Raw genomic sequence first — 63318 nt, forward strand, 5'->3', positions numbered from 1 at the left:
GGCTAGGCACCGGGCCAAGGTGCCCTGACAGGTGCTTCGCCCAGGCAGAAGGACATCCGGACTCGGAACGACTTTTTAATACAACTTCACTCGCTCGCTGATGCATCGTTCCGCGTCGGCCGTGTGTCGTTAGAAACATCTGCGACGCCCATTTTTTTAGCCCTATTTGCCCGCCATCTTGCACTTCAAATTTGTCCACTTCAACGACTGTCTCGCGTCCGCGGCACCCTCAGACCAAATAATCAACTCCAGACACTTTCCGTCCAACTTTTAATGGCATTCGCTCCTGGCACGGCCCACCGTGGACCCCACCGCAGCCCACCTTTTCCAAACCCGAACCAGTCCTGTGGCTGCGTGTATGCGTTCTCCGGTTTGCGTCTTTTATTTTTTCATTATCCTTCCAAGGGGGGCCATCAAGTGCAGACATCGCTCCGCTCCGAAAAAGAGAAAGATGACGAAGAAACACTTAAAAATCGGATGGTGTGGGAGCGATCGACACTTTGAGGACCCTACCCTAGGGGAGACATAGTTCAACCCACGTGGCTCGCTCCTGTCTCGCAGAATCTTTACAATTGTCACCGTTACGCAGGTATGTTAGGGTCGTAAAAATGCGCAACCATCCCAGGCTGATACGGCACACGGCAACGGCCTTCCAGCTGGCCGCAAGCCACAAATCGTTAGCTGTACAGGTTTTGTTTATTGTCGCTTGATGGTGGCGCTCGCAGGGGGCGCACCCATTAAACGCAGTGCTCCGGTGCGCCAGCTGATGCCCGGTTATGGTTATGATCTTGTGCCATAAAACACGCCAGCAAGGACATTTCGCTACATCAATCGATTAATCGATCGTTACGGGATTTTACATTGTCAACATCCGGCCCAGCCGGCCAGAGTGGGGAAAAGTTGCTTTTACTTTTAACCGTCGTAAAAGCGTTTCAACGCTCCCTGGAAGCGTTCCAAGCGGCCGGGAAACTCGGGTGATCCACAGCCGATGCGAACCACTTCCTGTCAGCTTGCCGAGTGCAATAAATTGTAAATTATTGCCGTGAATGGCTGGAATGGCTGTGCGTAAAATTCTTTGATTGTATTTTTCGTGTTATCTACGGGGATCCGGGCATACAATTAAGTGCGCCATCAAGGACGTGTAATATACTTGTACAACTTTGACGTGACGGATTGACTTTAGCCGTACTCCAGGATGCAAATCATTTGTTGAGCGTCTCGGAGTTGAGGTTGAAGAATGGTGTATGAAGGAACATATAGGCCTAAAACTAGTATTTCAAGAAAGGCGAGGAATTCACCCAATTGCTTTCACTGGAGAGAAAATAGTAGTTCAATAAGGCAAACAATCGACTTAAAAACACGTTAACGTTAACAATTTATTTTTCCAGATTAATGAACACATGTCTACAATGCTTCGCATAGCCAAGATCGTAATTCTTTTCGCTCCGAACGATTCTTTCCTATCGCCTTACGAAACGACATCTTCGACCTACTGTCAATCATTTATTGAAATTATGTATTTCAAGAGATACATAGAATTAAATGTTGAATCCATACAAGACAGCTTGAATATTTGTTTCAGTTTTTCAGACTTATTCGAATGCAAATTTTTAACGACTTTCTGGTACAATTCAAAGTGATCTAACATGTTTGAAACAACGGCTTCCTACCCACCAGCAGCCATTTTAGAGCACTTTGAATGTGCCATGCTAACCGGCCAAATTTGTTCGAACATAGAAGTGCATTCTGCATGCAAATGCAATTGGAAAAATGTGCATTAACTGCTTCCAGTCCTTGTGAACTGTTTCATATTATTCTGCAGTACAAATTCATCAACAGTAATCTAATTTCACTCAACGCTTTTGACAGGTTCGTACCCCCACGGGCAAGCGTTACGCGTCAACACGGACTGTCAGTAACGTCAGTAACCAGAAAAAATCCCGATTCAAACTACGAAAATCCCGAACAAACCCGATTCAAACTACGAAAATCCCGAACACGAAACGAGCGAGAGAGAGAAACTTTTCTCTCGCTCGATTCCTGACAGATGTCATCGACGACCAAGGTTTCCTTCCTCCTGCCACATTGCGCGCGCTGTACTCTGCGATTGTGTGTGTGCACGGTGAAAAACAATTGCCCGCATCCATTGTTTTCAAGCAACACTATTTCCGAAGATCGCCCGAAACTTCGTGCGTGCGTGAGGGAACGTCGCAATAGAGCGTCGAAGAAAACAAAGAAGCACCTCAAGGTGAGGAGGAAACGGTCCGGTTCTGATTGTGTACTGTTTTTTGTGCTCCGTCACCCGAGCTGCTCCACATCACCCGTGCTGACGCAGGTTTGGGCCAGCAAGCCCCCGTCACCGTGTGTTGGATGCCCCGTTGGATGATAATTGTGTGGTGCAGTAGAAGTGTTTTGTAAGCCATCATCGGCAGCTCCGTGGCTCGGTAGAAAGCGCCGTGGAAGCGACACACGGGAGCCTACTGCGCGGACCTGCACACCAATAAACGAAAACGGTGAAAGAACAACCTCGCGAAGGAGGCGTGCGTTTACTGCGCTGTGGTAGTGCAACTCTGCTGGTGTCTCTTGTGCACGCTATAAGTAGCCTTTGCATCAGCCTGCGTGTCCCAAGTGCTAATGGACGCTGGTGAAAGGACCGACGACCAACTGGCCCGCCCTGTGTTGTGTAGTGTGTAGGTGTATAGTACTGCCCGGTGGCTCTGAATGTGCAAAGAAAAGCAACTGTGGTGCGTCCCGAAACAAGGATCTGGAGGAACATTTGTTGCTGTCCGAACCCCGAGTGACAGTGTCCGGGAATGCTTGCGGTGACCTAGCAAGGAAGCATAAGCAAAAGTGTCTAATTCAACGGTGTCAGCATCCCAGCTCATCAGATAGAGGGCCAGATACATTGCCCGTGTCCATTCTCTTTTGATTCCGTCGAAAATTCCACAACCCACAACCTAACCAACGCGTCCACCCAACCAAAACCGACGCGAAAGGGCACAGACGACGGGACTGCGTGAGACTCCCGCCAGCGATTGCGAGGTGACCTAACGACGTTCAAGGCTGAAGAACGCACTTGTCCATTCTCCGTGGCATCCCAAATCGTAGCCTCCGGGAAAGGGGTGGCCGTGGCCGGTTTTGTTTTTTAAATTCTGCGCAAACTCGCAAACCCCCCAACAACATCGGACCTCGTTGGTGCCGTTCTGTTGTGCTTCCCATTGTTTCTAGTGTCGTTTTGTTGTCAAAAACAAGTTCTGCGAAATGTGCGCACCGTGAAGACCTGTGGAAGCATTGAGAAGGGAGAGGATGTAGATATTTATGGGGTCGCTAAACAAAAACCCGACAGTTCCTGGTGGTCGTAAGTAATAAACGCGTTCGAAGCAGGGCCAACGAACGCTTCCTGCGATTCCCGGTATCGCTGGCTTTGTGAACGAAGGAACAAAAATAATTATTTCCTGTTCGACAAGAACGACGAGTTCTACGAATCAGGAGCAGAGATGGGCCATGCTAATGAATGCTTTATTATATTGAACTGTTACGGACGGACAAAGTTGCCTTAGGACTATTGATTGCTTCTCTTATCATATTTTAGGCCGGCCTTCTTGATAATTCTTGGGTGGAGAAACAAATTCACAATGTGATGCAACCTGCATTCGCTGACCTCGACGCACTCCCCGAATGAATGAGCGCTTTGTGTGGACATTTTATAAACAAAGCCAAAGATAATCTCGTAGTCTGCCCACGTCAGCGCCCGTCACCGGTGGTCGATATTGCGAAACTTGCACAGATGCAAAGTGCCCAAAATGGGAAACAATGGCCGCCTCTTATCTCCAGCGGGTGCCGGGGTTGTGCTTGCCAGCGGGACGCGGACGATGATAGCGAAACCGTCGATCCGCGGTGCGAGAACCGTCTTGGGTTTTTGGCAAGGGATTGGTTTCGTTTTTATTTGATCTATCGAAATGTCCGTGTCATGCAGGGGGTAATCCTTTGCGAACGCGCACCGCTGGCCACTTCGGTATCGATGATGCCCTAGAGCGAGCAGTGCAGGCTGCTCGATCCCAATCTAATCTCAAGTGGACCGTATCTAGTTTAATTCCAATTCCAATTTTGCATTCACTTCGCTCGCAAGCGCCGCCAGATGGATCGGGTGCGATAAAAAGTTCGATCGATTCATCCGCCCAAACAGAGAGAGAGAGAGAGAGAGATAGAGTATGCTGTGGTTTAAGGCATAATTCTAGTGTGGTTGCGGAGCGGCTTGAAACCAGATCCCAATTACTTCCGGATCGCTTCCGTATCCGGAGTATCAAACCGCGCATCCACTGCCACCGGCTAATGGCTTTGAATTTTCCCAAATGATCGGTTCATTCACTTTCCAACTGCTCAAATTGCCATTGCCCACTGATACACTACCAAGCGATTTACGGTTTGCCTCCCCACGCATCTGTTGCGGGTGGGGCGTGATGACCCGTAATGGGGAGAAGTCAGCGTGATCCGTCGGGTGAGCTCGGCGGCATTGCTCCACGTTTCTCATAAAACATGTCTCTGTGGCTCAAGTCTTGTCTCCAAAGGGTAAAGCTGCAGCCGGTGGCAACAAATAAACAAACAAACCAGAGGCTGCTTAACTCCTCTTGGACCGCGAGAAGCAAACGGCATTATTGTTTGTTTCGCTTTTCTGTGTGGGAAACGTGTTTTGTGTCATGAATCCTACTAAAATTTTTTAATAATTTTCGCCAGATTGCGTCACATGGCTTTGTTGATTTACAGTGTTGATTTGAATTTTAAACGCACAGTTTAACCCCAACTTAGCTTAATTTTCAAATTATTGACGGCTATTTAATATATCTCAGGCGAGGTTATTTGCAGTTTAATGTGCGCGTCTGCGTGGAACACCCACCTATTTTCGGCGAATCCTAGAGAGAGCGAGATACGGCGGTCCACAAGGTAGGTCGTACTGGTTGCGCTCGCTTGTGTATGAAACCGTGGCGGTGGTGGTCTTTTCGCGTTCCGATCCCAAGACGGTTGTTGCTTGTCGCGTGGGGCTTAAACTTGCCGCGCCGTCAGCCAGCAAACCAAAAATAGGAAGCTTCACCGAAAAAATCCGGCCGGGGATACGTGTCACACTGATGGCACAAGGTGTGGTGCGATAATCAATGTGTGTCCACTTTGGAAGTGACGACTCTCCGTGACGACGTGTCCACTCCGTCACCTCACCGATAAGGACGCGCGTGGCCTGCCAGCAACTCCGGCAACCATCGACGCCACCTTCCGCGAGGTGCCAATGTGACGTCAAAAATGCGGTTCTTATCAAAAACCCCCAAACGCACGCGGCAGCAACGCGATCGTAAGCCTATCGGCGCGCTAACACTGATTGGTGTACAAAATTTACTTCAACACCTTCGAGGTTCGTCCGTCAATTCCGACTGCCCCACGACCATTCGACCGTTGCCGGTGGAACCTTTGAACCGTGTCCGAAGTCATCTGCACAAGATTACTACGCTGGAACATTTTCCTCAGACGGGTGGCGAATTTTATTTGCGAAAATTGATTTTCGGGTTTGATTCATGTTGGGATTTCTGTAACTTTGCCACAGGTTTGTGGTGCACAATTTATTTTGTTGTATAAGAAGATTTCGGTTGATGCCACGGACCGCAATACAATGAATCCACTTTTACTTCCAAATCAAATTGATCTTAATAACTTTAAATTACTTTAGAATTTATTAGATCATCTACAGCACCAGAAACTTTTTCGATCAAACAGAAAGTGGATGTTATTGGTTTGTTTGCTGCTTCATTAACATTTAATTTTTTCTTATTATTTAGATAAATTGAAAGTATTACAAAACGGCATTGAGAAACATTGATAAATCCGGGCACTTATCAACACGCGCTAAACCAATCCCCCAAGGAGTTCCATCGCCGGCGGCCCCATGCTGCGGTGACTGTTGCCGGTTACTTTGGTCAAAGTACAAAATCAGCTCCTCCAGTAGCAAAGTAGTACGCGGACGGGACGGCCTGGTGATTTTGTGTGTTTTCGCGGTACCGTCCGATCCCGGTGCTGGCTTGGTTGGGAGCAGTTTTACTCTAAGGCCACTCACACATCAACCCGTTACGGTTTCATCGACGTCAGTGTGAGCCAGGTTAATTGGACTTGCGCCAGAGGAGCAACGTCATCGGGGTTCGAGTGCGCTTGACGCGGTGAAGTTACAATTTTTGCCGCGTAATCGACCGATTTTTTGCTGCCACTGCTAAGTAGATGACGACTGTTGTATTTTTTTACTGGTCCTTTTCCTACATTGCTGACAATGTAACTAGGTCGGTCGCTAACTAGGTAAATGCGTAGCTTGCATTAGAAATGTTGTTTTTCACTTCAAGAAAGAGAGGTTCAAGTGGCTTAAACCGACTTTCCGAATGGCACGTGCTGCTGGGCAATCGCTGAGGGTTTCTCTCCTGCAATAACCGATCGCCGTTAGCGGTGCGAGCGAAACGATCTTAAGGTCGATCGATCGTGGAGATGTGAAATACACTCGATGGTGGTGTAGCCTTCAATGATGTAATGGCGAAATTTCGGTCAATGCCTACCGAAGCGCCCGCCTCATAAGGGAACCAATCTCAAGTTCACAATCATTCGTCGGGGTGTATGCATTTATAACCTTCACTCTTTTCACTCTCATACGGATCGAGAAGCCGAAGCCTTAAGTTTTCGGTTTCGAAAACCCCAACCGACTCCAAAGTTGGCCTCACCACCGACCAGAGGCCGGTCATCGAAACCAACAACCCATCGGTCACTGTAGTCCTCATGCATATGTAAGCAGCAACAGTAGGTTAACGTTACGTGGCCGGTGCCCCGATTGGAACGATTGGTCGCAGAGCATCAACCGTCTCCGAGGGGCCGTCTGCAACATTATGTTTTTCGGCCTCACAATGGCGCCCATCAAACCACCACCACACACCGTATGTTGAGGAAGGCGTTATCGGAGCGCACTGCACGCTCTAATAATTTATTTGTAAACCAAACACTAAAAGTGACCGAAAGGGAAAAAGACACAGCAAAGTCTGCGTTATGATGCATTGCTCAGAAAGATAGTTTTCAAGCGTGAGCACGCTGCCACCAATCAGACTGTATCTTGTGTGTTGGAGTTTCAGCTTCCCTTGGCCTCTGTGTTGCCCATCATCGAACGAAATCACACTCCCGGGCTCTGTGCGGGTATAACGGAACGCAATGGAAAGGAAAAACGCACCCTGGACGAGTGGTACAAACTGGTGTACTGTTGAAAGTGAAAAACGATCAAACAGAAGAGTACGATTACGAAATGTTCGATCAAGTGTAGCACCGTAAAGCCAGCCGCTTAATCCGTGAGGCCGGCTGTTGGCAACAGTTGCAGTGAAACCACCGCCAAACGGTGCAGCGGCGCACCCTGTTGATGCAGATGATGATCAGCTCTCGGGAGCAGTGATGTAATTCCGTAAAAAAGCAAAACTTTACTCCTGAATCATCCGACGGGAAGAGAGGAGAGAGCGCACAAACCGCTTAACGTCTTAACGCCGCGGAACAGCGATGATCTGCCCGTGGAATACGCCGACTTATACAAAACAGCGACGGGCGTCTTTTCGGGCCCGAGTGGTGTTGTTGCTCTATAAATAGTGTCGTGTAACAGCTTCACGCTAGGATGGAACGGTCCTGCGATTCTTCTTGGTTTCGCTACGAGCGACCCCCAAAAGACTAATCTGGTTGCTGGTTGCTTTTTGCGGTGGGTCCACCATCAGCTCATCATCATGTGAACCTGATTTCTCAGAAAAATAATGCAGTCGGGTCAGTTTCACAGCCATTAGTCTCGCGTAGGAAGCGTACCGTGTTTTGTTCTTCACGTCTTTCCGTACCGTTGCTTCGGTAGACCAGTGCCAAAATGTCTTATGCCAAGGTGGCCGCCCAAAGGTGTTCTCGTCGGTGGCAACCGTCAAGAGATCGTGCCCTGTGTGCCTTGCTAATAACAACTTTGGCCATCTAACCCAGTCTAAAAATGTGGATCGGACCCAAAATCGTGAGCTACCTACCTGTGACCTATTATTTCTGTAGGATAATAACCAACGGCCAAGTACGGCTTGCCAAATTCACGGTCATTTCAAGTATTAATATTAGAACAATTTCGGCAAAGCCCTAGAAAATGTTTGTTACAAATAACACGACCAAGACTCTAGATTCTGCTAAGACACAAACCCAACGTTGGTTACCTTCGGTGTGCTGATGGTAGTGACACGGCACACAATTCCCTTCTAGGGCGGGTCAAACACAACAAAGGGGTGTTCCGGGGACACCCCTCCGCAAACCTGTTTGCCGCGATCGCTGGAGAAAGCGCACGAACGAAAGTGGGCCACAATTGTCAGCGCGACGAACAGCGACACTGTTGTCACCCAACGACTACGCCCCGTATTCGTCTGTTGCAAGTTTCCTAGAGCCACGAACTAGAAATGCGACGAGTGTCTTTATTAGTTTCCCTTTCGAGAGTGACATACCTTGCTGACGACGGCTCCAGAAGATCAGATCGTTAGCGCGTTACGATCGAAATGATCGCGCTGTGGAATGGGCACAATCAGAGTGCCCGCAAAGGTGTCTATTAATGGCGAACGCCGTGTTGGGCGAGGGAAGTCGAATGGTGGGGATTTTGTTTGTTTGTGTTGATGATCGCGACTTCTCACTACTCCGTACTCCAGCGATCCAGCGAGAGAAGCCGCCAGGTCGCGGTGGGTGATCGCGGTTCGACATATTTCCGAGCGGCCAGTGTATCGGTGGAAACCAGCCGTCAGCGATGCATGCACGAGCGCGATCCCCGTTTCAATTACAGAGTTTATCGTGATGGTGTGATGCATTCCGATCGACCTTGAACCTTGAAGCGGTGACCGTAAATGTAACCATACACGCATCATCGCCTGCCAGGGCTTAGAGTGATTTCAGCCTTCGTGAGTCAGAAATAACAAATCCTTTACAAACTGTAGAACCTACCCAGCTGTTGTGCGCAGTAATAGTTTGACCGTGAAATCATCTGACAGCTAGCCAGGGAAGCGTGAGACAGTGCGGGGTTCTGGATGGGTGGAGAACTGTCGTAGGTTCCGTAGACCGATCTTCTCGCCTATAGTACTCTTACCTTTCAGACTGTAACTAGAAGCTTAGCGGTTCGTCTATGTTTCTGCCAACAAGTGAGAACCTGAATTTTGTTTTCTCCAACAGATAGAACACTACAGGCACTAGCAGTGATTATCGTCTACGAAGAACGGGATAGTGTGTATAATTTTTATCGTACGTGTGATACCATCGCGCCCAGTTTGCAGTTTTAAATGACGGACTATATTTGAACTGCAAGCGCAGTCAGTGGACCATACAAAGTAGTGTTTAATTAGCCCCGTTACGACCGGCGTCGAAAGAAGGAAACACAACACACCGCGTGAAAGTTGCGAACGAACGGCGACGACGACAAGGATCATTGGATCACAAGGCAGCCAATTCAGACAAAATGGAAGTCGAAGCCCGACCTGTGCAGGTGGTGGAGACGGGTGAAGATCACAGCTTCGTGCTGAACGAGGAAGCCCTGTCAGAGATCCTGATGCAGCCCAGCGTTAAGGACCGAGCGATCGTGGTGGTGTCCGTGGCTGGCGCCTTCCGAAAGGGTAAAAGTTTTCTACTCGACTTCTTTCTGCGCTACATGTACGCTAAGGTGAGACTAATTTGGCCATTTACTAATGGCGGAAAGAGAGGTTCTTTTTTTGCTAATCAATTATGTTCGTGCTCTTTTAGTATGTGCATAAACAGAGTGTTTTGGAATGGTTGGGCGATGAAGACGAGCCACTGTCCGGGTTCTCGTGGCGTGGTGGCAGTGAACGCGACACTACCGGTATTCTGATGTGGTCCGACATTTTCCTGCACGACAGAGCGAACGGCGAAAAGGTTGAGATCATGTTACGGTGATTTTGTTGCTTAGTATCATATCACTGATGCGTGATCTTTTTCTTTCTTTTGTAGCTAGCGATCATACTAATGGACACACAGGGCGCGTTCGACAGTCAGAGCACGGTGAGGGACTGTGCGACCGTCTTTGCCCTGAGCACAATGCTCTCGTCCGTGCAGATCTACAACCTGTCACAAAACATCCAAGAAGATGACCTACAGCACTTGCAGGTAGGGGTGTAATGTGGTGGTGTCATCACGTAGTGTTGATCGAATTTTAAAATGTACGTTTCTGCATCCAACAGCTTTTCACAGAATATGGCCGCCTGGCGCTGGCCGATTCGGGCAAAAAACCGTTTCAGCGATTGCAGTTTCTTGTGCGGGACTGGAGTTTTCCATATGAGGCCGAGTATGGGGCGCAAGGAGGCCAGGTGATCCTGCAACGAAGGCTTGAAGTGTCGGACCGGCAGCACCCGGAGTTGCAGTCACTGCGGCGACACATTACCTCTTGTTTCACCGAGATCGCCTGCTTCCTGATGCCACACCCCGGACTCACGGTCGCAATCAATCCCAGTTTCGATGGGCGTTTGTCAGACATTACGCCCGAGTTTAAGCAAAGCCTCCGGGAACTGGTGCCGATGCTGCTCGGGCCGCACAATTTGATCGTGAAAGAAATCAACGGACAGAAGGTAAAAGCGCGCGATCTAGTGCAATACTTCAAATCGTACATGGCGATCTACAAGGGCAACGAACTGCCGGAACCGAAGAGCATGCTGGTGGCAACGGCCGAAGCGAACAACCTAACGGCGGTGGCGGCCGCCAAAGAGATCTACACTCAGCTCATGGAAGATGTTTGCGGTGGTACCAAACCGTACCTCAGTACGGGCCATCTGGACTCGGAACACAGTCGTATCAAGGAGAAAGCAATGCATCAGGTAACAGCGAGCTGTGACTAGTATTTGAGACATTTATTTAACTGTGCCTGTTTGATTCTCGGTTAAGTTTTCCTCGAAGCGAAAAATGGGCGGCGAAGAATTTTCGGAAAAGTACCGCGAAAAGCTGGAACAAGATTTGGACGTCACGTTCGAGACGTTCCGGGCGCACAATGAGAGCAAAAATATCTTCAAAGCAGCCCGGACACCGGCCGTCTACTTTGCCATCGCCGTGGTCATGTACATCCTGAGCGGCATCTTCGGCCTAGTGGGGCTCTACACGTTTGCCAACTTTGCCAATCTCATCATGGGTGTTGCACTGCTCACCCTCGCGACCTGGGCCTACATCAGGTAACAACGGGGATGGGAGAGCGCAGCTCCCAGTGACAAAGAAACTCCAGCCTAATCCCCCTTTTCGGTCCAACCACAGGTACAGCGGCGAGCTGGGTGATTTCGGTGTACGGTTAGACGAGATAGCGAGCATGCTGTGGGAAAATGTAAGTTACTTTTTTCTTTCTCTCTCTATTGCCTGTGTCGGCGTGCTGCTGTACCTTCATCAGGACGAGCTACTGTACTGTCTGCGTCTGTTGAACGTACTGTAGAGAGTTTGAAAGGTGGACCCCTCGGACAAACGGTGTGGAAGAGCCCCTCCGGGGAGGTAGGGTGGAAGAGCCCCTCCGGGGAGGTAGGGTGGAAGAGCCCCTCCGGGGAGGTAGGGTTTAAGCTTAACCGGAAACGAATAACCAATGTAGCCATTAAGGAACACACGTCATAGCCAATTTTAAAAAGGTAGCAAATGGATGGGGCGTCCCTTGTGTTGTTATGGTGGCATGCTGTGTATAGCTAATCGGAACAAAGGTTTAGGAAAGACAAAACTATAAAACTACTCGAAAAAACAAACAAACAAAGCGGAACATGGAAAACACAACCAAAGCAAAACACAAACCCTTCGAAAGGCAATGGAAAAAGCACGAGAAGAACAAACAAAGAAACGTCAATCGCAATTGACAAACCAAACTCAAGCGTTTTAAATGTTTTGTTTTGTAATTTGCTTTTGTTCGATGGGGGAATTCATGGGCGGCATACGAGTGTTGTCTGAACGGTGTGTGTGATGCAAGCTTATGTTTTATGTTTTGTTTTGGGTGTTTTGGTATACGGGCGCATTTCTTATATTAAAATACACGGATCATTCTGTCGAATGAGGACGAACCATGGAAACACTAATATTGTGCAAATCGTTGCTACTTTTCATAATATATGTTTATTACATTATTGCATTTAGTTACCGGTAAACCATGGCATGCTATACATTATCTTTCGTGTTGTAGACCGTTTGTCATTTTTGTTTCACGTCGATTTTTGTTTAAAAGAATAATTTGTCGGACCTTGTTACGTCATGTTTTTTTACGAGCTTTACGTTTTACTTTCTCACTATTATAAAAAAGACTTGCTTACTCTCATTCGATATTATTTTCTGAATGCTTGAGGTAGGTATTCGTCCGAAATTAGTTTTCTGTGGCCTGTGGTGTTGGAACGAGCCAGCGTTTCATTTTTAAAATCATATAAAATTAATATCTTCACGACGGATGCGCTTATGTTCATAATTCTAACATCGTACGCCTATTAATTGCTTATTTTGTACCGTTTTATGTTGCAGATTATGAAACCGATCTATCAATCGTGTATGGAGAAGGGTATCCAGCACGTAGCAACTCACGCAACGGAATACGCTATTAGCGGTGGCACTGCGTCAGGCAATTCCGGAAGACGCCAGCTAAACGGCAAAGTTAAGCACTCTTGAGAGTACGCTTTATTGACTGTAAGTCGTCGTTCTGCGAGCATCGTCGGCAGCGACGGGAGGAGCATGCTTTCGAACCGCTGGATGCCACCATCATCATCATTCGGCTGGCTTCGGGAAACAACACGATCGTGGTGGTCCCCTACATCCTGGTGGACTTGCGACGAGGACAAAGAAAGAGCTATCGCCGCTAACACCAGATCCCATTATGACATTACAATTGGAGTATCGACGATCGCAGCAGAAGACAGGGATTACAACAGCCAGCAGTGGCCACTACCCACCACCACCAACAGCCATGGGTCAGTTTCGTCCTGTATTGCATCAAAGTACCGCAGTTGGACTGCGACGGGCACTAGTAACAAACGAATCGCATACAACAGTAGCATAAAGTCGGAATTTTTTCACGAAGCTGAACGCCAGCATCGATACCGCAACGACGCTAGCAGCAATGGGGCGTTCGTTACAAACGATAGCATCACTAGGTTTAGTAAATTTATCAATATCATTAAGGACACCTTCAGCAGCAGCAGCAGCAACAACTACGAACCGCTAATCGAGCAGCACCACGGTAATACTATAAGCAGCAGCAGCATTGGCGGCAATAGTAGCACACGCCCTCTGGTAATAAGATCATCTCCCGGCATACCCAAAACAACATACAGAGCACGTTCGTCGGATCAGTTCGGTTTTGCGGTTCCGTCCGCATTTAGGATTCATAAGCGGTTTTTGTAAATGCTAATAATCAGATGCTGTTGTATGGTGCGGGCACGGTGAGCTCATTGCCAATCCTGTTGTGGACTTTCGACCTTTCTCTCTCGGTCTTTTTTTTATATATCCCTCACTTGTGCTCGTATTTTGAGGATCTGCATTTTTGACGTAGCAACATACAATGTTATCTTTGCAATATTTTCTCATTTTTCGAGCAAAGTTTGAGCATTTTGAATCCATTTTTGTTGTATTGCAGCCAAGAGAAGATGGGGTTTCTTTGTTGTAAAAACTGTGTTGATGTTAGACCCGTTTTGCTTTGTGTTAGAAAAAGGAACTTCTTTGTAACTTAGTCTCGAAAATTTTGATGTTTTTCACATGTAATTGTATAAACTGAACCGAACTTGTTGAAAATTGAACAAAGATAATGAAAAAGCTATTAAGTGGTAGTACCAGACACACACACAGCATCACAAACGATCAGAAAATGTGCCAAAGGGAAAAGAACTTTATCACAAGCGAAAAAAAATACCGCGGAGGTTCGCAAAATCGAGAGACACCGCAAAGGAAGGAGAGGGTACAATCCGTTAACTTTTGTAATTGTTTTGAATGACATCTATTTTTATTCATCATGTTGCAAGGTTCAGCCCGTTGCGGCGCAGTTGTCTAGTTCCAACCCACACACGGATTAGTTCTTGCATACCGGGGGTACCTTTGCTGCCTAAACGCATTATTTCTTGCCAATTTTGTGCTTCTCTCCAGCCCTGGCTTTAGCGAACTGCACGAAACATCATAAAACTTGGCTTACCGCCTGCAAATGACCAACTGTGCAAATACAATTGAGAACAGGACCCGTCTCGTGACGTTAAACCGAAGCAGAAAAGAAAAATTGAATAACGGACCGAGCACATCTCGCCCCAGATATCGCCATCGCCATTCAAACGAATTGATTATGTTTTTGATAGGATATGTTTTCATTTGTATGTTTTTTTGTATCTTGTTATATGTGTACGATTATCCTGTAGGGTGCAAAGCAAAAATTTACGAGTACTTGTACATACATATAAATACTGCTGTATCATGTCGGACGATCGAAAAGAAGGAAAGAACCAACAAATGGAAGTGCTGTTTAAACATGTTTACGTTTTCTACTTTTATTGACGATCCAGATCCCAACGTTGAATGTTTGTCGTCGTCGTTGTTCCGTCGTATTTCCCCTTTTTGTGTTTTTAAACCGTATTTTAATCCATCTTTACATGTGATTCCGACTTCTTGCGATGCAACTTACACTCTTTCGCACCTTTGTGTCGCGTACAGAAGCGGCTCTTATTGAGGCGAGGTTATGCTGTCGCTAGTGAATAGCAATATAATGAAGAATCATAGCTATTCCACCGTGATTGGAAGAATGTTGTCGATGCGCGTAACTTTGAGTTTAGTAGTACATCCGTAGGCTAGAAAAACCGAATTACGAAATTACTAGCAGCAACAAATGAAAGCTAAATAAAAACTGACACAACCATTCAAAGCTTTGATATCCATGTCTTTTAAAACATTCAATTTTCGGTGTCGCCTGAAATACTAAACAAAATACACCTTCGAGTGATGTCATGTTCTCTATCATCCGTTTTTCGATAGACTCACCAAAACCAATTACCTGCCGTCTGTTAAACGTGTTCAAACTTACAAAACGTGCCGCAAGCGATCTGTTCAGTTCAAGCAGGGCACCGAATTCGATCGCTGGTTATACTAAAAGCTCAAGTCAACACTCTTCAACGGACAAACCAAGTGGAAAAAATAAACTGTGCTATGTGTGAAGATTTAATAAATTGATGTACATGAAAATTGAACCAACGGCCGTATCTTACTCAGCCAATCATGCTGCGTGATCAGTCATTGCAATACTTATTTTTTTACCGGACAGCCGTATCAAACACCATCTTAAAGTTTTACAATCAAGTTGATGTACTGGCTGGTTCCGAAATGACGTCTTTCGCTTAGAAATCGATTAATCGGTGCGCAGACGGATGTCCTATGGACGAGTCACAAGTTGTACTTGTATGGGATTTTCTTATCAAAAGTTAACGTAAAAGGTAAGTTTGCTTTTATTTTCACAACAAGATAAAAGCACGGCGTCAAACATGTTTTCTTTCAAAAAATGAAAAGCGTAACACACAAATTACTAATTTCAGTGTAGAAATCTAATTTCCGTGTTGATTTTTATTTTAGTTTATACTGATTTGCCTTACGCTCTCACATCTGACTATTTATTTCATTTCACAATAGTTGCCACTATCGAATATTATCAACACCATTATGGTACAGGAGGTGTAACTTATTTGGAAAATGTTTTTCAATACAAAGAGCAAAGCCGCAAGAAAAAAATTGATTAGTTTGTTGAAAAACGATAAATTATGATAAATTATAGCAAGCCACCCATCCTCAAGCTGTTTCAATATCTGATGCACATTTACAGTAGTTGTTCAAAAGGAGGGGAGGTCAAAATGCAACCAAGCATGAACATAAAGGACGCCGCTCTAAGCATTCCGGTTCCTGTTTTACCCCATGCTGTGGCAGTTACCGATTAATTGATACGGCACGTTGAAGACAAATTCTTACATAAACCTAAGCTTTTCTTTACTTTTTACAGAACTGTCGCATGCAGCGCCCTCCATCGACTCAATTTCCGTTGTGATAAACTATGCTATTTACCAACAATCGTTTCCCATAGTGTAGCGGCTCTGTTGGTTCATTTACGACATTCCGTTGTCGGTGCTAATCCAAAACGATGGGTAGAGATTTCAGTTCACCAGAATGATCTAAAATTGATAAAAGTACACAAAAAGTAAGATTTATGCCAAACATAGTACCACAGTGTTAGCGAAGCGAATAAAATATTAATTGAAGCTAAGAGGTGTTTAAGTAGGTTGTGCATAAAAGATGGATGAGAAGACTCGACTCGACTCGATGACTCGACTGTAGTAAGCCATGTGTAGCTAAATTACCAATACCGAAACGATACATTGTGCATATTGATGAGTGCAAAGTTGATAATAAAATTGGCAGAAACAGAAAAGCCCAACGCGAAAGAGTGAGACAGGTTTATAGAGAGTGCATAACAGTGGTAAGTCCGGTGGGTGCGGTGTCTGTGATTACCTCTTCTGGCGCTCGAACCCCTTCTTGAGCAACGAAAGTGAACGAAAAACATTGACAAAAATACACGAACAACGGCAAAACGACACGCCGGAAACAAAGCGACTGTTGCAAAGTTGCTCAAAGTGACAGAATGCATTATTTCACTCAGTTCTTCCGACCACCGTACGTGTAGTTGTTGATGGAGAAGAGCAACTCATCAACATCCGATAAAGTATCACAGTCGATAAAGTATTCCGATGAACGCGCTGCGAATTAGGGAATGATATGTTTGTGGAAGTGAATGAAACAGAAAAAGGATTTTTTGACCTATGGAATAATATGGATAAAATTAAAAATGAACCATTTGTCATGCTGCCAAACAACATGCATCAATCTAATGCAAACTTTTAAAAAGGCACTAGAAACACAAGATAAAAAAGGTAAAGTCTACAGTGCACATTGGAAATTTGACTACAAAACATTTAGCAAACGTTCCATTGGGACCATTGAAAGAGAAAATGTTAATCACCTGCAGTGTTTGAACGTGTGGTTGTGGAAAACACTTTTGGCGTTGCCCCTTAACAAAGTATGCTACATAACACTGAAGTGAAGTGGGGGTGTCTTTGAGGGCAGACCTTTACTTTATGATCGTGGCAAAAACTGCGCCAGTGGTATTTGCACTTGACGGGAGAAAAGGAGGAAATGTACACGTTAATAAAGAACGATAGATTGAACACAGAGGCAGCGGAAAAACTCTTGCCACACATTGAAAGTACTTTCTCAAAGGAGTTTAACGATTGGTGTAACTAACATATGCCAAGCTTTTGCTCGAAGCTTTTTGGCCCTTGATTGAAAAAAATCAAAACGGCGCAACGCAAATTTTTTATTCCTCGGCTTATTATGCTATCATTTTCCTTACTTACTTTTTTTTTTGTCCCATTATCTTCATTCTCTCTCTTTTTCTTCCCTCACTCTAACTCTTATTCTCTTTCTTTTTTTATCTCTTCCATTCTCTCTAACCTAAATTGAAAAATCTTACCATTCTGTTGCTGCGAAGGTTGTAGTGATGAGACATCCGCCACTTTACGATTGCTGCTGTTGCCACCGGTAACATGTTGCTGTTGTAGTTCCTGCAAACCACGATATAATGAAACGGTTGTTGAAACAATTGGTAAGTTTTAAATATTTCTACCGATCCGGTACCTGAAATTCCTTGAGATCCTTCATTATCTGCTGCACCTCCATATCGCGAGCAGTAGGTGTGTTATCCTTGAAACGAGCGCTACCGACGGCTCCGCTCACTTCTGTAGCCATCATAACACCACCAGGCGAACCACTGATCGCACCGGATGGTATCGCGAACGACAAGGCAGTAGCTGCTGCAGGCGAAGAGGAAACGGAACCAACGCCCGTGGGAGAGTGTTTGGAATATTTTATGCTCCCCGAAGCGACCACCACTGTTCCCTGAGCAGCTGCCGCCGTCGGGCCTATGGGCGATGGAAGCTCGGTCGATCCTTGGCTTGCTTTGTTCTTGCCGGCGATCAGATTTTTATACTTTTCCTTATTCAACACTGGCAGACTAGTGCCGGTAACCATCGGTCCCGTTTGCATTCCCAGAGACTTCGATGTGTTACCAGCGCCACCACCGACTCCCGCCATGCTGTACTCGGCTATAATTTCGATGCTACTGTCGCTGTCTTCCTCGCGGCTGTTTCTCCTGTGCAGTAGCTTTCCATCGCCTGGTGACACCCGATTGTACATCATCGAGGAAAGTTGTTGCCTGCCGGACAATCCTTCTTTAGCGGAGGAACTTAATGTGTCTATTTTTGTCGCGTGGCTTTCGAGGCCGAGCTCACCCGGCGAATGTTTGCTGTCGTTTGCGGTGGGTGGCGGTAGGGGCGGAGAGTTCATGATATTGCTAATGCTATGGTCCGAGGACCGCTGTTTGTGGGAAGAGTTTGGTGATGTCACGCTCGCCATAAGGAACTGTGGCATGGATGTATTGGCTGTGCCGGTGTGAAGCGTGCCCAAATTTGGCGTCGGCAAACAGTCCGTACCGCTCCCTGACTGTGAGAGTGCCGTTCGGGAACCGACCATTGCCAGCATCTCTGACCCTGTACCATTGACTGTGTTCGATTCGATGCCCGGAAGTACAGGGGAAGTCATAGGCGAAAGTATTGTACTCACTTTAACCTTACTGGCGGCCGTTGTGCCACCTTTGGCGAGTGCTTTTTTCCGCCGATCAAGCTCCTTCTGCAGATCTTCGTACCGTATCCAACCTTTCGGCCACAGGGGAACGATCTTGCTTCGCATATAGTCCGCCACGTGCTCTTCCTCCGTCTCATTGCGAGGCCTTTGCAATGCAAAACATTCCAAGCGGTTAGTATAGAGTTCCCATAGCAGATCGCGCGTCCGCTCGTTCCACGGGAAGCGCTTCTTCGGGTTGCGCAGCTGCGCGGGGTGATGGTCGGTTTTTTCTCCGTTGGCCATTGCAGCACCGCTGCCATTACTACTATGTGTGATAACCGAAGCCGTTGCCGCCTGCGCCGCGCGCATTTCCTGTACCTTCAGACAGTCCAGTTCGTACTTGGCCAAAATCCCGGGCAGCATGTCGTTGATCGTGCCCTCAAGACGTCCGAGGGCCGCTTTCGAGCGACTCTCAAGCCGTCGGAGACGAATCTTTTTCATCTTCAACTGCAGTGACTGCCGACTGATTGACAGGTGTGCCTCCAGATGGCGGAAAATGGCGTTACGGGTGCCGTTGGCATTCGGTGCACTGGAGCTGCGTGCACCTGCATCGATTTGCAGTAACAGATCGGCCACTTTGCTGTCGAAATAGTTGAGCTTGCCACCGCCATTGGCCGAATGAGTTCGGGCGAGTTCCTTAAGCGCTTCCACATCCCTTTTTAACTGCTCATGGAGTTCTTCCGGCAGCTTACACTCCTTTCGTTTCCGTTCGTTCTGTTGCTCGACCGTTCCGTTTGTCGCCATCGTTACCGAGGTGGTTGCAACGCTGGAAACGGTGGTGATAACGCCGGCCGGAGATGCGGCCATCCTTTTTTCCTCTGCATCTTTCTCGCTCACACTTTCACGGCTACTGCCGTCCGTTTCCGAACCGATATCGACCTCGGAGCCGGATTCGTTTGAGTTTTTCTCACTTCCGTCACCACCCTCGTCCTCTTCCTCCTCGTCGTCATCTTCATCATCTTCTTCCTCGTCATCTTCATCATTTTCGTCATCCTCTTCGTCTTCCTCGTCAACTCCGCCATCACCGTCTTCCTCTGCTTCGGAGCTAGAAACGCGACTCGAGCCACTGGATCGGCCCTTCTTTTCCTGCTCCATCTTTCTCAAACTGTCTCGCTTGGCACGCAGCATATCCTTCACTGTCGTGGTCTTGACCACCTTCGCACTTCCAGCGACATCCGCCGGGGTGGCTTCTTCTTTCTTCGCCATTTGCACACCACCGACCGGTGTTGCGTTTGAGTTGGCTACTTTCACGCATTTTGCACCGTCAGCACCGTCCTTCTCGCAGCTCTCGATCGCGATCACTGCCCCTGGTACTGGTTTTGCCGTTTCGCCAACATTCAAATCCGCTCCCGATCCCTTCGGAGGTTGGTTGACATCGTTTAGCTTTTGCTTTTTCGAGATATGCCCGTTAAGACGGGGTTTTTCGTCGTCAACCTTTCCGTCGGTGCCGGTGGCTGCGGCGGATGATAGTTTGTCATCCTCGATGCCTACGGAAGGCTGAAGTTGCTGTTGCTGTAGCGGTTGGTGTGGTTGAATATCTTTGCCCGGTACATGTTTGTCCATAGCCGCGAGTTGGTTGGAATCCGGCGGTTTCTTAGTTTTTGAATTCGATGTGGCCGGTTCGTCTTCGTCGTCACTACTCTCGGATGTCGTAGAAAGAGCACGCTTCTTCGGTTTCGGCATGCGGTGCGCATCATCCGGGCGCTCAAAGTTCGACAGTTGCTTAAATTCCAGCTGACCCGAATTGATGTAGAAACCACCGCCAACCGTTTCAATCTCCTGAGGGATCAGTTCATCGTACTGTACAGAAAGAAAAAACATGAATTAATCATTCGTCCTACATCACCACACAGTGATACCTACCGCTTCGGAGTTATCGATGAAAGAGTCTTCCTCGTCGTAGCCTGCACCTCGATCACAATAATCCAGCTTGGACGGCCGGGCATGCTTGCCTTTGCTGGCGTAGGCCGTCCCCGAGCCATATTTCAGTTCAAGTTCACGAGCCACCCGAGCCACATCATTATCGAGCTCAGGATCGGACAGGAATCCATTCGCTTCATCATTATGCTTTTTCTGTAGCTTTTTCATACGTTTCTGCAAAAAATAAGCAACAGTTAACATTGGTGCTTAACACATTTAAAAATAAATAAGTTGTTAATGGACATCGACATTCTACGGATTATGATGATTGACTTTCCATTAGAAGCTGCCAAATAATCAGAAACTGTCATAGCTGAAGAAAAAAGCCATTTCCTGTTGAGTGGCACTTAACGTAACTAAAGACTAAGTCAAATCAGTGCTCAGAGCTCTATAAAATCAGGATAGGATTTGTAATTTATTAAACACCCAAACATGGTCTTCCTCCAGAATTCTTTTCCAGCCTTTTTTGGCCAGCATGTGGGCAGCCAGTGGAATTGTATACGCCATAAGCAGTATAGCGATAACACGAAATATTGACAATGAAATCATATTTTCTTTATCTCCTCTTTATCATCATCGTTAAAAATCTTAAGTCCGCACTCAATTATCGTGACAGTAATGCACTAATATCATGCTCGGCACACCTGGGCCCATGGATTTGATATTGTTTGGCACACCTGGTCCCGATCCACAATCCCAAGGATCCCTATAGGTCCTTGATGAGATCCTACGTCTACGAAGCCGCACCGTGTAACGGTGACAGCAGCAGTGAATAGCAGCTGCAAAACACCGCTCTGGATCGAGAATAGAATCTATCCTCCATCCTCCGTCACGCATCCCCGTGCTCATAGGCACTTCAGCAGCATCGCAAATGGCGTTGGGCGCAGCAGAAAAAACCGCCCAAGATTAATCGCAACATAAACACTTTTTCTGCTGGTCACGCGGTCCACCGATCAATCGAGTTCCAAGCGCATAATACCGATACGCAAAATGCAGACGCATCGTAAAAGTTGCATTTACAATTGCAATCTGCCCCCTCTTTCGGGTCCCATGGAATATTTTGACATTATTTCGTCAACGCACTGTCGCGTGTTACTCCCCGTTTTCGCTGGCGGCGAAGTTTTTGCGAAGGACGACGCAACCCAAGATGGCCTCCGGAAAATAGGCGAACGCTGTGTGTTTACCTGCTCTCCGCGGATCAGATTGGAAAAGTTGAACTGCGGGAAGCTGTCGGCGGTTGGCTCGAAAAGGTTCAGCTCCAGGCGCACGGTGGATTGCTTCTTGGTCGTTCGGCCGGAACCGCTTCCGTTGCCACTGTTGCTTCCAGTGCTCTCCTTCCCGATAGCACCACCACCAAACATGGTGGTGCCTGAGGCCCCCACGAACTGGGGACTGGGCGAGGGCAGCTCGAATGCTGCCAGCGACAACCCTCCGCCACCGCCAACTCCGGCGATGGTCGACGACGACGACGTCGCCGAGCTTCCGGTGGCGGGGACACCTCCCCGTCTGACCACATCGCTAATCGTGGTTAGCGTTACACGTTTCACATCCGACATATTTTTCTCGGTGCTGCTGATGCCGAAGGCGTTACACGCCGAGAACTGCGCTGCTCGCTTCTTCTTCTCCTCTGTGTTCGCTGCGGCCGCCGTTCGAGGTGCTCTTCATTCGCACACCCTTCGACGTGTATTGGTCCGCTTTTTCCGCCCGTGACATTCACAACAGCCAGCGGCGGCGATAACGGCTCACGGGTTCGCCCTGGTCAAGCACTGTTCGGCCGAATTTCGGTGTGGAAGTTTCACGTCGCAGGGCGCGACGAGGGAACGAAGAACTCAGCACGCTCTCTTCACACCGCGAAAATAATCTGGCCAGCCAACCGACTGAAGGTGCACTACAAAATGGAGCACCTCGGGGTGCAATGGGTGATAATTTTCGCTTCGCGGCTACTACGATAACTCTCCCGTGCCTTTTCCGTTTGCTTTGTTTTGTTTTTCCTTCCGCTTAATCGTTGCACGGTTTTCGCAAATCGCCAGGGGAGCTGACAAGCGTTACACACGCACTGACACACAAACATCCACACACTGGGCCGCACGATCGAAAGCCGAACGATCGGACCGCGATGCGCCTTTTTTGTCCACCGTCCACGGTGTGACACGCTCTCTCACTGCACGTCACAAAGCGCGTACCGCACAATGACCCCGCACGCACGCCTACGCGGTCGTCGCTCGGTCCGGAAAATCGGTTGTCGCGTGAAGATGGGGAGGAAAAATCGCTCACTCAACGCTTGGCGGTGCAAAAAAACGCCGTGCATTCGCACGCACCAAAGGGAACCGTTCTTTCGTGCCCTTCGCTCCGTCTCTCTGGCTGCTGGATGGCTGTGTGTGCTTGTGTGCGTGCGGATTGCTTTTCGCCCCATCAAGAAGGGCGCGCTTTTGACAGCTGCCGACGGGCGCTCACGAAAGTTTGTGAGATCCTTTTGACAGTTCTTGGCAGCGACGGGTTCGGGTACTTCGCGTGAAGGTTGGTTTGGTATGGCTGATTTGAAAATTTTAAACAACGTGAAACATAACAAACAACGTGAGCCTACAAACACAAACATATTTCTCTTGGTAAAATCTCCTTTATTGGAACAAAACCTCGACCTTTTACGTACAATTTCGTTTTCAAATCGTAGGTAACCATCCTGGAAAATGTGCTGGACCGTCGTCATCTAATATTAATTCACGTTCCTCCAAAAACGGTACCGTTGGCACGCGATCCGTTCAGTTCGTTCAGCGAACCTACGGAACAGAGAATAACAAATGGTTTCGCATCAAACTCACTGCGCATCCAACTCAAACTCACTTTCATCCTCACATTCTCGCAGTTGCGCCTGCAGGGTGGGCACATACTCGTCGTAGTGCGTCTGGAAAAAGTTACCCGCGTAAAGGTTGGTCAGCTCGTACTTGCGCGTAAAGTTCCGCGTCGAGAAGTAGCGCCGAACCGTTCCGCACCGGCTTGAGATCCTCGGCTCGGGAGAAAAGTCCAGCTTCTGTAGGTGTTCGAAAACCAGCAGGACGAACCGATGCAGACCCGTACCGCGTGCAGTGATGGCGCCCAGATACTCCACCAGCAAATCCCCCCGGTCGATGTCGTTGCCCGGAATGTTGCCGACTGCCCAGTGTATGTACTCCCGGAAGCGAGGGTCATCCCGAGACGGAACATCCGGATCCGTCATGATCAGTGTGTAGAGGGCGCGCTCGTTCGAGTTCCACGTCACTAACGGTGGGTTGCGGATTTGGGTGGGCGTTAGCCGATTGCCACCCTCCGCCTGGCGGCCACTTTTGAACGACACTCTGGCCCAGCAGTCCGGTGCTTCATCGATAACATCTGGCACGACCTCGTACGCGGCAAACGATCGGTAAACGTGCGCGTCGTTCAGAATGTCCGACGCGTCCGATTCGAAGTAGCACAGAAAGATCACCACGGGGATCACCGTCATTAGTAGCATGGTGAACGGTTCCACGGCCCGCGACCGCTGACGGCGGGAAAAGCATTCAAACTGCCAGCCGATTGGTGATGGGATTTTCCTTTTAAAGGAAACGTACGGCAGGTCGGAGCGGCGCTGAATTGTTGCGAAAAACTGGTTCCACCATATGTGGCGCTGCTAGAATTTCCCCGTCGAAAGTGAGCGTTTGCTGCACGTCGGCGAATGATGCAGCGTCAGCTCTCGGGTCGATTATCTAACGCACAAGTCGTTCGTGCACACATTATGTTGCGCTTTAAGAAGTGTGCGCAAACCATCATTACCACGAGATCGGTGCGCTTGACGCGATGTCACTCTAATTGGGTTGATAATGACTCAAACCACTCTGCGGACCTTGATAACCCCAACTCAACGATGCCGCTCGATGGTATACGAAATTAATTAAACCGAACATGTTTCGGTCAGAATGTTTATTTTATTTTTTAGATGTCCAGAAACGAAAGGAAAAAAAGCGGATGTCCAATCTCTTCTACTCCGTACCGGATGAAAGCTGTGCGTGCAGCGTTGGAACGTAATCGTCGTACTGTGCCTGATAGAAGTTACCGGCGACCAGCGTTCCTAGGCCGTACTGCTTCACAAACTCTCGGTGCTTATAGCTAACGCGATGGTTTCGACTCCGGTTGGACACGCGGGGAGCCTGCGAGAAATCGATGCGACCCGCGGGTTGCTCGTACACCAGGAACACGTACCGGTGCAGTCCAGAACCGTTCGGAGGGCCGGAACCGACGAACGCGTACATATGGTCACCGTCCTCCACCCGGTTGCCCGGTATATTGCCCACGAGCCAGTGGCCAATCTCGCGGAGCTTCGGCTCTTTGCGGCTCGGTGCATCCGGATCGACCATAAACAGCGTGTAGAACTTGTTCGGATCGGCGGCCCACTCAACTTTCGGTTGGTCCTTGACCTGGGCCGGCCGGAGCTCATTGCCACCCTGAACGGTCACACCACTCGGGTAGCATATCTTAAACCAGAGAACCAGAGAGTCTGAGTGTGTCTTCCTGCTCCAATCGAACCGTAATTCACCGAACCACCTACCTTCGCGGACTCCTTCGGTGCTACGTCCACCACGTCGGGAATCACCTCATGCTGGGCGAAAACCTGTTGAATGTCGGTCATGTTCGCTGTCGATGTTACGTCACTCCGAGCGCCCAGCACCAAACACAGCCCGAACGAAACTGATACCCACGATGGCCGAGTCATTGCCGGGCTCGCTGTCAGAGTGGTTTCGCGTTCGCTTATCAGGCCAAACACTGAGTACTTCAGGCGTGACACTTGGCTGCAATCTAACTGTTCGCAATAATCTCCTCTCCAATGATAACCATCACCTGCGAGACACGGCTCCGCCAATTGTGCTCGGTACAAAGCGATCGCTCACCGACTGATCTAATGGTCGGAACATCAGTCAAGATTGCAACGCCGAAGAACCGGTCCGGTGTCGTGGTCTGCGTGACGGCGCTCCCGGTGATCGGAGCTAGCGGCTGATCGCTAGGTCAGTGGTGGTGTTGGCCCTTTCAACTGCTCACCTGCCTTTCTAATGTCCTTTTCTTTCAGTGTTCAGCGTTTGAGCAAAACTGCTATTAGCAAGCTGTTGATTATCAACAGCTTTTTGGAAATTTTAAACGATTTATGGAAAATACTGATTTTTGCGCAAAATCGTTAAACATTAAGATTTTGGGAAACGAGATTTTCTTTGGCAAAATTCCCTAAGAATAATGTATGGACCCTGAGTCTTGGAACACTTTCAAAATAAATGCATTTATAGTCCGTCGCTTCTTTTATGCCGATGCGGCTATTGCATGCTTTATTTCGGCGCAGTGCTTCGAATGTTCCGATGGGACAATGTTTCCTGACTCCACGCGTATTTAAAACATCACCAGTTGACTAACGGAACAGAGCGCTCTGTCCACTGAAGCCCCCACTAACGATGGCACCCTTAAATTATGGCAATTGCTACATGTTCCAATACAAAGTTTTGTTTTACATAAGTTTGTATTTCTCTGCCATTGCAGATCCTTTGTGCTGCAAGGATTCCCATTGCGCCCTCGGTCAGCCGGTCCTTCCGCCGGCCGCAGAAGTCTGCAAAGACGGCGACTACGACGACGACGAGAGCAGACGGGATCTGGTTCCTCTGATTCGGCCATGTCCAGACGGTGGGCACAGGTGAGTACATAGAGCCGTTCCTCCTCAGCCGTCGTCTGCAACCTTACGCTTCGCTCCTCGCTCTGGCCGGCCCGCTTATGTATCGCCTATCTGTCCCTTATGTTCCGGTTCGTATGCTGCTGCTAGCGCTCCTCTGTACCGCGTTCCCCGGTGATCAGTCGGTCTGCGCTTATTGCGTCGCGGCTGCCTGCCTGTTTGTGTGTTGTTTTGTTTTGAATCGCTCGGAAAAGGCTCGCAAAGCAGAGGCATCCTGGGACCCCTTTCCCACAGATGGCGCGACGGCCGAATCGGAAACCCATGCGCGGAGCCTGCGGCCGAGTTTATCGACCCCAGCCGTTTTGCGATCGGCCGAGATGTGCGCTTCTGCGCTGCGGGAGAAAGTACTCGAAGGAGGGTGGCGCAGGAGCGCAAGGATCACGCCGACCTCTGCCGGGTCGGAACGGAACGAAGCTGCGCGGAGGAACTAAAACGCATTCTGAAAGTGTCCCAGCTGACGGTACAGCTTCGGGACGTAGTCGTCGAACTGTGCCTGGAAGAAGTTGCCCGCGACCGGTAGGCCCAGCTCGTACTTTTCCGAAAACTTGTGTGTCGAAAACTTGCCCCTTCCCTGGGTGCTTCTGGAAGCGCACGTAGTGTCAAGAAGCCGGTCGGTCACTTCAAGCAAAACGGGCCACTTACCTGTTCGAAAGTCGTGGCTCTTTGAAGTAGATTTTTTCGTTCTGTCGGTACAGCAGGAACACGTACCGGTGCAGGCCCGTCTTGCGTGGGGGAGCCGCCCCAATGTAGTCCGACAGGGTATCGCCCTGGGCCAGGTCCAGCCCCGGGATGTTCACCACCAGCCAGTGGTGCCACTCGCGAAACTTGGGTGCCGTCCGGCTCGGTGCGTCCGGATCGGTCATCACGAGCGTGTAGTAGGCGGCCGGTTCCGCTCCCGGCCAGCTGACCGCCGGTGTCTGCTTCACCTCCGTCGGCGTCAGGACGTTGCCGAGGTTGACCCGCAGCTCACCCGGATACACCACCGTCAGCAGGCTCTCCGGTGGCACCGGCACCACGTCCGGCACGATTTTGTGATTGCGCAGATCACGCACAAAGTCCGACATCCTGCTGGGGACGCGTGGCAAATGCAACTGGGCCCCTTGAGCTCGACCCGGAAACGTGCTCTGCCCGAAAACCCCCGGGGCCCACGGGTGGCAGAGTTATGATGGCCTTACCGCCGCATCGGCAGCTATCGAGAACCGCTTCTAGGTTTATAGGTCGTTACGTGCATACCGGGGCCGAGCGTCACGAGTGCACTGTGGGCGCTGCTAGACCTTCGCCGCCCGGCAACAGACACACTTTCCGCCATTTCTCAACCCGGTGACATGCACCTCTGGCTGCATCGCAACGAGCGCTTCGAGGCGAAACAATAAACTAATTAAACTTTTCGCAAACTATTTCCCGGCCCGTGTGACGTGCCACCGAGCTAAGAAAAACCCCGGGCAGCCAGGACCTTCGGGAACCTCCTCGGGTGTCATTGTCACAAATATAGTTCGGTTCGGTTTTCGTTCCCCAAAAACTCTGCCCCCGCATTATGGCCATCGGTGTCGGTGGGCGGCATCGACTGTGCCACGCTCGCCCGGCACGAAGTGTCCCGATTTGACACTCCGGGCGGCGAGCCTCAACAAGCCACCGACTAAGGTTACCATGTTAACCGGAAATAAACGTGAAAGTGAACCAGATACACACCTTCGTCGGCCGGAGTGCGGAAGTGTGTTCGGCCGGCGCCTGCGGCTTTAACTGCGAACACCTCGAGAGCCCCAACCCAGAAAACGGAATGGGGCGGAAATGGGCCTCGACGACGACGGCATCAAAACGCAACGGGTTTTTGATCGATTTTTTTTGTCTTTTATTGTAACACGGTGATTTTGTGCGGTGGATGGATCCGAAAGCAAGTTGTGTGCGGGGTGTCAGTGTGGGGAGGAAACTAAGAGAAGAGTGGGTGTGCGTGTGTGTGAAGAAGATGATCGGGTCCGGATTCGGCTGGGCTGGCTGGGTGGCAGGAAGGAGCAGGACGATCGCGTGTTCACGAGTCCGTGAAGCTGGCGTAAAGTTCCGGCACGTAATCGTCGTACTGGGCTTGGTAGAAGTTTCCGGCAACGGGCACGCCCAGCTGGTACTTCTCGGTAAACTCCGCCACCGACCACTGGCCACGGTTGGGATTGCTGCAATCGGGCAGGGAACGGAGGCTGTGAGGTCGTGGGAGCTTGGTACTCTTCACGCCTGGACTTACCGGCTGGATAGGGCTGTTTCGTCGAAGGTCACATTCGATGACTGCTGGTAGACGAGAAACACGTACCGGTGAAGTCCGGTGCCTTGCGGTGGTCCCGATCCGATGTAGTCGGCCAGCACCGTCCCGTCGGCGATCTGCGCTCCGGGCACGTTACCCACGAGCCAGTGCTTCCAGGAGCGCATCTCAGGATTGCTGCGTGACGGAGCGTCCGGATCGGCCATCAGCACCGTGTACAGCACGTCCTGCTTCGCGTCCCAGTGCAGCGTCGGCTTATCCTTCACCTCGGTCGGCGTTAGCTCGTTCCCGAGCACCACTTTCGCCCCGGACGGGTACGTGACGGTAAGCGGGCCCTCCGGAGCCGTCGCAACCAGATCCGGCACGATATGGTTGCGCTCGAAGGCTTCACTGGTGGGACTGCTGGCCCCTTCGTGGACGACAGCAGCCAGCACTAGCAGCGCCACCACGCTGGACATCCGAACTGCGTACCGTAGTCGCCCCTGTTCCATCCTGATCCGGGGAGAGCAAAACAAAGACTGATCCGAGCGAACGTCTTCGCGGGTCTCTCGTTCTGGAGTTGCTTCACACGCCGCGCTGATATGTTGTTGAACGCACCGGGGACCGGTTATGTAAAGCACCACCTCTCCCAGATGCTCTTTTATATATACGGGCTTCAACGCGCACAAACACCGACACGGACCCCGTGGCCCGATCGACACAGACGACGACGGCGGTGACTCGTTGCTCCCCTCTCTCCCCAGACCACACGGTTCAAACGGTCTTTGTTTCCGGCCGAACGGGTGATGAACGAAAAAAACACCGTTCCGAGAGCTCCGCGATCCGCCGCTGCGCGTCCGCATCTATCATCTGGCACGGACTGGTCATATGGTCGGGGTTCACCAGGGGGGAAGCGAACAGTGTTTGGCAGAAGTTTTGCTACTTTTCCCCCCAAAGGGGGGTGTGTAGCCGGCCGACTCGAACGGGGGAAGTTAATGTTGTTTGCGGAACCATAAACGAACGCTCGCCTTTGTTGCAAATGGTTGTTGCATGTTGATGCGCATTTATCCTTACCAGTGTGTGTTTCTGGTGGTGTTGGCCGGCGAAATGAACAGCCTGGCGCGGCTTGTGGTTCTAATTTGTTTTTAATGCTGCACCTGGCGGTGCACCAAGGGATGGCCTTTAATTGTTACCGTCCTGGCGGACAATGCTTTCCCGGCCCGCGATGGGCCATCATAAAGCAGCAAGTGTTGTGATTTTTGAATGCCTTTGAAACAAATGCCACCGATCGACTAAGTGATCGACATTAGCACAGAGTGCTCTTAAATTTTTCCAGCCACCGTCCGGGGTCTGAGCCACAAATAAGCGAATTCGGCGCCCATCACTATCCGGGCAGTTCAGTAATAGTTGCGTATTCATCAGCACCATTTGGTCGAGATCGAGAAGATTAGAGCTCTGAATGACGGTGGGGCAAGATAGGGCCTGAGAGAGACACAACAGTCCGCCACGCGATTGTGAACGAGGTAGTGGTTGTCGTTGAATTGTTTTACCGATACTATGTGATATCATTCACCGGCCACAATGGCACTATCAGTGATTAGTATGAATTCAAAAGCCGACTGTTGCGTTTGTCGCCTATACGAGCCGATCGTCAAAATGCTTGCTTAGGGCTTGGATCACCAAAACGACCAAAAGGGATGGCCACACAGCTTCCACATGTTTGCCGAAATGCTTCTTGGATTGTGTAACGTCAGAACAATATGGTTGCTTGTGGTTTTGGGAAATGGATTCGAACAAGAACACGCGAACGCGAACAAAATCGTCAAAAAAGTGTCGAAACTCCCATAAGTTCCAAACAGTTTTCCGATCGTTTGACTGTTGATCCCAATACGAGACCCGCAAAGCTCGAGAGCACATTCCATTTACGAAGTCGCCATTAAAACCCATAATGTCCCAGTCCTAGCTTTAAAGAGTAAATTTGTTAGCCTATATCCTATCGATTTTTCATATAATGTTTTGAATGCTCTGAATCATGGTGATATGAAGCAAAAGCACACTCACGAATTAAACGTACAGCATTGTGGCAAAGATAGCGACGTGTGTAGTGTGGACAAAAAATCAACCATTCATAATATCAAGCTCGAAAAATCAATAAGTATATATGGGCTCAAGATTGCCTACAGAATACTGCTACTCTATTTTATATAACGGGATGCACGTTATGTGTTGTTTTAACTTGCTTTTGCCACTTGCGAGATTATGGAGAGGCATCTCATAATGACTACAATCCTTCGAAGTCGCCAGAATTTCGTTTCATTGTTAACCCATCGTGAAGTAAAACCTTAGCAAATCGCAGGATAAAGTAAATAATAATTAGATTAAAGTTTAGTGGTCAAAGTCTTAACCTTTGACCACTAAACTTTAATCTTATTATAAAGCTTTCCGGTAAGTGACCGGAGATAGTGTACAAACTCTTTCGGAACGAATTAATCGTAAAAGTTGGGAATTACGGTAGAGTAAGATATAAAAGGTACACGATGCAAATGGTGCGTAATTGGTAATGGTTTAAACGTAATTTGAATGAAATTTTTACTGTAAGCTTTTTGCGCCATCAATTTGTGCTGTGCTCAGCCTTTATAAAACACGGAGCAAACGAAGCTTCTTTTCCCATTTATGTACTTGATTGTCGTTTATTAAAAAATGTTATGTTCACTTGCATTTCTTGCGCGTTTGAGTCGATATCCGTCGCTGTAACGCTGAACGTCCGTTAAATGCCTGTTGTTCCTAGTGCGCTTGATCTTGATCCCCGACGCCTGCCCGGCGTCTGTATCCGGGCTTCTCGTACGATCTCTGTTAAAGTTTAAAAACTTACGAAACTTCACACACTACACTACACAAGTTCCCTACTCTCACCCTAATGCCGTAGACTATCGAATAAAACAAAACTACTACTTGTTCGCTACTTGGCTGTGTACGCAAAATACGGATAATGTCAATGTCCAAAGGGATACACGAAACGTAACCTACGGGGGAGCGGGGCTGTTGAAATTTCGACCCCACCAGCTAACGGTTGGCGCGGCATCGATTCGGTAAAACAAAATTAACTAGCTAACTCTTTTACATGCGCGCTACGGTCGAGATGACTGCACGATCTACACGATACTTAGTTCCTTCGGTGCTTCGCGTCCCGGGTTTGAAATTAATTTTTAAAAGTCATCACTCATCCTGACAGACGCTTACACGCGCTTCCCGTTTCGGGGGTCCTTCTTCCGCAGCAGCGACTGGCAGTTGACCAGGAAGACGAACATGGTGAGGGCGAAGAACACGATGCAGGTCATCAGGAGCCCGAGCACGGTGGAAGTGTACATGTCGCCCGGGTCCAGGATGTGATCGCGCGGTAGTAGCTGGTGGTCGGCAAGGACGAAGGTGCCGTTCGGTGGTGGACACGGCTGCTGCACGATGATCTCCGTGTACTGAACCTTAAAACAAACAATGCAATGGCCCCGGTTAGTGAGAGGATCTGGAAATGCAGTTCGAACCCTGCTGCGGCTTACCTGTTTATTTCGACACTGTTGCTGGCTGGTGATGCTGACCAGCGTTTCCGCACTGTACTCGTTCTCGGTCAGCAGCGGGGTGAGCCATTTCTGTGGGGTGAGCAGCTCCACCCATCGCAGGTACTCGGGAGTGTTGGCCACGTGGACGGCATATCCGCCGGCGGACGCCATGAGCAGCTGCACGAGCGTAGTGGCTATCGTGGCCGTGATTCCGCAGGGCACAAGATGTGCAATGAACAGCACTATCGTCTGTATGGCCATCAGGTAGAGCAGCATGTAACCTGAAACCGGAACCGGTACGTTTCAGCTGTTGCCGACATTTCAACTTCTGCGTCGTGTGCAGCTTACCCATGTACAAATAGATCCCGGTGTCGTTGTTGGTCGTGTAGGAGTACAGTCCGGCCATGCTGTGGGCGGGCAACAGGTACGCCAACCATATGCACAAACTCGGCATCACGCTCAGCGTGCCCTGGATGACGATGTACAGAAAGCGACCGTAGAGGCCCAACTTCAGGTCTTTCTCCGCGTGTCGGCGATCCTCCTGTACGTCGCGTATCTGCAGCAGCAGTAGAGGCCACAACGCCACCATCATCATGCAATGGTGATAGCTTCGGAGGTGACAGAACACATTGGTCAGGATGGTGATTTTTAGGGGCTCCCGGTTGGTTGGTACCGGTACTTACCCAAGACGATCGTTAAGATTGAGCTGAGGATCCGTAGCCGGTACGTCCCAGAAGATGCATCCGATGAACAGCGACAGGATTGCGGCAAGAATCAGCCTACTGATCCACGTGAGCAGTGATCCGGGCTGCTTGTAGGACATGTACCTGCAAGCACTCGAAGAATGAAGAACCGGTCCGCGGAACGGGAGTCTCGTCGTACGTACCTCTTGGCGAGGGCATTGATCTGGCTAAAGAAGCCGGCGGCCCGGGTCGGCTCTGGTAGGTTGGCGACCGGTGCTGCCAGCGGTGGTTCGGCGTTGACGTGGTCCCACGAGTTGGCGAGCGATTCGATGCGCGCGGACGACTCGAGCAGGGCGGCCGCCGAGAGGTCGTCCAGCGTCACCAGGTCCAGGTAGTAGTCGGCGGGATTTTTAAACGGTGGACACGGATACCCCAGCTGGCCCATATGGCGTGGCAGATCGGCCCGGCTGCCCGAGTAGACGGTGCGGCCCCCGGACAGCAGCAGAACCCCGGAACACATCGACAGAATCTCGAACGTTGGCGGCTGGAGGGTCATGACGACGATCCGCCCGGCACTGCACCACTGGCGCAGGTACTCGACAAGGAAGAACGTATCGAAGATGTCCATGTTGATCGTGGTCTGGTCCAGGAGCAGTATCGACGCCTGCGTCAGCAGCTGGCAGGCCACGTTCAGTCTTTGCTTTTCCGAGTGCGTCAACCGGGACACGTTCGCCGACCGGACCGCCGTTAGGCCGAGATCCTCCACCAGGATGTCGATGCGGTCCTTCAGGTCACTGCGATCGTACGGGCCTCGCAGTGCGGCCGCAAACGACAGCGTGCTCTGGACGCTCATCCGGGGATCGAGCGGAGCCGAATCGAGGGCAGGCACGTAACCACACAGCTGACGCAGGATACGACGGTTAACCTGCTGTCCATTGACCAGGATCTCGCCTCCCATCCGCTGCCGTACGCCGGCCAGTGCTTCGACCAGTGCCGTGCCTTCCCGCTGTGACGTAGCCATGATCGCAAACAGATCACCGGCTTTCGCTTGCAGCGAAACCCCACGCAATCCGGGAAGGACATCGAGGCAGTGCACCTGGATGTTGGGATACACCAGACCGGCCAGCGAGTGGCGTCGGCTCTGCGTGGTGTAGATGTCCTCCGGGTAGAGGCGCGTCTCCCCGTACGTCGGCGAATCGTCGTAGTCCCATTCCGCCAGCAGATCCGCTTCGCTCTGCGAGCGAAGATTGTGGTGTCGCAAGTTGGTCGCGTACGGGTTGTAGACGTGCGTGCCCGCTATGCTGGCTCTGCTGTTGGCTTGCTTGAGCGCGGCCAGCGGAATACCTTGGGCTCGAGAGCTCGGCCGTGAGTTGGTGGCGCCGATCGCGCGAAAGTCTGACTCACTGCGGTACTTCCTGGAACGACGCGAGGACACGACGAGTGATTAGTGGAAGCTCCCTGAGTGGAGTGTGATGGACCTTAAGTCTGTACCTTAGATTAGCTGGCACACGACCTCGGTTTGTTTCGTTATCGCTGCTGTCGTAGCCGGAAGAGCCGGGCCCCGGTCCGGTGCTGTCCCGGTAGCCTCGGTTCACGCGGCCGCGTCCGTTCGCTTTGGAGGAGTTGCGTCCGTTCGGGCGCCCGTTCGACATCGGTTGGCCTCCGTTCGGTGGGAAGACTCGCGGTAGCCCAAACTTGAGGTAGGTGTACATGTTCGAGTTGATCGGGTTCTGTTTCGGGCCGTACCGCGGATGGTTGTGGATCGCCGTGTCCCGGTGGTACTGTGAGCCGTACGGTTTGGGTGACTTGTCCGACGAACCGAGGGCCGAGTCCGCAAAGTCGGAGTTCAAATTTTGTCTAGAACGAAACGGAAACGGTTAGTGACGGGTGCTTGCTGACGGGCCGTTGCGCCGTTGGCAGATGGGGGAAAAAACCTTGGAACTTTCATTAACCGACTACGACGGTCGGCTACAACAATGGCTCATAAAACCACACACACCCCGGGCGGGTGACGGTTAATTGCAGTTTTACATACCACGGACGTCTGAGCCACACGAGACATTTCGCAACGGAGTCGTGGTCGCTCTGAACTCCAGGCGAAGGGCGAATTCCGTTGGGCCCCGGGGTCGCGACGGAAATGCTTTCCCAAGCCACAGCCCAGCCCCGAAAAACCTCTGGGCGTGCCTAATGCTCGTGTCGGGCCACAAGGTTAACCACGGCCACCGATCAATCGATCCGATTGGGCCTCCGCGAACACGGTAGCCCATTTGTTACGCGCTTTTCGTCGGCGGAAAGTCTGAGCTTTGAGCTTGAGCTTTAGGCCGGTGCAACTCCCATGCAAAGCTGTGTCGCAATCTCGATCGACATCGAGGGTGACAATTTGTTGAAAGGGTGGCCAGTAAATCGAGCGGGCTACCTTCAACAACTGCGTCACGCATTGCGGGTTAGGTAACAACGCTCGTCTACAGCGTTCTGACGTGAAGCTTCACGGGCTTCGAGGGCCGGCCGCCGTGCTCCGTTTTTAAACGCCTTTCCGTCGACTTCGACGCGGTTAATCGAGCCTTTCGAGCTGGGCAGCCGCACCGAAATCAGGTCAATCCGGCCGCGGCTCACGAGTCGATTAGGCAGCCAGCCAGCCAGGCAGCGAACGGACGCCATCCCTTGCTGGGCCCGTCGTGTGTAAAAAATGAACGGCAAACGGTTTCTCCGTACCAAACACCGCCGTCCGCGATCGATCCACCGATTGGTCGCTAGCGTTCGGAGATCGGCACAAACGCGGCAGAAAAGCAATGTTTTTCCAGCCACCCCAAAAAACCCCGCCGGGTGGTGGGTTTCGGGTGGAAAATCAGGAAAATTATTTCTCAAGGCAGAGAGCGGAGTGGCGCTGGCGGATGCTTACCGGTAGATGGACCAGGCGTGCAGATCGTCGGTGGCACCGGGCGGAAGTGTTCCGTGCATTCCGTGCGGCATCGAGTATCGGCGATCTTCGCGCTGATGGTGCTGCTGAAGCTGCTGCTGCTTGGCCGTACTCATTTTGCGCAGTTCCATACCACCGGCAGCACCGGTAAATCTGCCAATAGAGAGAGAGAGAGAGAGGGAGAGAGCAAAAACAAACAGATGTGCCGTTAGTGGAGAAAGTGGTCAATTGGTTTTGATGAGCCAGAAATCGGCATGTCTGGGGGAAGAAAACCCATCCCCGTCGGCTCGAGAACAGTCATTAAACAATTTCGGCACAAAGCACTTAATTTCATTACGAATTCGATCGGTGGTCCGGATCGGCGAAGCCAGCCGGATCACCACCAACTTCGATCTTCATTCTTCTGCTGGTTCGGCCGAATACCGTAAGAATTCTGCAGGACTGCAAGTACTGCGTGGCAATCAGTCCGCTGACGACTTCATTTGGCCGCGCGTGTGAGTTCCGGATTTCCTGATCCGGTGCCGGCCACTGCTAGGAACGCTTTCATCGCAATCGCAGTCATCAGCCGCGGGGCCACAGCATCCATTAGCCATTAAGTCGCCATCGGACCGAACGTCACTCGCGTCATCAGCGCGTTGTCCATTAGGGGAGTCGGACATTCCATTCCGTTGATTTCATCAACCGAAGCGAGGTTTTAGCTTACATCGCGGCGCCCACCGGATTTATGTCGATCGCGGTCCGTCGCTTATTGCTTATCAATAAATCATGGCCCAGCGTGCAGTGAGTTATGACATTAGGACTGCACCTGCTCAGCGGCTGGAAACAAATCGTTGAGGGGCTCTCGCGTGCATTGCGCAACCTCTGGGGCTAGGGGTTTGCCAGCGAGAGTCGAAAAGCACCAGTGAATGACGGCCACCTCGTGTCGGACTGCTTGCGGGTTTGATCGTTAGTAAAAAGACAGACAATAATTTCTTTCGCCACCGACAAACCTGTTGGATGAAAGCGGGATGCCACAGAGTCCCTAAGGCCAGACACACAGGTGGGCTGACAGTAGAATTCTGCCGCACGCTCTTCATAGAGGAAATCACGGTAGCATCGCGTCGCGCGTCACGCCACCGGAACAAAAACGGCACAACAGACAGCCGCGGAACAATGGCAAATGTTGGGGCTGCTGCTGGGTCCGTATTATGTTGCGTGCCATTCTTTTCTTCCTCCCCCCAGCCCGCTCGCGTTTGATGTTGGCCCGGCGGCGCTACATTCACACATCACTTTCTTCGCGATGGCACGATCGCGATTGATGGAGGATTAACTTTCACCCACTTTGACTGAGACATCAGCCCCAGACATCCCTCCCGGTGGGGTGTGGGGGCCGGTTGTTGTGCCATTCTGTCGTGTCCGCAGGGCCCGGGCGGCAGGCTATCAATGGCGGCCACAGCCAGCTGGAAAGTGAAGGAACTGTCTTGGTACAACAGTGATTAATGGAGACTCGAGCCCTTCCGCGAAAGGGCCACATACCCCACTTCGGTGCCACTTTCTTACACACACGCCGCTGCTGTTTTCGTGACGTTTTACATACTACAAGGGGGCGAAAATTATCGGGAATTCGCTTACAACTCGACACATATTTCTTTATTCTTCTAAATCTATTTCGTCGTCCCTACTCTATGCAGCGCACCTACGAGGGCTTTTCAAAAAGTATCGTAACTTTGAATTTCCGCCGGTTACGTATATTCGATTTTCGATATTTTGTGGCGTTATGTTGCTACTATGTTAATAAGTTCGACCATTTTCAGTGTTCAGTCATTTTTTAGCAGCCGCTTTATCTGAACGTGTTTCGGCTCACCAACGATTTTCGTCTATTCCAAAAGTTTTATGGCAAAGAATCAATATTAAATTTTACGTGAAAAACGAAATTAAAAGCGCGAATGCATTCGAAATGTTTACTGTGGCTCGTGGTGAAGATATTTTGTCCAAAAGTAGCGTTTATCGGAGGTTCAAAATGTTCTCAGGGGGCCGAGAAGATGTGAACGACGAGAAGTTTGGTCGAATGTGAACAGATTTTTTCAATTGCAGGGGCGTGGTGCATCATGAGTTGTTGCCAAAGAGTAGAACGGTCAATAGAGACTATCATCCTGCAAGTTATGCGCAATTTGTACGAAGCTAACCGCCAGAAACGTTCGGATTTATGGAAAAACAAAAATTGGCTTTTGCACCATGATCATTAATTGTGCGCGAATTTTTGGCCAAAAACAAGACTAATGATCCACGGCATTCCTCAGATCTGGCCGCTTGTGACTTTTTATTTTTGAAAGGATCATTCTACGCTACGTTTGAGGAGATAAAGATGGCATCGAACGAGGAGCTGAACAAAGTTACAAAAAACAGTTTTTTGAAGTGCTCCGAGGTTTGGAAAAATATATGTTGGTATAAATGTATAATATCTGATTTGGGATTACTTTGAAAAGGACAAAATACATATTCATGAAAAAATAAATAATTTTCGGTAAAAATCACGAAAGTTGCGAAAATTTTTTAGCAGCGCTCTCTACATTTGTTCCAATTTTTGCAACGATCCAAAAAGTCATTTTTATGAATAACCTTCAACACATTCTTCGATTTGACTTCTATCTCAACTGTTGACTGTAAAACTGTGGACACTACCGAGCGACCTTTCGAGCAGATGCATGATGCATAATAAAAGAATACTGTTTCCCGTTCGTTGTTGGCCACAGTAGTAGATACTCGTTGAATCAGGCGGTTAATGTGCTGGACTCTAAGAGGACCGAGCGCAAAAACCTTGGGGCTGTTATATTTCTTTTCAAGCTAGTGACACTTGTGTTTCGTGTCTCATTGGCCTTCCATTCACCGCAGGAAATAAACACACGGAAAGAGCGTGCCAAAAGGTCCGATAGATTAGAGCTGCCAATTACGAAGATATCACACACTGATTCGCTCATTTCCGCTAGGTCCAATCATCCTACGATCTGGCGTGCGGTGTTTTAGATGCATTTCCGAAAACCCCGAGTGGACAAGCCGATCCCACTCAGGATGAGTAAACGACAGGGGTAAACGCGTTCTTGGAAGCGTGTCCGAAAGTCACACTCGGAGCCGGGTTTGAGTTTCACGTCCACTGAGTGCGTCACGCATTCCACCGAGATGACGTCCGAGAGGCCGTCAAGAAGGCTGGCAGCACCATTGGATGAAGCGATTAAAACATTGCGTGATACGATACCCCCGGTTGCTAGCCATCCCTTTGAACTGGCAAAGAAGCTCCCGATTCCGGGCCACGATTTATGCACTTTATCACCGCGCCCGTTCCGTTACATCCCGTTACCGAAGGGAAATCTTCTCCTGCCAGGTCGCCAATTGTTCTTAGGAGGGAGCTGGAAAAGTGTTCTTCATGCAGCACCCCACGCAGAATGCGGAAGCCCCACACACGAGAGCCAGTCCTCCCAGGAGGAGACGACAGTCATCTTCACCGTTGATAATGGCGCGGTTGGATGTAGGAAAAAAAGTGAAAGAATAATTAAAGCCAGAGCGCGAGAACGGAGGGCGAAGCCCCGGTGGCGCGGTGTGTTCGAAGACGAAGGCATTTGCATTCGTTACATCGACAACAGTCTCCTTCTGTGTCTTTACAAACAGGCAGATGAAGCGGAAAAGGAAGAAGCAGCCCAAGCTGTTGCGGCCAGCAGCTGAGGCGTAACGTTATATTTCGTCCCGTTTAGCGTGGCGCAAAAAGTGGGCAAACGGTAAACGGCAAACACACATAGAGGTGCATCACGGGGACGGCCATCACCACGAGCTGCTATTGGCCCAGCTGCCTGCCGTGCGGTTCCGGCTATTCCGGGTCCGGGTTTCTAATTCGTTCTTCCACCGCGCTGAGGACCTGCCGCCTGTGGGAGCCACTGGACCGTTGCACCCGGGTCTGCCGGCGTTTGGTGCATTCTTTTCGTTGCAACTGTTGCAGCACCGAAGCTTTCGATTTTGGGAGACGGGCTTCTCGGTTGCTAACGGGGTGTTCCTCGGGCACTATAAAAATCTAACTCCCCAACTTAACCTCACTTTCACGATTCGCCGAACCGAGGAGGTTCGTGCAGTAATTAGCTGGGAAACGTGCTGCCTATTGTTTACTGTTTTACGGCCCACAGCTCTCGGCGGGCCGGCCGATGATCGTCGTAATCCTCAGCTCGGATTGATCTGATGTGCGTTAATTCTGTTTTTTTTGCCTACATTCCGGTAGAATCGTGCGTTTCGAATGACGTGGTTTAGAATCAAATAAAAAGAGGTCTCTGTTCGTCACATCCCGAGATCGTGGCACGGATTGCGATTGCCGACGATCCAAACCCCAGAGTCTGGCGACGAGTCGACCAGACCTCAAGAGCATAAAAACACGTTCCGTCCATTCTTCAAACGGTCCCCTCTCTCCCTGCTAGCCACTAATCCCGTGTACTGGCCCCCGGCGGGTGCATCTTCAACAAGGCACGTCTTCTAACGCTAATTGAACCAGAAGGAACAACGGGGAACGTCCGCGAACGGAACGGAGCGCACCGGTTTTCACCGGCATACCGGTTTACTGGCGATGGCAAGTCCTAGTCGCGAGTGGAAAACGGCGGCCCTGCTGCTCACCCATTGCTTCTCCGAGCCATCCACATATAATAATATGCGGGACCGGGGCTGGCCTGGACGACGACCGGACCTTCATTCCCGGGCGCCCTACATTTCCTCCCGTCGTTCCCGACTGTCACACATACGGGGAGGTGCAGACCTAGAGGCTTTTGAACATAATTCCCCGTACCCTTACGCAGTCTCCCGGATGCTGCGAGTTTCGCGATCGGCCACACTGTATATGCGTACATGGCGCGTTTATTTATTTAGAGCATTACCACCGCGTGGCCCAGCATTCCGGAGCCCCAGAGAATCCAGGTTGCTGTCATGATGGGTCGATACTCATTTTTGCACACGAATCCTATCAAAAATATGAACAAACTTTAAATCGAACTCACCGTCTCGCCTGATCGGTGACATCCGGCGGTGATCGGACGGGACCGAAATGTCAGCAGTGAAAGTGTCACAATCGCGCGGTCCCGGGGGGTGGATCGAAAACTTTCCTCACAAGCATGTTCCTGTGTCACGGTGGCCACCTTCATCGTCCCGTCACCGCCCATCGGATCTTGGCGCGTTTCGCGATCGAAATTTGCCCGCCGGCCAACCATCGTGGGGCGGGAGCCGCGTTGGCGAAACCATTTTCAACCCAAATTAATGATGTTTTAATGGGATGAAAGTCCCAGCGTGGAGCCCATCGGTGGTCGGGTCAGCGTTGGAACAACGTCCAGTTCAATGTGCCGGCCTCATATGTGCCGGGGCAAATCGCTAGCTGCTAGTGAATTGACAGAACTACCAATACACAGTTCTTCTCAAAGTAAACAGGATTTTTTCAACAGGCCTTTGCGCCTGATATTTCTGATGGTGCCAAAAATCGCATTTTATCGATAAATAATTATCCATATTCACCTGATCTGGCACCCTGTGACTTTTATTTATTCGGAAAACTTAATTTGCCGATGAAAGGAAAACCTTATGCTGACATTTCGGCCGTTCAGAAGGCTTGTACCGTCATGCCAGTCAAAGACCTAAAATCGTCATTGGAAAAGTTGTTAAGTCGAGCAAATCAATGTATCGAAGCGGAAGGAGACTATTTTGAATAGAATAAAACGATTTTGTAGGAAAACAACATTTGTTGTTCTTCTTTGAAAAAGTCCCATTTACTTTGAGACAGCCTATGAACACCAACCATCAGCAGTCATGTGGGCCACTTTCGAAAAAAAAAATCAATTTAAATCAACAAACACACGCGACACGTGTCAGAACGGCTGCGTTGCGTGCTTCGCTGCCCATTCAGGGCCGCAAGTGTAAATGAAGCGTTCAAGTTCTCGGTGGGCCGTGGGCCACCCTTCTAAAGGCTCGCGGAAAAATTCTGGGCCCCACCGCGAACCAGTCTACGTCGATCGCCGCGCAGAAATCGGACTCGCCACAAACGGTGTCAGTCGCGTGTTGAACGATTTTCCGGTCGATCGAGGCGATCGGATCGGATCGTTTCGCCGCTAACGGGGGATTTTCACTACGGACGGTCGGGTCGGAACCGTAGCCCGCCCATCGATCGGACTGGCGCAGCGAGCGGAGATGAGTTTTTGGCCACCTAACGGCACTCGCCATCGGCCGATGCCGCGGTGCAATATCTGTTTCATTTCCTTCCCAACATTTCCGCGGCCGTTCCATCGGACATTGGAGCCCGATCCGAGCAGTGCTTCGGGTGCCTTCTGTATTTCGATGAGCACCCGTAATTATGCTCTACCTCGAAATCGGCCGCGGACATGCTGAGAACTGAGCGGCGCCCAACACTCGTTAGCCGGTTTGCCACACAGTTACACAGTGATTGCTTTAAAATCCTGCCTGACCCACTAACACACCGTGTCTTGGGCGCCTCGGTCTGGCCTGATTGAGGCCTTTTGGAACATCGAAGCCCGGGCGCAAACGAGCGCCCATCGGTCGGCATGATAACAAGCGGGCTGAATGCTGAAATTACATCATCAGAGAATAATGCGCGGAACGAAACGCGTGCCCGTAGGTGCGAACAGCGGGAAAACATGCGTTCTGCGACCACCAGACCGGACTGCGTGTGGGGCGATTTGTTTAAAGGGGGCCATTTCCATCGGCCGCTCTGGCAGTTCCTGCTTTCTTACACATCGGCTACACGAAGTTCCTGTTACACGTCGAGTGACAGTTCGTGCTATTAGATAAGCGTCTACGCACCACAGATAGGAAGCAGATTGACCACGCCGCGTACCCGGCGTAATGTTCGCAGCGTCTGCGAAGTGGAACCGGTCCGCGACGCTCTTCGCCACGCCAAGCCAAGTGCGTGAAGAGCGCGAAGCAGTCGCCAACCAGCGGCCAACGGAAAAAAAACCTTTCTCGGACGATGGCCCCGATTTTCCACGGTCTTTCGACGAATCGCATCTTCAACGCTCGCCCATTCGTTCTGTCCACCAGGGGAGGGGGGGAGGAACCGGTCAACGGGGCAGCAACCCGGAGCGACCGATACGCATGCATACACGTTGCACAATGCGCAACTTCCGTTTCGATGGGCTGCGATCCGCTTTTGCCCCGAACGTGACGGATCGTCAATTGCCGATTGTCCGTGACCGAGAGGGGACGCCCTCCCCCGGGCAGTAGAGGGCGTGCATCTTGACCCGAAAAAGTGCCTGCCAAGTGCGCCCTGGCCAGCTGGGCGGCCAAGTTCAGCCGCAGCGCGCGGAATCGAACGAAAGATTTCGACGGCCGAACGGCCACAAACCCGGCCCGTTTTAATCAATCGGGGTCGGGTTTACTCTTGGAAGCCTTGGAGGACGCGGTGAGAAAGCACCGAAAACGCAATTAGAAACAATGGGATACCGTGGGCGGCCGGCCGGCCGATGCTAATGAGTTGTGGGCGCAGGCAGGCGAGGCCGGGGCCGCTAGCTTCCCAACGATCGGTGAAGGTGAAGAAAACGCTAAACTGGGCAATAAAATTCAACGATTCCACCGGCATAGGCGGTTCCGAAACACCGTACGCCACGCCACGGAGAAAGGTGAGAAACGAGAGTGAGAGTCGGTCGGAGGTGCCATCCCGAGGTGGGACAAATTTGGGCCATGGGAAACGCCACCGGCGCCGCCAGCGCGTGGGAGAAAGTGCGTGGGAAGTGCACGTATTTTCAAAGTCACCGAGCCACTAGCGGGTTCGAATCTCCGCGAGACGCGGCAATGAGAGGTTTTAATAAAGATAGTTGACATAAAGCGCACCCGACATAATTGGGACGTTTGTGCACTTCACGTGAGTAAGTTTGGCGTGCCCTTTGCGTGCCGTACTCGAGAAGCCCTGCGCGCAACACGCAACGGGTAAGTGGCAAGACACTCAGCCACCCGATAACGGCGATGATCGGCTTGCCGTCGCAAAGTAGACTTTAATTATGGCGCATGCCATGTTAATGGTTTGGCGATAATCATTTCTTGATGAATTAGATTTTCCTTCCGAGCCCGTGCTTCAGTCTTTTCTTTTATTATTGGCAGGCGCTCCGGTAACGTACCCCGCCCCGCATATTGGTAGACACTTTCATCCGATTTCACGCTAATGACTTATGCGCGGGCGCGCTACGCGACTACCTATGGAAAAGAAGCATTATTTGTGCGTGTCACTCTAAATTTAATTTATCACCGACGGCGCAGACGTCAGTGAAAGCGAGCCATTTTCACGTGGTTTCGTACAACTAACGCGGCACGTCGCGAATTTTGCAATAAGCAAGCGAAAATGTCATATCGAAAATGAGATAATTTTTCAAAGAAATCACATGCTTATTGCATTGAAATAAAAAGCTCATCTCCCAGGCAAGTGCTTTGATTGTATCTTGAACCAGTTTTGCTTTGTGCCTAGGCGAATTGTCATTTAAGAAAGTTACTTTACCGTGTCTTCTGGCCCATTCTGATTGTTTTTCGATCAATGCATTGTTCAAATTAATCATTTGTGTGCATTTGCGATCTGTGTTAAGGGTTTAACCAGATTTTAGGAGCTTGTGATACACCACACCTTTCTGGTCCCATCAGACACACAGCATTGTTCTTTTGCTAAATCTGGTTTTGCAGTCGAAGTTGATGTATTTTTTATTTGATATTTGATATTGATTTATATTGATATTTGATATGATTGATATATTGAGCTCCTTCAGGTAGTCACACGCATTAAAAGTTAACGGGAACGAACATAACCAATACGATCGTGAAATACAGTTACATTATTATTTAAGTCAAAACGATCGAACACAGAGTTGAAATGTCGAATGGCACTCGTCAGTGGTTATATAAGTACGAAGATCGATTGCGACGTTCGGCAAGGAACTGCGAACATCAAAGTGGCACGATGATAGGTAATTGAGAGAGTATGCTAGGCGCGTTGATCTTCCTCAGCAGCAATCCCGCCATAAAGAAGCTCTGGGTCAAACACCGCCTTTTTTAGGATTCCCGAAATGAACTCACTTTCCATCCCCAATCACGATCTGATGGAGAAATGACTTCCTTTTGTACCTGGCGAGCAGAATTTAACATTTGGTTTTTCGGTTTTCCTGCTGTCTTTCGTTCAGTTCTTGTGACTCCCATTTTCCAATATTATGAACGTTCCAAAGACTTCAAACTTGGAATATTGGGACAAATTCAGCCGATCTGCGAATTGTTGTTGCGTATGCGTAACATTTTCGTCGAAATCTTCTTGTTTAGCATAATCGGCATTGCTTGGAGTTCTCGGTCTTACAACAAAAACCTTCGACAAGCATTTGATGCGATTGTGTAGCAGTTTTCTTCAACAGCTAGCAGAGAACCAATGATCCCCGCGAAAAACCTGTGTATGTTCAAACGCCACCAAACGTAAGTTGCCGACTAAAACATGGTTCATGGCGAAATCTTTTTGCAGATGCCAAAACAAGGTAATGTTGCCAGAAAAGGCACAATTAGGAGGACCAAATTAACCGCTACAGCCATCTGTTTCATTTTCGACTTTTGGGCCTGGTAGTTAGTACCACTTCCGTATTATATGCCCACCAACACGCCATCAGTGGGACCCCTTTGGGGCCACACATGAATGGGACTTTGCTCCTCAAAAGTCTGTGTGAACAAAGACGGAACGCCAGTGCAATAATTTGTATTCACCAAAAAACGAAACACACGGCCAGTCAAATGCTGCCATTCAATTCTCATTGTGGAACACACGGCTTGTGTCTACAATGTGGGCGCGTTCTCTGGTGGGCTGCAAACCTTGAATTCCTACCAAACAGCAACCGACCGCAAGCAGAACCATTACCGCTTCCGAAATGCAACCGGAACCGGACAGGGGTTGAAGGTTTTTCTCGCGACGTAAACATTTGCGTCGCGCCATATTGGCTCAGCGCACTTTCCCACAAAATTTTTCCCACTTCCGGTGGGCGATCAATCGCGGGATGGGCCAGCTCGGTTTTGTTCGGGCCCGTTCTAGCGAGGCACCCACCCTTTTTCGCTGGACGAGATCGATCGGCTTTGTGGCGGTTGGTTGTTTCTAAATGGCTGTACTCTTCAACCGAACCACTCCTCCGTTCAAACGCTATAAAGATAAACACAAATGTTGACCGGGCACATTGCATACTGAACCGAACACTCTACTTTGCCCCGGTTGGCCAATGCACCGCCGATTGGGGCATCGTTCGAAACGGCTCGCTCACGAATCATGCCGCAGTTTGCGCCTCGAAAAGTGGTCCCCATTAATCAGAGGATAAGCAAACCAACCGCCAGATTGTCGGTCTTCATCTCCTGGCGCACGATAAAGCCTACAAACGAAGGCTCACGTAACCTTCCCATTCCGGAGTTGGTCTTTGTTTCCGCCGTGTTGGTGTTTGGTCGGTTTGTTTATTTTTCAATTAAAACCCACCATTACTCGCGCGGTTGAATCGCCGCGACATCGCCATCGCGCGGAGGTTGCAATTAAGAGGCCAAACTCGGGCGAAGAAACGCCGGATGACGGACCTGACGGGAGGAATCGTTAGAATACTGATGAGTTTCCGTTTCGCACGGACCGTCACTGGTCGCCGAAGGAAGCTTCGGTTTGGTTTGCTGTCCGCTCGAAAAGATGCGCCCAGAATAAGGAAATAAAACTGTCCGTCGAAGGTTCGCGTTTTGATGTATTTGGCCGCTGCGTTGGCCAAGGATGGCGCGCATTCGCAGACGCGTGTGCCCGGATAGGAAACGGATATCGCACAAAATACCGATCCGGCTACCGATTGTTTGTCGTCGGGACAGCGCAAAACTAATGATGATCGGAGACTCGCCCAAAGCCGGTCTTCGAGATGGGGCTTTCTGCGTTGGTCGGGCCCGTAATAGGTGAAGGCCACGGCTATATCGATGATGGTGCGTTGGCGCATCCGTTTGCGTCGGTGGGCGCCCTAATGACGCGCGGGTGCACTTGAAGGTGGCCCCCACGAAATGACAAATCACTTACGACGGCGGGCAGAGGCGTATTCGTTGAGTTGAGGCTGAGCTGGCAACTGGCAATTGCTGGAATGCCGTTTTCGCCGAGACCAGTTCTCAGATGGCATCCCTAGAGATACGCCCCACCAAGTCGAAAAACGGAGTTGTGGAGTCACTGCGAGCCGGACGCAATGCAACTGTGACACGGCGCGGTGCGAAAGTTGCAGAGATTGCATTATGCAACGTCCCAGGCACTGGTATGTCTGACGTCTGATGGCTTCGTGCTCGGGTGCTATCACCGTTAGATTTGATCACCGCCGCTTTCGGTGCAGCTGGTTGCCTTGTGGCCGTTGGGCGCAGCTGCAGCTTGGCCAACTAATCGCCATCGGTCGTCGGTTGTATCTATAAATTTTGATTCGACGTGTTCCGCGGGGTGACCTTCGCGGGGAGGCCCACAACACCTTTTCTGCAGCACGAGCACACCAAATCCTATGTTGGCCCCGTTTGTGGGAAGGGCACAGACACCTTTTTGGCACCGATCGGCGGCAACTGAAAAAGCCCCGATCGAATAATTTATGAGTTTACAGCTTGCGTTCGTCTTGCGAAAAGAAACATCAGATTGCGACCGATGTCCAGTTTTATGCTCACCGTGACCCATTGTGACCAATTATGTGTTTTTCTTTTACGAATGAAACCGTAACGCCGATTGTTGGGCAGCAATTGGGGACCAGCATTCACACACAGCATCTAATACCTTGAGAGGTTTCTTTTCTCTCCATTATTGCCCCATTGATACTGCCGGTTGATATGACCTTGCGATGCTGCGGCGGATCGTGAAGCCTTGTGCCGTAATCTAATCCAACTTCGGGTGGCCACCGTTTCGGCAGAATTGGGCGAAGTATAATGGAGCGTTCCTACTCCTTCCTACTCGACTAATGAGTGAAAAGCCAAATGGAATTATGAATGATGGTGACGTGGAGGGCCCCCAACACCGGTAGCCTCACCGGTGGGTTCCATCATCATCATCAGCGAAACGTAAAGCCTGCCCCCTCGAAGAAACTGAAGGAACCCATTAAAGTAAAAGTCTTCTTTAGTGCCCCCCCATTCCATATCTGTCGGGGCAGTCGAGCGGCCAATTCGGGCGGCCCAAACCGCCGGACCCGTGGCTCCGAGAAACCCACGAAGACAAATGGCGGCACCAAGGCTTGGGGACACCGACCGGGCACTGGGGGGATCGCACGGAACTCAACGTTCGATCCGCTGTCGGGGGGCGGGCGCTACAAATTGGGACCAGGCAAGCATCTCGGTCAATGATCGTGTGACTCGCGCGAGTACATTACTGGCTTCTGTCGGTCGGCCCGGGGACAGGGAACACAGGGAAGAAAATGGCCGCCGTAATGTCTTGTTGCCGCGGTTTTGCGCTAAAACAACGCGCACGACGATCGTTCCGATCCGATCGTCTTCTGACGCCACGGTGGCCTGGCCCCATCTGAGCGCTCCTCTAGGGCTCCTCTACGATGATGGCGGGATCCAGGTGACGGAACTACGGGGCTGTTCAATAAGTTCGTAGCATTGATCAGAAAACACATTTTTATGGTATGAAATACCCTTTGAGCTTGAAGCTTCTTTCGTCTCTTAAAGAGAGGTCAGAGTGACTTGTTCCAATGAATCTCCAATTTATGAATTCCATCCCTGAAGTGAGAAACTGGAAGGGCTTCAAAATACGCTCCAACACCTGTTATGACGTCATCATTTGGTGAAAAACGATTTCCATGCCTAATGTTTTTGGGCCCGAAAACAGATGGAAGTCGCTAGGGACCAAATCTGGTAAATACGGTGGATATTCCAATAATTCGAAATATAATGAGTTTTTGCCATTTTCAAAATGCTCTTTTGAAATTGTACATTGTCCTGAAGAAAACGGACTTTTTTCTTCTGTAAAACATGTCTATTTTCACGAATTTTCACATTCAATAGGTCTAGAGTGTTATTACAATAACCAAAATTTATTGTTTAACTAGTTTGCAAGTAATCCGCTAGCAAAATTTCATTCCCAACTGATGCTAACATCTTTTTATGCAATTTTTGGACGAACTCGTTTCGGAACCTAAGAAAAAGGTTCACACCACTTCTTAGCCTGATAGACTCCACTTCTCATGGTGATAGACCCAAGCCTCATCCATAGTGATGATTCGATGCACAAAATCCACTTTATCCTATCGATAACGCTTTAAATGTTGTCAAGAAAGATGCATTCGAATGCATTTTTAGCGAATGCGGCATACATTTTGCAAACAGCTTTCAGGAACCCAAAACTTCAGTCTAAATATTTATCATACTGCTCAATGAGATGGCTAGGCCTTATACTAAATCTTTTTTTTTTTTGGCTTTTTTATACGTTTCTGAGTTTCCCCATGTAAACCCCCAAATTGAAGACGAAGAATCCTTATACATTTTCAACATTGGTTCATAATTTTCCTTTGCTTTTAAATCTTTCAAAAATAAAAATTAAATCCCTGTAAGATACTTGATTTTTTTTTTCATTTTAAAAAATACTATGACACGTCGATACTAAATGGCTTATAAAAAAAAAATTTACCGCTTGAAATGAAACTTCACATACGTTCATATGAAGAGTGTATCAACATAACAAAAAAAAATTAGCCTTGTAGCAGCACAGTCTCTCGTCGGAGCTACCAACTTATTGAACAACCTAGTATTTCCTTAACCGTCATCAACGCCCACAATTGATGGCTTTTGTCAACGCGCTTATGGCTCTACCCGGCCGACTCGGAGCAACTTTGGGTGAGTCCCGAAAAACCTGGCAGCGAGCGAAGGAAACACTAACTGTAAACCTCTGTGCCACGTTTCCTAGACCAGTCCGCCGGGTAGCTGATGGTATGCACTTTGGCCGGGGCGATTAGGCTCAGCACCAGATGCAACTCCTAAGGGCTCTGCAAGAGCATTCCAACAGCCGACGCACGAAGGCCCCCGCCAGTCTCCAGTATAGATCGCTCCCTTTCTGTCCCGTTCAGACACTATCTCACTCCGCGCCCCAGAAAGGTGATCAAACTCGAAAGCACCACACAACTAGTTCCAGCAGAGGCCGAGAGAATGCACTTGAGGCGGTTTTCCACTCGATCTGCTCGAATCAATCCCGATCGGGGCCCGGATCTCCAAAACAACGGAACCCTACCGACCGGACGAGAGTGCCTGGGAGACCGGGAACGTGGGACCGTGGCACGCAGTCGCTCCCGGTACTCTATGGAATCTCGTTAGCCAACCGTTGACGTCAGCTTGAAAATGGCGCAACCGTACGCCGTGTCGCCGCCGCACCGTTTTCGGTCTGCCGTCGAGCGACGAGCTGGCCATATCCGGCAGCCTCTTCGCGAGCTTGGGTTTTCCAACCCCAGCCACGGCGTTCTTATTTTCGCTGCCACCCTGCCCGATGGCTTTCCACCGTCCCGGGTCTTGCGCGCCGTAAGAGTGTTTGCGCACCAGCACCAGAAGCAACGAAAACGTGCGTAAAAGGCGATGCGCGATGTGGCGAAGTTGTTCTGCCGGCGAAAAGAAGTCGCTGAACTTTGCGCAGCGCCCGATAAGCGGACACGAAGTTGCGCCAAGCCAAGAACTTCTTGCGGTGGGAGCCTCTCGACCGATTACTCGACGGCGCGACCTTTTTCGGGTTTTTTAACAGGAAGCTGTCAAAAAGCTGCCGAAACTGAAGTCCCAATGCATCACGGCCACTCAGAGGACCACCGCCGACGGTTGCACGTTGAAGTTGCGCGCCCAAAATGGGCGCAAGTTCAAGATCGGCCCATAGGCAAATGCCACCCTCCGAAGTCGAAAGATGCTCGGCATGTTTGCCACGCCAGCGAGTTCCAAGTTTTTTTTTCTCCTCTTCATCTGCATCAGACTCCAACGTCCGCCCACCTTCGGTGTAATAACAACTTTTTTAACCTTGCCCGGCTCGCTCGGAGCTCGGAGAGCGACAGGGGACAGCGGCGACGCTAGCGGCGGCCCGATGCTGGGGCTGAAGAAAACCTGTCCTCTGCGCCGTGTCCCGCGCGCACCGCAAGATGCTGCGCTGCGGAGTCTCCGAGGGCTGGCCGTTAGGCGGTGTTCACGTGAGGCTCGCCGTACGATTTCCACGCGAGCTGGGCACAGCTGGGTGTGGGCGCGGGTGGGACCGGGTTCTGTGCCAATGACCCTTTGCCAGGGCGTAGCGAACTCACCGTGGGTCGGTTGTGCCTCTTTTTTTCTTCTACCACGTTTTGCGCTCGTTCATTCGCGTACGATGTTCGCGCGTCTTCGTTCTCGATTCTCGGTTCTCGGTTTGTCGCTGCTGGGCGGTTCTTGCCCAACCACGCAACCCATTCTTACGTCCCTTTCTTTCTCTCTCTCTCTCTCTCTCTGTCTGTCTGTTTCTAGCTCTGTATGGCTCTCCTTGATCGAAGCAACTGCGAGGCACTCGAGAAGTGATCACGAGAAGTCAGTGTGCGATGGCTCTGTATTTGTGTCTATGTTTCGTGGCAATATAAAATACTCAACGAACATTTGATAATAGGCGCGATCGGCTTTGTAGTAGAAAATTTTTGAACTCTTTTACAAGGTAAAAATGTCTAATAAATTCACAGAGGTATGAAGGATACCAAGGTTTGCGTAAGATTTTTTGTTTGTTTTATATTTAACGATACTTAACAATAGGACCTTATTTTAACGTTTTAATTTTTAAACGAGTATTAACAATTCAGGGATTGTGTCAATTTGTATTTGGTTGTTTGTATTATATGCCAATATTTTTGTTTTTCATTGGAAAAGGAAGAAATATTGATTTTCTTTGTGTCGACAATGTTATGGCGCAGACTTATGGTTTAAGACACATGAAGTCACCTCAGAGAGGCTGTTTTGTGAACTGACAGAAAAGAATCTAATTTTTACAAATAACCACGTAACAATATTCATTAAATCATTAAAAAATCCGTGCCCAACTCAAGAGTGTCAAGGCTCGGGGGCCGGCCCTTGGACGTCCGTAGCCTATTTACCCGTAACAAAGAAAACGGACACAGGGGCCCCAGCAGAGAGTGCAATTACGTGTGCCTTTCGACATCGGCAAAATTGGATAAATGGTAAAATTCGCCATGATTTGGGAGCATAATTTCAAACAAATTTCTCCCATCGCAAAGCGATACGCCGCTTCCTCTGCTTGCTTCACTCGTGCGCACACGCGAAGGAAAGGCGGCCGCGCGCGCTGGGAATTACACTACAAAGCTGAAACCGCAATTTGATAATGGTTTCCCCTGGCGTACCACCCGCGAGAGGGCTCGTTATGTCTTTATTCTAATTCTTGCCTGCTCTTGGGCCACGGCTTACGGTATTTTTAAAGCGTATTTAAGTATCATTACTCAACATCTTCATCGCATCCCAGCTTTTGGGCCCTCCGCCGGGCCAAGAATTAACGGTACGATGTATCGATGCTATTCGAAGAAGAAACGACCCTATCTAAATTACATAAGTGCCGGTCGGATGCGAGCGAACCAGCCAGACAGAGAGAGAGAGAGAACAATGAAAAACACACGCAAATGATTTAAAGATATCGTTCAGCATAAGCGCGAGGATGTTTTGCGTTCACTTATTGGAGTCGCTTCGATAACGACAGCTGGTTAGGGCGCCTGGAGCTCTATCGTTGGATGATTGGAAGATTCCTAAAACAATTTCTGCAAAGCAAACGCCGATTATGAAGCGTAATGAAGCGGCGCAAGGTACGAAAATCTTGATCACTGAAGACATCAAGTGATGGGAGAGTTTTTGGAGGGTACGTGTGCGATGTTCACACAAGAATTGTGTTCACCGTACAATGGGTTCTGTGGAGTGGTTTATTGTTTTCTCTGTTTGAAGCAAAACAAAGAAGCACTTCTTCCGCTCAGAGGGGCGATATATGTTTTGGACTCGCCACGCCAAAGGTCCTCGAAATTGTTCACCGACCCGGGGGAGTTGCATGAAAGCTTTCGGTTATGTTTTTTGCTCTCCCGACCAAACACTAAACCGGTTTCCACGTTCCAGATCGTCGACACATAGTGTCAGTAGTTTGGGAATATTTGATCCTCATCGGCAACATCAGCCCACTAGTGCTGTCGCCTCCGAAGCCCGCCCGCGGCCTCCCTCGGAATACGCGTTGTTGGGGAAAGTTGAGTGACCGGCGAGAGCGGTGGCTTTTATGCAGAACTGATTTTTATACGTTCGAACTTTCGTTCGCGGTTCATTTTAATAATAAACATTAACGTGAAAAAAACACGCAACGGAGCGGCGGGCCTTATGCAAACAAACCGGGCGCGAATGTGTCGCGACAATCTGTCGAAAGTGAAAGAAAGTGTAGTTTGAAGGCTTTCCTCTTCGTCCGTCGTCGTGGCGCATTTGTTTATTGCCACAGCCGCTCGGCCGCCCGGGGGTCCGTGGGGTCGCGGGCCGTGTTGTGCGTTTTTATTTCCTGGCCGGAAAGCCACTCGGTCGCTCCAATTTGTCAAGTCGCTCGGTTGATGTGTCCGGTCACCGGTGTTGGTGGCTGGCTACAAATCATGTCGCCAATGTCGCGTGAGCGGCTGAGAATGTGTATCCTGTAGGATGGACATTGCAGAGAGAGAGCGAGCGATTGTACGTATGAACCGATCGAATATACAGTGAACCATGTCATTTGGAATGCAATGTGACATCCTTTCTCATTCGTCTCTTCACCGCTCAATGCCATCGAGATTTTATTTCTTTATATAAAATGGAATCACATTTATTTGTTAGTAACAGTGGTTTGAAAGGTACGTTCTTGCTTTTTCAAAAACCCATCCAATTTAATGCAAATTGGACGACAGATAAACCAGTTTTGTGCGTTTATGAGTCAGTAGGTTTAGTGCCCTTGTTACAACCGCTTGAACCGCTGGAAGCTCACCATAAAATGATCCTTTCATGGCTAATTTGAACTAGGAAATACGCAAATGGTGACAGATCATTCGAAAACGTTTGTTATTCTATTTTGTATATTTATTCTATTCTATAGCGGTTTAAATCATGTCTTTTCAAAGTGTTACACGAGTGTCCTTTTGGTTGTCTGTTTAATCATATGGAACACAACGAGCAAAAACTTTTCTTTTCTATAAACCATAAGGACAGTTTTTCAAGTAGTGTCTTTACTTGTGTTGCACTCTTCAGCCAACTTCATTACAGTGAAATTTAGGCCTTGGCCTTTCGTCGATCGTCGTCTTCCAAATCTTCACGATAATTATTTAAACCACACAAAAACTTTTAATTACCTGATGCACTCATCACCATAAACTTGTTGTAACAAATTATATGTATCAGTACATATTTTATCAAGTTTTTAACAACATTTAATAACGACGCTTTGTTCAACGTAACAAATCGGTAAATTTTTACATTTTTATAAATAGAATGTCGTCATTTAAATGACATACCGCTTATGAAAGCTTAGTGCATTGGCCCCGGAGCCATCCAGTTGGTCGATGAACAGGCAGCAATTAGACAAATTTAAACCATAGAACACTCATAACCGACCGTGGATAGCACCGTAGTATCAGAGTCAAAAGCCGGCAATTAGTGAGGATAACTACGACACCGTGCACTGAGTCGAACCGAGTGCCGAGGCCCGAGCATGCCTCGCCGGGCGGTCAGGCGAATAACGAACGCCTTGCGGTACTCCAAACAAAACTTCCCGTGGTTTTAGTACAAAACTTCACCGCATAAATGAACCTCCAACCACCAAGACATGGTTGGAAGGAAAATTTATAATTTACATTAATACCCGCAACACGTAATAGGTTTATGGTTTCACGGCGCTTGCATACACACGCTGCGCTTGAGAAAACAATGAAATGGACGAAACAATATTTGAATTTTATTCAACTGGCACAACACTTATTTGCCTAGTTTCCAAAAATTATCTAATTAACGGGAGACCGAGCGGGAGAAAATCGGCCGAAACCAAAATCGGAAAGTCCAAGCCCACCATAATCAGCGCCAAAGAGTACTCTCACCACCACCCGATGGTCAGCTTCAACGCCTGTGTGCTGACCAACTTTCTTTCTGCTGACCACAATCTCGGGCCGCACGTGAGTCCGCCGGTGCGGATTTGAGGTCAAAATTATCCCTCATCATCGCCAACATTATCATCACCGTCATCATCGACCGGCCCGGCGCCGTCATCGGTCGAGCCGGCGGCGGTGCATGGTAGTATTGAGTCGTTTAGTCCGCTGGCGAATCCAGGCGGTGCCAGGCCAAAGAGGACAACCTTGCGCTAAACACCTTTACACGTTCGCCGCCACATTCGTTGCGCCCCGGGTTGCACCGTCTGTGCGGAATGCACAAAAGTCCTCGAAACAGGTTTTCTGCCCCCCTCGGACCACCACCGCGGAGCATCGGGGCGGAAGAAAGCCGGCCAAGTGCGACAAACACACGCAAAGCAGTCCCATCCCGCGGTGCTCGTTTATCATACGGCAAAAGTTCATCCGTTCGCCCGGACGCATTCCTAGCAGGAACGGCCGACCGGCCGGCTTCTTGCTGTTTTCCTCTCCTCTCGCTGCTGGCCCTTTTTTCTGTGCGTCTTAGATTTTACATTGCAACAATCTTGCGCCATCGAGGTTCGTCACTTGCTGGCACGGGCGCAAGTCTTTCGTCTTTCATCTTCACAACGCGAAACGCTTTCACGGGACAATTCGCCAGGTTGCGAAGTAAAAGTAGCGTCCCGAGGGGCACAGAACAATGCGCGGTGCAGTGCTTGTTGGCCCCAAACATCTCCGGTATGCAGTTCGCCTGTGTGTGACGTGTGTGGTTCACGTGACGATGGAGGTTCGACGTGGCGGCGCCGGTTTCTTCCGCGATCGCGACAGCGGCTCATTCTTTGCCGTTCGCCATAGTTTTTGTTGTGCTGCTGGCACCTCGAAAAGCGTTCGGGGGGGAAAGTTTCACTCTCTTCTCGCGGGCGAACGTTTCACTTTCGGATCGCCAGACGGAAGAAACCCACCGTGACACCGGCGCCCGGGGTGGCTGACGCACAAGTGGTCGGAACCGAGTGCAGGTGCCGTGCGGGGGTTTTATGGTAAGCGACGGCCTTTCTGCCGATGATCATTAACGACGGTCATCGATTGTATTGTTTTTTGTCTCTCCCGAGATGAGCAATTTCGCGCGCCAGCCAGGAATTGTTCGGTTCGGCTCCGGGGAACGAACGAAAGAAAGTTGGCCCGGCATCGACGGGGAGACTGCTAATTGCGGCGGCCGCGTCAGGGGCGCATTCCGGCAGAGAGTAAGCACGCAACGCAGCAACAAGCACAGCCGAACGCTATCGAACCGTGTGATGTGTGCCCATTGATCGAAGAATTGCGCCCAATGAGTCGTAAAATGGGTCATTAAGATGAGGGAACCCCCGGGATCCCGCTTGACACGCTAGTGGGTCGGGCGATCCCCTATTCCCGTGCACTTGGCCAGCAGGGACACCCAACATCCAAAGAGCCCTCCACGGTGGGGGGCATCATCAGCATATCTGGGACGATCCAAAGTAGCGTTCATCGACCTCAGCTTATAATAGCGCCACGGGTGTACAGCAGGGTGTGGTGCTACTGTGGTCAAAACATAACGGAAACCAGTTCGGTTCTTCGAGTATCGTGGTTTGGTGCATCATGAATTCATTCCAAACAGGGCCAAACTGTCAACAAAGATCACTGTTTAAGTGTTAGGAGTGGACTGAACTGAATTCGTGGAGAGATAATTCTTGGTTTGTGCTTTCCGAGGAAGTGTTTGCATTGCATTTTCGTGATCCAAGAGATCAATCCAAGGACACCGTTTAGAGTCCACAGTGATGGTGCTGCCCAAATGAAGAATTTTTCCAAAAGGAACATTTCGGACCGTTCCGAAATTGAAAGATATGGCGACATACACAGTCTGTCTCAGTCTCAGTCTCAGTAAACAGGATTTTTTCAAAATAAGAACAACGAATTGTTTTTTTCTACAAAATCGTTTTATTCTATTCAAAATAGTCTCCTTCCGCTCCGATACACTGATTTGCACGACTTAACAACTTTTCGAATGACGATTTTATGTCGTTGGCCGGCATGGCTCGGAGTATGTCGCTACAACCCTTCTGTAAGGCCAAAATGTCAGCATAACGTTTTCCTTTCATCGGCAAATGAAGTTTTCCGAATAAGAAAAAGTCACAGGGTTCCTGATCAGGTGAATACGGGGAATGATTTATCGATTTTTGGCGCCACCAGAAATGTCGAGGGCCAAGGCATCTGTTTACTTTGAGACAGACTGATGTAGATGTATTGCCTAAAGTAGCGACTGATTTTAATGGCGATGACAGAGATTTTAAAAAAATGAAGAAAGATTTTTTGAGTTACAAGCGCATTCTCGATAGTTTTTGGCCACAGTAGTATCAAGGAATGGTGTGACCTAATGATGGGCGCAACAGTTTTTTCAAACGGACAGTTTCCAAAAGACCCAAAAAAGACGATTCTCGGCCCTGAGGGGGCCAAACGGGGAGCGTGAAACACCCATCGTCGACGTGCGTGCGTGGTATTGCGTGCGGCTCTTATCGATCGCTAACGGGGCTTCTTAATGTTGCATGAACCGGTTTTTGGTTCTTTGCTACAGGTCCATCGGGATCAGGGTTGAATATTTGGACATCGATTGAAGCGTTACACACGGTTGTGTGCTGGGCGTCGGGATTGATGCTTTATTCATCACCACGATCGCGCTTGAATGGAGTAAGCAAAACAAACCGCCGATTGCACATTCCTTTCGCAAACGGATCCTTCGTGATCGCGGACGTGAGCGGCATTGCGAACCACGTGCTGATGTTTTTTTCATAAAATTGAGACCCCCCCCAAAAAACCTGCACCCAGGAGGTTTCTCTTTTGTGCCCAAAACTTCTTCTCCCTGGTGGCATTTGCGTACCCCGTGCCGCCACCACGCGCGAGTATGTGCGCAAATTTGCAAAAAAAAGGTTAATAATCAACCCAACGGCCACCGCGCGGTGCCCAGCTAACCTCGTTTCTACGACCGATCAAGCCAATGTGGCCGCGCATTCGAAGAGGCTCCCACCGCAGCTATGAGTGAGGGATTATGCTCCACTTCGCTCCCGATCGATGTGAACAGCATCGACCTTCGGTGGCTCGCCAGCACCCATTCTGGTCCACAGCGCATAAGATCACCATGAATGTATGTTTATTTGTTGTTTTTGGAGGGATACGATTTCCCTCCGTCGTGGCCCGTTTTACGCGCGGAAACGCAAGATGATCGATCACTTTTCGTGCGCATCGGATCGGGCTACCCTTGGCTATCGGCGTCATGGTCTGTGCGGTTTTCCAATCGATCGAAGAGGATCGTGTTTTCTAATTTTCGCCCACTCTGTTTCCGGTTTTCACCCGCCTCTCGCCCGCATTGTTTTCGCCCGAAGTAGTGCAAGTAGAATTGGGCAAATTGAAATATTATTTAATTGTTTGTTTGTTTGTGCGACGACGCACGGCCGCGTGGTTCCACCACCGCAAAAGAAAGCGCCCGAAAATGGCGGCCGCACTTCGATCATCTTTCCGTGGTCCGAGTACAATCGGGATTAGGATTGGAAGCGGATGAAGGAAAAGCGTGGCGCACGCGCGCTGCAAAAGCCGTAATCGAAAAATGGTTAATTGTTTGCGGCCTTATCGGAGTTATATCGCCCGACTCTTGGTTTGTTTTCCATCGCGAAAAGCTTCAAAGCCGACTACCAAACGGGGGTTTCCTATTGCCCATTTGACGGGGGAACTTGGACGAACCCAATCGGGCCTTTCGGTAAACAGTGCGCGCGCGTGAGTTAGTTAACAATCTGTTTGTTCGGAAAACTGGAACATCCGATCACGTTCTATGTGTTCGCGTGTGTGTGCGCTTCCTTCCGTTCGATCATTCCGACCGGTACACGGTACACGTCACGTAGCGGGCCAAACGGCGCCAGCACACTTTTATGGGGGCTATCTGAACTAAATACGGTCCGAACAGCGTGCCATCTCCGGAGCATGTGGGACGCGTGATGCAGATGTTTGGCGAAATCCGATGTGCGGTGTGGTGCTGTTGGAAAGTTATACACTTTTCAGTTAATTTCTACTACATCATGTTCGCTAGAGCTCACACTTTGTAGCAGCTGCTAGCTGCGGGTCTTTCGCTCGCTGCGTGGCCCACTTATTTGATATGAACGGCAAACAGTCAGTCGGGCCCGCAAACGTGTACACATAGCACTGTGGCCAAAACATAGCGGCAAACATTTTTACTTTGATTACCGTGGTGTGCTGCATCATGAATTCCTTCCGATTGGGCCAACTGTCAACAGAGAATCCTATTTGGGAGACCAGATTTGTGGAGAAGATTCGTGATCGCTGCGTGATCGCAATCAAATCAGACTGAATAGAATTCTCAAAATGATCCTTGAACTGGAGAACACCATCGAATCTTGTCCTAGGCCTTGCTGGCGCGGAAAGACTATCGTTCGAAATTAACAAACTTTGAGAAACCCCAATCAATAGAAGCAATAATTCTATCCACCCAACAATTCAAGAGCTAATTATCTGAAGTTCTTTAAAGTTAGCTAGTTGTGAAATGTTGTTAGTCATTAGTTATAGGTAGGATATAATGATGCAATGCCACGTGGCATAACATATAATTTAAAGAGATTTAATTCGAAACATTTTCTTTTCAATCATTTTGATCCCTAAGACATACTAAATAGCTGCAATTCCAATGTGGAATATCTTTGTACTGTTAGCATTTATGTCTAATAAAGTTTCAATTGAAAAAAAAATTGTGATTATCCGACTGATCCGAGGGCATCTTTTACACTCAATACTTTAGATGGAAGCCGAAAAGAAGAATGTATTGAAAGCTATTCATTCAAAGATCTTTTCCAACTGTTTCAAAAACGGAAACGAATGTAAACATAGATTAACACAGAGTAGGGATTATTTTAATGTTGATGACATTGGCTTAGAAGAATAAAGAAATACTTTTTGAGTCATAAGCAAATTCCTGACCCACAGTAATAAACTGGACCCCGGCGTTCCCGAATAATGCGCCAATCCCGTTCCCAAACAGTGCACTCACGAAAAATGTACACATAAAATGTTGTTTGAAAAACTCCTGGCACTGGCAAGGCACGAACTGTTTTGCAAGCCGCTGCAGTGCCCTGCGGAAGGCCCCGATGAAGGCCACTGTCCGCAGAAGGTCACCCCAGCGAAAACATCGCTCTATGCTGCCAACTATCAGCCAGCCAGCGTCCAGCAAGATAAAACACGTTCTAGGACCGCTCCTCCGGGCATCATAAAAATTTGGTGATTTTTTGGGTGATTTCCGTTTCACTTTTTCCTGGTCCGCCGGACGCCGGACGCCGGAGGGCTGATTCCGATGCCACGTAACGGCACGTTAATCGGCAGTAAAACACGTGTGTGCATTGCTGCGAGTTTGATAGCTGACTGCACACTGGCCTGGGCTGCAGCTGGCAGGTTGTATCACACAACAAGTGCCACTTGCTGCACTTTTGGAACGATTTTACTGCCCACCACAACCCCGGGACCGTTTTGTGGCCGGTTTGTAAGGGGGTTTTATGTTTTCCTAATGCCCGCACGTACCAGTAAACGAGGTGGCCGCGCCGCTCAAGGTACGCAAGGGCCGGCTCTGTGGCTCATCTCCACCGGTGACCCCGATGGACCCCGATGGGTGTTTGGATGTTTCCTTCAAGGTTTCCGCTTGGGGACCGAAGGTTGCGCGAGCGGGACAGAAATATAACCCAGTTTGGAAACGCAGCCGCGCACACACCGATCATATCGGTACCGATATGATCGTCGTGTGTTCCGCGGGATGGCACGCTCCCTTGCGCACCCAAGTTCACCGGTGGCACTGGCGGGGCGCCACCTGAACCCTCGATTAAACAAAATTGCAGAAAGAAATATGTGTGTAAGTCACGGGGCGGCATTTCGTCAAGAAAAGCACGGCCCCGCGCCATCGTCGGACGTGCTTCGGTTGCTTTCAGGTTCATCCATAATTCATGGACGGGCAGCTTTCGGTGCTTACCACCCCTCCGGGGGGAGGCCTGGCCGGAAGGTCTCTTCTGCCCCTGCATTCGCTCCGCCTAGCGCCTTACTTCCTGGTCCCTCGCCGCAGTGGAATCGATGGAACGTGGAAAATTCGCCATCTTTACCGAAAAACCTTGGGTTACTTTTAGTTTTCATGGCTGCACCGCCGAGTGGCGTCGCTTTGTTTTTCTTTCATTTTCATTAACAACGGGTGCACGGGTTACATTCATTTCTGGTCGGCCAATTTACGCGCCCTCGCCCGCAAGGCGGATAGTGGTGATAAGACGTGATCCTTACCTTACGGATGGACTGAAGTTTCACCGTCGCTAAGTTGTCACTGGCCAGCGGATGTGCCCAACTTCACTTTCGCAGGTTCGCTGAAACTGCCGGAGCCGGAGCAGGAGTTTTGTGTTTTTTTTAATTCTCTATTTTCGCTTTTTCAAGCAACACACACGCGGAACTCCGGTGGGTCCGCGAAATGGGACCGCATTTATCAGCCCGCGGGATCCGGAGCGCTCGTTGGGTGACAGCTGAAAAATTGACAATCACTTCCTATCGTCCGGAAAAGGGGGGTCCGTTCGTTTTGATTTGTCCGGCACACTCCTCGCGGGTCACACGGTTTTCACTGAAGACACGGCACGGACGCTTTTCCCAGCCGTGAATCGCCACCAGAGAGACCTAGGCCGTCACTCCGGTCACTCGTACCATTTTCCACGCCGAAAATTGGGTTAACTGTTTAACATTCTTGACCCAATGTCTGCCCGAACGCGGCCAGCGGCCGTTTGTTTTCAATTGCTGTCGTTCGGCTTTCTGTTTTCACACTCTATATTTATGTCACTGCCAGAACACACTGCCTGCCCTGCCGTCCACGCTGTCCGCGGCAGTGGAGCTAGCGTCGAAAGTTGGAGAAGATAAAAATTAGACAAAACGGCCTACCGTGGGGAGCTCCTCGAGACGCCGAGCGTCTGATCTTCGCCGCCCCTAAGGCGGTGAGCTTAAGCCGATCAGCCATCGTGATAAGTAGATGGACCCCAAAAAAATAAAAAACCTTAACGCGATGGTAAAAGTCGATCCGAACGGGCACGAAAGACGCCCTGAGCGCTAGCTTTCTTAGCGTCCCGTCTTTCTTTTTCTCGTCCCGTCCGAAGCTCTCACTTTGCCTTTGTGTTAAGAACGAACACTTGGCGATCGTCACCGTGGCCGCCGATGTTCTTTCGACCGGTCGCGTTCGAACCATGACGAAGAATCTCGCAGAGCCCGGCGATCGTTTTGCCGCGTCTTTGCCTTTATCGCTTTCGCGGCCTGACCCGGTCTGGCGTGGTCGTTGGCCACCGTGGCGCGTTTTTAGCGCCCTCGGAAGCCACGGGATCAAGAAAACCGAAAAGAAGCAGCCGTTCCACCGAACGGCCGCGCGACGCCTCAGGAGGTCAGTCGCGGCGTTTTCGAGGGAACCGAAGACGGACCCCGAGCGCGGTGTGGGTGAATAAAACAGAATTCTAAGAAAGAAACAAACGATGGTGTGTGCGGCAACGGGCGGATTGTGCAACGGTGCAGCAAAACTGTCTCAGAATGGTGGACGCTTGGCACGGGGCTGGTTCCAGTGAATCATCGACCCTTTGAACGGCCCATGGTTCGCTTGTTGCTAGCGCATAAAAAAACCACACACTCTCGGTCCCAACAATGTAGCACACGACGACGAGCGAAACAATGGACCTGTAACCTTCAAAATCGGGACCGCCATCAATTTTGCATTTTAATTAACACTGTTTTAGTTAACCAAAACTGTTGTCAACTAATAACAATAACAACAATGACGACGGCATCATCAGCATCACTCCGATGATCGCTGGCCATAAAAGCCTCGATCGTGCATGTCGAATGTGTAGAGGCGGCACAAGCCCACACGACGAGTTCCTGTGCCGCCGACACACGCATCGCAGCCTCAGGAATTCGGGCAGCGCGAAAACACTCAGCAAACTGCTCGAAACCGGACCTTCTGGTTCTGGGTGCTCCCCCCAGAATTTCGGCCCATTACACGTTTTATCACGTGCGTAATCGCAGTGTTTAGGGAGACACGAGACGCACTAAACGACACACTGAATCAGAAAAAAACGCTATTTCTCACATGAGCTACAAAATCAGCTACAAAAACCAGCTCTTCACGAAATCACTCCGGTGGATTGTGGGCAGTTAAAGCGCTGGGGCTCTGCGATCTACGATCTGCTACTGCTTCTAGCTGGCAGCGAAGCGAAACTACAACTAACCGCTTCGGGACGCCATGTTGAATCGTGAGGCCCCAAAGACAAAAAGGCCCGCGAACACTCATGGCCCATACGCACACCGATCCGACTCGGCGATCGGTTGCGTGCGTGCCGCTCATGGTGGTGGTGAGAAGCGCAATGCTCACTGCAGTGTTGTGTGGGCAAAAGG

General features: G+C 49.8%; 7 protein-coding genes across 7 annotated transcripts; 1 reads left to right on the forward strand and 6 right to left on the reverse strand.

Moving 5' to 3' along the window:
- The first annotated feature begins 9258 nt into the window (after nucleotides 1–9258).
- Nucleotides 9259–15214, forward strand: LOC131212058 (atlastin). The gene is made up of 7 exons (XM_058205783.1): nucleotides 9259–9709; nucleotides 9790–9939; nucleotides 10015–10170; nucleotides 10245–10874; nucleotides 10942–11222; nucleotides 11302–11368; nucleotides 12529–15214. The coding sequence occupies exons 1-7, from the start codon at nucleotides 9509–9511 to the stop codon at nucleotides 12670–12672; spliced, it is 1629 nt and encodes a 542-aa protein (XP_058061766.1). The 5' UTR covers nucleotides 9259–9508; the 3' UTR covers nucleotides 12673–15214.
- A 1460-nt stretch (nucleotides 15215–16674) lies between these two features.
- On the reverse strand, nucleotides 16675–22311 carry LOC131207574 (ubinuclein-2). The gene is made up of 8 exons (XM_058200192.1): nucleotides 22102–22311; nucleotides 21861–22005; nucleotides 20620–20850; nucleotides 17713–20556; nucleotides 17549–17639; nucleotides 17165–17189; nucleotides 16961–16980; nucleotides 16675–16775 (listed from the first exon to the last, which is right to left on the reverse strand). The coding sequence occupies exons 1-8, from the start codon at nucleotides 22230–22232 to the stop codon at nucleotides 16675–16677; spliced, it is 3588 nt and encodes a 1195-aa protein (XP_058056175.1). The 5' UTR covers nucleotides 22233–22311.
- A 1083-nt stretch (nucleotides 22312–23394) lies between these two features.
- LOC131207575 (protein D3-like) lies at nucleotides 23395–24163 on the reverse strand. Its single transcript, XM_058200194.1, has 2 exons — nucleotides 23518–24163; nucleotides 23395–23453 (listed from the first exon to the last, which is right to left on the reverse strand). The coding sequence occupies exons 1-2, from the start codon at nucleotides 24161–24163 to the stop codon at nucleotides 23395–23397; spliced, it is 705 nt and encodes a 234-aa protein (XP_058056177.1).
- A 429-nt stretch (nucleotides 24164–24592) lies between these two features.
- On the reverse strand, nucleotides 24593–25570 carry LOC131208859 (protein D3-like). Its single transcript, XM_058201770.1, has 2 exons — nucleotides 25235–25570; nucleotides 24593–25160 (listed from the first exon to the last, which is right to left on the reverse strand). The coding sequence occupies exons 1-2, from the start codon at nucleotides 25397–25399 to the stop codon at nucleotides 24669–24671; spliced, it is 657 nt and encodes a 218-aa protein (XP_058057753.1). The 5' UTR covers nucleotides 25400–25570; the 3' UTR covers nucleotides 24593–24668.
- A 1252-nt stretch (nucleotides 25571–26822) lies between these two features.
- Nucleotides 26823–27459, reverse strand: LOC131208296 (protein D3-like). The gene is made up of 2 exons (XM_058200976.1): nucleotides 27038–27459; nucleotides 26823–26976 (listed from the first exon to the last, which is right to left on the reverse strand). The coding sequence occupies exons 1-2, from the start codon at nucleotides 27457–27459 to the stop codon at nucleotides 26823–26825; spliced, it is 576 nt and encodes a 191-aa protein (XP_058056959.1).
- Nucleotides 27460–28247: 788 nt separating this feature from the next.
- Nucleotides 28248–29277, reverse strand: LOC131209148 (protein D2-like). The gene is made up of 2 exons (XM_058202145.1): nucleotides 28629–29277; nucleotides 28248–28560 (listed from the first exon to the last, which is right to left on the reverse strand). Exons 1-2 carry the CDS (start codon nucleotides 29132–29134, stop codon nucleotides 28422–28424), a joined length of 645 nt encoding a protein of 214 aa, XP_058058128.1. The 5' UTR covers nucleotides 29135–29277; the 3' UTR covers nucleotides 28248–28421.
- Nucleotides 29278–31334: 2057 nt separating this feature from the next.
- LOC131209338 (ATP-binding cassette sub-family G member 5) lies at nucleotides 31335–35907 on the reverse strand. Its single transcript, XM_058202389.1, has 7 exons — nucleotides 35759–35907; nucleotides 34351–34716; nucleotides 33063–34274; nucleotides 32860–33003; nucleotides 32525–32784; nucleotides 32177–32457; nucleotides 31335–32101 (listed from the first exon to the last, which is right to left on the reverse strand). The coding sequence occupies exons 1-7, from the start codon at nucleotides 35905–35907 to the stop codon at nucleotides 31859–31861; spliced, it is 2655 nt and encodes an 884-aa protein (XP_058058372.1). The 3' UTR covers nucleotides 31335–31858.
- Nucleotides 35908–63318: the final 27411 nt, after the last annotated feature.

The sequence above is a fragment of the Anopheles bellator genome, chromosome 2, assembly GCF_943735745.2.
Source record: "Anopheles bellator chromosome 2, idAnoBellAS_SP24_06.2, whole genome shotgun sequence".
Taxonomy (NCBI): Eukaryota; Metazoa; Arthropoda; class Insecta; order Diptera; family Culicidae; genus Anopheles; species Anopheles bellator.

Excerpts from the sequence above, each read along its gene's own strand:
- LOC131207574 (XM_058200192.1), bottom strand. The coding sequence starts at position 22,232 with ATGTCGGATGTGAAACGTGTAACGCTAACCACGATTAGCGATGTGGTC. Across the intron at positions 17,640-17,712 it reads AGGATCTCAAGGAATTTCAG|GAACTACAACAGCAACATGT; the intron begins GTACCGGATCGG and ends CGTGGTTTGCAG. Across the intron at positions 16,776-16,960 it reads TCAAATTTCCAATGTGCACT|CGCGTTCATCGGAATACTTT; the intron begins GTAGACTTTACC and ends CCTAATTCGCAG.
- LOC131208296 (XM_058200976.1), bottom strand. The coding sequence starts at position 27,459 with ATGTCGGACTTTGTGCGTGATCTGCGCAATCACAAAATCGTGCCGGAC. Across the intron at positions 26,977-27,037 it reads GAGCCACGACTTTCGAACAG|AAGCACCCAGGGAAGGGGCA; the intron begins GTAAGTGGCCCG and ends GTGCGCTTCCAG.
- LOC131209148 (XM_058202145.1), bottom strand. The coding sequence starts at position 29,134 with ATGGAACAGGGGCGACTACGGTACGCAGTTCGGATGTCCAGCGTGGTG. Across the intron at positions 28,561-28,628 it reads GAAACAGCCCTATCCAGCCG|CAATCCCAACCGTGGCCAGT; the intron begins GTAAGTCCAGGC and ends GCCCGATTGCAG.
- LOC131207575 (XM_058200194.1), bottom strand. The coding sequence starts at position 24,163 with ATGCTACTAATGACGGTGATCCCCGTGGTGATCTTTCTGTGCTACTTC. Across the intron at positions 23,454-23,517 it reads GCGAGAATGTGAGGATGAAA|GTTCGCTGAACGAACTGAAC; the intron begins GTGAGTTTGAGT and ends TCTGTTCCGTAG.
- LOC131209338 (XM_058202389.1), bottom strand. The coding sequence starts at position 35,907 with ATGGAACTGCGCAAAATGAGTACGGCCAAGCAGCAGCAGCTTCAGCAG. Across the intron at positions 34,275-34,350 it reads CGTGTGCCAGCTAATCTAAG|GAAGTACCGCAGTGAGTCAG; the intron begins GTACAGACTTAA and ends GCGTCGTTCCAG. Across the intron at positions 32,785-32,859 it reads AATCTTAACGATCGTCTTGG|CTATCACCATTGCATGATGA; the intron begins GTAAGTACCGGT and ends TCACCTCCGAAG.
- LOC131208859 (XM_058201770.1), bottom strand. The coding sequence starts at position 25,399 with ATGACTCGGCCATCGTGGGTATCAGTTTCGTTCGGGCTGTGTTTGGTG. Across the intron at positions 25,161-25,234 it reads CACCGAAGGAGTCCGCGAAG|ATATGCTACCCGAGTGGTGT; the intron begins GTAGGTGGTTCG and ends CTCTGGTTTAAG.
- LOC131212058 (XM_058205783.1), top strand. The coding sequence starts at position 9,509 with ATGGAAGTCGAAGCCCGACCTGTGCAGGTGGTGGAGACGGGTGAAGAT. Across the intron at positions 10,171-10,244 it reads ATGACCTACAGCACTTGCAG|CTTTTCACAGAATATGGCCG; the intron begins GTAGGGGTGTAA and ends TGCATCCAACAG. Across the intron at positions 11,223-11,301 it reads GCGACCTGGGCCTACATCAG|GTACAGCGGCGAGCTGGGTG; the intron begins GTAACAACGGGG and ends GTCCAACCACAG.